Source organism: Helianthus annuus, chromosome 6 (genome assembly GCF_002127325.2).
Source record: "Helianthus annuus cultivar XRQ/B chromosome 6, HanXRQr2.0-SUNRISE, whole genome shotgun sequence".
Lineage (NCBI taxonomy): Eukaryota > Viridiplantae > Streptophyta > Magnoliopsida > Asterales > Asteraceae > Helianthus > Helianthus annuus.
The window spans coordinates 16,575,847-16,647,935 of record NC_035438.2 but is presented as its reverse complement, the minus strand read 5'-3'; the positions used below and the strand labels follow the sequence as shown (position 1 = coordinate 16,647,935).

Sequence of the window (72,089 nt, the reverse complement as noted above, 5' to 3'; positions counted from 1 at the left end):
ATAACTCATTAACTCTTGACTTCCTTCAGATTAATTAGGGTGTTTTAAAGACAAATTTGATTAATTAGGGTGTTTTAAAGACAAATTTGCCCTTAAAAAAGAGTTAACATATGCATTGAGTGTTGTATACTAAGCATTCTTACTTGTATCTCTTAAATTTTAAGAAGTCCTTAAGGAAATGTTTTATAATATAGTATAGATACGTTAAAAGACAATAACTTTCTTTTCTTTGGTTCTAAATAAGCTCCCACTTATCCAGAAATTGTTTATAGTCTATGGAAATATGCATCTATGTACTTTGGCAGTTTATTTCAGTGTTTTATTGATTTTAACCACTTGAGTACAAAATCAAAAAGTTTTTTAATGATTGTGAACAAAAGAACAAGCAAAACGTAAAAAAATAAAAACAAAAATAATTGTGAACAAGCCACAAAAACTCATAAAAAAGAGTAAATATGTAATTTTTTAATGAGTAAATTACTTTTTGAGTCCATGTGTTTTATTGATTTTAACCACTTGAGTACAAAATCAAAAAGTTTAACGCCTTGAGTACCTAACCGCTTATTTTATAACGTTTTGAGTCCATTTTTTGTTAAAAAAAATTGGACTCAAATGGTTAAAAATTCAATTCAAAAGGACTCAAATGGTTATAAAAAGAGCGTCTAGGGACTTAGGGCGTTAACCATTTGGATTTTGGACTCAAATAGTTAAAACCACTAAAACACAACCATACAAGGACTCAAAAAGTAATTTACTCTTTTTTAAAGTTCCAATAAAAATAAGGGTAAAAAAGTCATTATACAACTTGTTTTTAATGAAATAAATCAAAATGGGTAAATTTGCAATTTTATTAGTTAAGGAAGCACATATATGCAATTTTAATTTTAAGTTGGGTAAATACGCAATTAAGAAGTTTTTTAAGAAGAAATATGTAATTGTCCCTTAGGTAAGAACCAAGTATCGTCCAAGGATACGCTTCCTCTACTCAACCGTTTATTATTATTATGACCATCCATATTTGTAGTTAGTTTAGTCGACTAAAATAGTAATATAGGACTCTTGGATAAGTATTTCTTAATTAACATAGTTTATTTTGTAAAATGAAAAAATTGTTTAAGTCTTCGATTTTATCTTTTATAGAAATTAGAAGCGGCTTCCTTGGTCCGGTCTCCAACATCCCTCAATATTGCCACAACATATCGATAGACCAGTCTGGAAATATGTCTATAATGAATCTTCCCTAGCCTTTCGACTAGTAAACGATATGCCACGACAAGATTGGTTTAAAGACATCTTGGTTATATTGTATTTTTATAACTTAGTTAATTAGAGCTTTGTTTCAAGCTTAACAAATGAGATCATGTTTAGGGAGCTTTTAAATTACCGAATCAATTTAGTCATCAAATTAATTAAGTTACCGAATAGGCAAAATAGGTCCCATTTCACCAGTTATCTTCTATTCCACCGGTGCATTACCAGAAGCCTTCCCAAAGGATCTCGATGTAATATCATAAGCCTTTTATTACCCCCAAGATCTGGTTTGATACCAGTCGTTGTCACCCGAATCTAGTTTAATACTAGAAGTCTACCTAATAATAATAATCTTGATATGCCAAGTTCGGATTTCCCTTGTTTGTATATGGGCTATTACACACCATGTATGTACTAATAAGCTTCACTTCCCAACATTATCAAGAACACTGGATCTGATTAAAGGTACCAGAAGCCGTACGCACACCTTAGTCAAGTTAAGTTAGGTTAAATACTATGGTTAACTTAAGTGGTTAATTTAATTTAGTTTCAATTGGGTCATGCAATCCTGTCACAAAAGATAATAAACTAATGATAAAGACATTAAATAAAATAAAGTACTAGATTAATAAGATTAACTAATCCAAGAGTATGAGAAGACATAGAGATTACAACCATATGAAAATATTTAACACTTTCCCAATGGCGAGTACCACTCTTCATGTTCTTCAAGCTTAAGTGCAAGTGCAAATATGTATGCAATAATGTGTCTCTCGATCCTCATTATTACATTTCTAGTGAACTAAGCTACTTGGTGCCTTATTTTGGAGAGAAAGGTAGAAGAGAGAGGCACTAGAATCCTCCAGAAAGAGTTCTGGTCGGACCGAGGAGGCCTCTCAAGAAAATGGCACGGTTTGGAATGAAGACTTGGGCCTCTATTTATAGGCTGGTTGGGCGCAGAGAAGCATAGGCACACCTAAGGGGCACGGTCGTGCCAAGTACTTGGCCCTTAGGTGGTTGTCCTTTTTGTCTTTTCCCGAGATATTCAGTTGAGATTCTTGCATGGGCATGCACGGCTGTGCATGGACATGTGTCCCGACAATGCTTGCACAGGTGCCATTCTTGTCGGTTCTAGAAGCTTCTCCAATTTTGTCCTTTTGGATGCACGGCCACGCCTAGGGGTGTACGGGCATGCCTGACTTTCTGCAATACTTCTTGTTTGTTCACGAAGCCTCGATGACTTTGTCTTTTCGCTACGCACAGGCGTGCCTGGGTGTGCACGGTCGTGCCTCCGCATAGTTGACTTTTGTTGACCATTCTTGAGTTGACTTGTTGACTTTGTGCTCCTAGGTGCTAAGCACGGCCGTGCCTATCTAATAACTTGCTTATATCCTTGGAATCTTGGATTTTTTCCTCGATTATGCTTTTTTCACTTATTTTCATCCCGAGACCTTAGAAACCTGCATTTGTCAAATACGAACAATTTTGGTAGCATTTTCAACTATAAAGTCACAAACGTAATAAGAATTCGGGGGTAATTATGCACTAAAAATATGTATAACTGATGGCACGTCATAAACCCCACACTTAAACTTTGCTTGTTCTCAAGAAAAGTAGCAATGATTTTTAGAAAACAGTAGGTGATCTAGACATCTTTGGACATTACCACCTTCAATGAGTCACAACTTGCTAAACTCATGTATTACGGTCAAAGGAGTTTTTGGTTCAAAATGTGTAACTTCTGGATTATCTTCTGTTAGAGGCACATGGTCATCATTGAATGGTGGCGGGACACAACGATATCCCACACCATCCATTGAGTCTTCTGAATTTTGAATCCTTTAGCTTTGAATACAATGTTCTATAACAATTGATGAATTTTTAAACTTTTCAATTTGTGTATTTATATCAAGAATTATATTTTCTTTTTCAAGCAAATGATGACTTTTTGTGAAAACTTATTGACGTCATTTATCCAATTCATTATTTAAGTTGTCAGTTTTTAAACTGCGTTGAGCCAATTTTCTTTCAAATTCCGAAATATCTTTTTGATAAGCTTTTACTTTGACTCTAAACCGCTTGTCAATGTTATCCAAAGCAGTATGTGCTTCTCTAAGCTTTTCAAGAACACTAATCAAGCTACTGTTATGTAATGCATACCTGTCAATTTTAGCTTTAAATTCAACACATCTGTGACAACTTTTATCTTATTGCTTAGAATTTACATGTGATGTCTCAGAAGATGCATTCTTTGCTTAATCTACTTGTGATGGCTTAGGAGATGCATTCTTTGCTTGATCCTCAAATCTTTCTTCCAAGCCGTCCCATAAACCTTTAGCCATTGTTTTAGCTCTAAAAGTATGTAGAATTCCTTTAGTTTTTTTGAGATAATGCCATTATGATTTCAGAATAAACTTTGTCCTCTTTGTCGTAATATCTCTTTTCTTCCTCATCATATTTATGTAACAAGTTTTGGTAATTTGTCTTCCTCGTGTTGTAGTTGGTGCAATATAGCCTTGTGACATACAAATCCACATTCTCTCATCAATAGAATTCAAGTCATGTTTAAAACTCTATTTCCATTCCGGATATTGAGAAAGATACACCAACATTGGTTGCTTCTTTGAAAGACTAGCCATGTTTGCAAAACGAAAAGATTTTTTCCAAACTCTCGAACAAATTCACACTTAGCGAATATATATGCGAATACAAGATTCACGTTCTTTCTTCAAGCAAGTCACACCAAAACACACTTCTTTCACTTTAAAATTATACCATTTGTAAGGTCCCTTATATCAATCTAATACAAGAACTAACATCTCAAATCACTAATCACAACATGTGGAAAACATCATGACATCGAAGAAACGGTATAAAAAAGGTGGAGAAGTAGAACTCACACAAAATCGCATTTGTATTCAATTTAGCAAAGGTTTTACAGAACACACTGAAAACACACACTAAATTATCTCAGATTCCCAAAAAAACTATTAAACTAGTTTGTACCTACTACCTATATATAGACCCAAAGGTAAATCCATAACTACACAAAAATATCTGGATTTACTTCTAAAATACCGATTGACTTTGTATCCTTTGATACAAGTCAAACCACACACCTAAGGGTAAATCCGGAATCCTATCAGGTCCTGATTTACATGCTGATTCGGACTTAACCTAAACTGGAATTTATACTAATATTTTAATTGTTTTACAAAATCTTATCTCCGAAGCATTAATCATTGTTTAGTTCACTTACAGTTGTGGCCACGGTTAGTTAGAGGACGAGTGCTCTAGTAGGCTTGAGATGACTAAGTTGCTAAAGAGATAGCTCACAGTAGTTGATAACCTAGTGAAGACACCATTTGTTTTAAAGTTGGAACCTTTTGTGGAGGTTGAGTAGAGATTGTGGCAGTGAATACTACAGATTCACTATGTTGTGTAGGTTTTGTAACCATGTAGTCGTGGTTTATAAGCAGACCAAACAATTCATTGAAAGCTAACGGAGGCAGACGAGACAAAACATTTTTAAGACCATTTTACTCGTCATGTAATCTATCTATCACATGTAAAACCAAATCTTTATATTTCACAGGTTCACCAATGTTTGCATGTTCAGATGCAATCTCGTGAAGTGAGGGGCGTTTCGGCCCCTTTCATTTTCAGCTTGAGAAGTTGTGTTTTGAGTGTGTATTCCTGGAGCTAGTGTGGGGAGCATAGGCTCTAGCAAGAGAGTCAGCAGTGGTTTCTTGAACATGAGCAAACGATGCTTCAGAAGAGGCAGTGAAGATGATGATCATGCGAAGCTTGGTTTGTAATCTAGGCTTGATAATTGGGATTAGATGTGAGAGCAGATGAGGATTTAGATGTGGTAGTAATAGTGGGGGTTGGACACAAAATGGAACCATCAATGTAACCGAAAAAATTATTAGTGATTCTCGATCACGGTTTTCCGATAGCCATAATTTGTTAGAGAAAGAGTAAAGGCAAATTTGTGTGAATTGTGAGATGCTCTTTCAGATGACGTAAAAGGTGTAATTGTTGTCATTGTTTAAGAACTTGGTTAAGAATTGTGAATGTCGCCTATGAGTGTCACCGGTTAAAGAATTATGAGTGTCACAGATTAAGGAGAGTGTCGCTAGGACAAGGTGAGTGTTTTTGATCAAAGATGCCAAGTAATTTATGGCTTAAGCTTTGAGTGCTGCCAAAAGTGTCTCCGGGAAACTTTGAACAACAGTCAAAGACAATAACTTGCGTTAGCTGAGAGTGTGTCGCCAAGTCAACTGTTTTGGGAGAGTTGTGAGAGTCGCCAATGCAACTCTTTGTGAGAGTTGTTAGTGTCGCCAACGACACTGTAGCCATATATGTGAGTGTCGGTACGTAGCACTCGAGGAATGCCAAGATCTTTGACGGCACTTTCATCCCGGTTAGAAAGTCGGTGGACCTCATTAAAGAAAACACCTTTCTTTGGATTAGCAACCAATCGAAATTACCATCCCCTGCGTAGGATAAGTGGGTTAATTTTGATGTTTTGGATATGTTGTAATTTCTTTTCGAGACGTTTTGTATTTTTGTTTTCCGAGCTTCTTGTTGAGCTATATATAATTAACATCTAATTATCTGCATGTGAGTATCTTACAATAAAACTCAATTTACCTCGACATTTAGACGATAATGAAGTGGGAAGTTTTGTGACGTTTGGTTTTTGTTGGCCGCGGGGACCAATGCCTTAACATGTTTGCTTTAACCATAAGCAACTTTGGAGTCTATTTCGTGCAATTTAATAATTAAACGCATGCCAACTTTTATTGTATATTTTATATAAAAATGTATTTTATTCTTACTTTAGAATATGTATCATGGTGTTTATGGCTTTAGACTCTCGTGACATTCTATGGGTGGAATAAAACTTTGAGACAAATAGGTTTTGAGTTCGTTTTTTACAAGGGAGTTTTCTCATATTTATTGATTTTCCTCCTAAATTGGTGTATAGTCATTATGCCTAGTGGAGATGGATATGATCAGGTGGTTCCGCTCATGACACGATGATACTTCAATAGTCCGCTAGTGATAAAAAAAAAAAAAGAATATGTATCATGGTGGATTAACAATATAACCAGTAATAAAATGAATCTTGACTTATTATTTTTCACTTTTAAACATTAAAATGGACCAATCCAAGCTTATATGCATGCTCGTAGGACACTAAATGAACATTTGAGCCGGACCAACAATTTTTTTTACAGCCATCAAAATTAATCCCGAGCACTCTCAGAGCACCCACTGAACCAAACGGAGTAATTCGAGTCCACACTAATTCTGGGGAAAACCCGGTAACCCACCCGCCTGTAGGCACGACGGTGAAATTACCGGTAAAACCTGTTTGTCTCAAAGATCAAACTCAGGTTTCCCTGTGTCTCTTATCATTACCCACCAGTGCCTCACTCTGCACCAAGTGAAAGTTGAACTTGCATCTCCCAAGAGAAATGCAAGCCTTCCATCACTTGATCTAGAGATCATTGCCGGACCAACAATTCTATGCGAGACGTGTCCCCAATAGTGAACTATTTAAGACAGCCTCACCTACCCAGCTCTAATACACTGGGTGATCCATTACTGTTGTGTTAAATGGTTTTTTAATAGTGTATAAAAATGTATCCTAGTTGATATCATTTCACTTTCGCTTGTACTTCCTGTTCGCAAGAAACATGTGGTAAGGTGTCTCCCTATATTTAGTTATGAATGGTTTAAATATTGCAAGATGCATGTATATTTGGTTAATAGTAGTAGTTAAGATAAGAAAACGTTCAAAAAAACAATTTTTTTTCCAAATCTTATAAAATTATTAATAGATTTTAAATCTTTTCAATTAAAAAAAACATAATAGATAACTAAAATGTGTTTACATACTTTATGATTATACAAATATTAAACAATATATAAAAAAAATTACATATATATGATGTCCCCTGTTTTTCTTTTAATTTTATTAGCAATAAATGTGTCATGTTGGTTATAAATATCTACATGCTAAAAAAAAAAAGTATTCTTTTATAAAGTTTATTGGAGACGTTGTAAGGATTTAGTTTTCGAGTTTTTCCACGTACCCATTTGAAACATTACCAAATAAACATACTTAAAAGAAATATATCGAATTGTCAAGTTTATGTATTGTTTTTAGGCGTAAATTATTCCATGGATGTCTCTTCTCTCCTCTCTCTCTTTCACAGACGGACCCTGCTCTCTTTCCTCACCACGTCAGCAACCCTCCTCTCTCTTTCACGCTACCTACAGGTGGCTCACGGATGCCACGATGTGGATGTTCTAACTGATCATCAATATATTCGTGTTAGACGTGACATAAGGGACCACTTTAAGTACATCGTTCTTGTTGTTCTTTCACGTCATTCGCCTATCATATCTTTGTTTGTCATGCCTCATGAGGTGTTTGTAACTTTGTTCACGGTTTGGCATCGTTCACATTGGGAATCGTAATCAGTTATTGAATTATTCCATGAGGGACCGTATGATTCTTACGGAATTTGGTTCAACGTATTATTTGAAGACTAGAGGATATCTAAAATTCCGTTATCATGTTTTTTTTTCTCTAGAGTACACTATTATTGTCATTACAGTTTTAACAAGAAGATTTTCTAACAAACAAACAACACCAAAATTTATTGGTTCAACTAGTTGGCTCTGTAATAACACCACTGTCCGGACCGGTTTTCAAAACACTTACTTGAATATTCGATTGAGTATCTTCTCTTCATGTCATGCATATGTTTGACATCCGCAGACCCAAGCTTTGGCTTGGGTGGGCGGGCGCCCCCCTGAAAAAAAAATAGGGTATTTTTGAGGTAAAAATCCCGACTGTACCCTTTGAAAATGTGGTTGAACCCTTCGTTCGAACCCCTAGAAAATAATTCCTGGGTCCTTTAGAAATAAGTTCACGAGATTCATGTGGGTTAGAAAAAAATGGACACGTAAGAAAGTAAAAACATTTTTAGACATCATAAAGAATTAATTAATTAAGAAATGAGATGAAATGAGTCCCCACCACCTTTTTTTGGGATATAAATAAGACACTTTGAAGCACACCTACAACCCCCTCTTGGGCACATTCTCATTCCAAATCCATATGAAATCATGTTAAACTCAGACACCTTCTTCAACACTTTATCAAACAACAACAACAAGAAGAAGATTCAAAGGCGGTTCACCAACCAACAGATCAAATCGCTCGAGACCATATTCCAATTTGAATCCAAACTCGAACCTCGTAAGAAGTTGCAAGTTGCTAAAGATCTTGGGTTGCAACCAAGGCAGGTCGCGATTTGGTTTCAAAACAAGCGAGCGCGATGGAAATCAAAGCAGTTGGAACGAGATTACAACGTACTAAAAGCGAGTTATGATTCACTTTCTTCTAGTTACGACGTTCTCAACAAAGAGAATCAATCGTTAACCCAACAGGTATGATCAACTAAACTAACCTTCAACTTCATACATGATACAACATTAATCTAAACAACAACTTTAATATATTGTTTATGTTTTCAATAGTTGAAAAGGCTGCATGAAGTGAAGGAGAAGAAAGCAAAAAGCTTTAGCTCAGGAGGGAATTCAAGCAATTCAAATCAAGAGAAGGTGTCCGAATCCGATGCTGACAGCAGCATGAAACCAGAATATGTAGAACATGATATGGAAAATATAAATGGAGATAAATGGGATGATTTGGAGTGTGATCAACTGCTAGATGATGACACAAGTAACCAGTGGTTGAACTTCTGGTCTTGAAGAATATGAAAAATAATGGGGTAGTTTATTCAGTTTATGTACAATATCTTAATAAGGCATGATCATGGATGGATGGTAACTTATTGTCAAGATGATGAATTATTAGTTTTAACCTCTAGAATATGCTTATGAGTATGATAATTGATTCATATATGATAAATATAAGGTGAATCAAAATGGTATAAAAAGTGACTATTTAATATAATTATTGGGTTGTAATTATTTGAGTCTAGAAGAAGCATCTTATCTTGTATAGTATACAAAGATGTTTAGTTAATCTTTTGTCATTAAAAGGGAAGAGATAATTTAAAATATTAAAGTTTTTAGTAGTGTAGTTTTGGGACAAAATGTTTAGGATTTAAAAAAAGAAATTAATATTTTGAAGCAAGAGGTTCCGTGTTTGCTAGATTGCAAGCGTCATCCTTAACCTACAAGCCATAATTTTGGTGTTACTTCTACTTGTTATACACTTGTACCTTCAATACATAATTTTAGAAACATAGTTATTTGAAAGAAAAAGTTGGATTTAATAAAAAAAATTATGAAGATCTCTTTGTAAGCTTGTTTAAAGATTTAGAATATTAGATCTTCAACTCGGAATTGGAAGAACATACCAGGTCTGTCTTTCTGTTTGATAACTTACAAGAACAAATCAAGTGCTCAGTAATTTGGTAAGTCTAAATCTGTTTTTCACTTGATTAGTGTTCTTGATTTTGTTTGTTAAACATCTATTTAAACTGAATTTTGCAGAAAAAACGAATTAGGTATGCGCTCTTGACATCAATGCAATGTTTTCTCACTTAATTTGTGTTTCCTACCACGCTCAGTGCGCTTGTATTCTAGTTGATTTAATACAAGCTTCTTACATTGTGTTCTTAATATGAATCCGAAGGACATAAGGGTTGCCGTGGATCGTATATCATTAAAAGTTTTACAACATTTTAGCAAAATACTAAAAAGTTCTTTGTATAAACTTTCGAATACTTGAAGAGTGACCATTGGAATTGACGCAAAGCTTCAAGAAGCACATAAGGTAGAGAGGTCATGAGCCAAGTCCCGTGAGTAAAAATGATATTTGCCGATACTCAAATAGTGAAAGAAAGTTGAATTTCAGTGATTGAAAAACTAGCCAAAATGAATGATTGATTTCCAATTCTTACGAATGAGATTAATTTCAAAGAACTCTGCATAGCAAAAATAAAACTGAAATAGATGCTTAAAAAGTTGCCTGGAAAAATCAATCTAAAAACAGCAACCATCAATCGTGAAACCATGATAAACAGATTGGTAGCCAATGATCTCTAGATCAAGTGGTGAAAGACTTGCATTTCTCTTGGGAGATGCAGGTTCAACTCCCACTTGGTGCAGAGTGAGACACTGGTGGGCAATGATAGGAGACCCAGGGAAACCCGGGTTCGATCCTTGAGCCTAAACGGGTTTAACCGACAATTTCATTGCCATGCCTATGGGCGGGTGGGTTACTGGGTTTTCCCGGAATGGAATTGGTGGTGGACTCGGTTACTCTTGGAGTACTCCATTTGGCCTAGGGGGTGCCCCGAGAGTGCTCGGGATTAATTATGTTGGCCGTTCAAAAAAAATAAACAGATTGGTATCGACTAATTCCATTCGTACGAGTGTTATAAAGCCAATCAACAATAAAACATCAAAGATATGTCGCAATAGCTGATCAAAATCATCAAAGAGGGTCAAAGTACTCAACAAACATTCAAAAATGGTTCACAATTAAAACATATTTCAATAGAAAGTACCATAGCATTTTCATCTACTTGATCTTCTTCTTCGGCCTCAACTATAATACATCAATCAAAGTGAGAATCAATGACTGTTTCCTACATTATTACCATAATAGTATATAAATTCATTCATAAGCAATGCAAAATACCTGGTTGCTGTGACCACATTTCTTCTTCCTACAGTTGACAGCACGAGGATGAAGACGAGCATAGCATCTGGAACAGCCAATGCAAATTAATATCACAATCCTCACTAGCCTAGAGGTGCACCCAGTGCGCTTTAGACTACCTAGGTTTAGGGCTGCAAACGAACCAAACATTCGGCGAACAATTTTTGAACCGTTCTAATGGGAAGTTCGTTTGCGTTCATCCGTTTACTAAACAAACAGACACGAACAAGAATTTTTGTTCGTTTAGTTTTACAAACAAACGTGAACAGAGACCATTTTCGTTCATTCATTTATGTTCGTGAACTTTCGCTATCGTGTTCGTTTGTGTTCGATAGTTCATTAGTATTTTTGTTTTTTATATTTATGTACATACTTCAAAATTCCAACAAATAAAATATTCTGTTCATAAACGCTTGTTTGTGTCAGCCTGTTTCCATTTGTGTTCATCAACATTAGTTTGTCTCATTTGTGTTCATCAACGTTTGTTTTTGTTCGTTGTCTAAAATTAACAAACAAACACAAACATGTTCATTTCCTTAACAAACAAAAATCTCGATCGGTAAGTGTTCATGAACAGTTCGTGCACACACCTATTTCTTAACAAACGAACCATGTTCGTTTCGGTTCATTTGCAGCCCTACCTAGGTTTGGCTCAACAACATTTTAAAGAAGATAACATGACACAAAAATAATCAAAATCAGACAATCAATTACAACAAACTAGGCTACAGCTGCATATTTCAGTTTGTAGTTAAAATAACCAGATAATCAATTGTTTGAGAGTTAACAAAATCTAATTATTTTGTAAACTTAAACGTAAAAAGGCACAACTCAATAATCAATTTCAACAACAATCATGTATGAAAAAAAAATTAAAAAAAGGCTTACTTGCGGCAGATAGTTTTATCCTGATTATACTTCCTGGCTAAAGCCATCAACGACGGTTCAATAATACCACCACGAAGCCTCAAAACCAAATGAAGCGTAGACTCTACAAACAAAACACACATAATCAAATCCATAACCAAAAAATATGAATACTCATTAAAATTTAACACATATATGAATCTAACTACCTTTCTGGATGTTGTAATCGGCAAGAGTCCTGCCATCTTCCAGTTGTTTTCCGGCAAAGATCAACCGCTGCTGGTCCGGTGGAATTCCTGATAATAATAAACAGATTAAAACCAAAACAATTGTTCATTTCAATACAATCAATTAATAATAATACCTTCTTTGTCCTGGATCTTAGCCTTGACATTGTCGATCGTATCGCTCGATTCAACCTCGAGCGTGATTGTCTTCCCGGTCAATGTTTTCACGAAGATCTGCATTTTCTTTTCTTCTTCTGCTACCGCCGATTTTCGTAACCCTAATGAACGGAGGAGCTAGGGTTTATATCAGATTTTGTTGTTGGAAGGGAAATGGGCTGGTTTAATAGACATGGGCCTAGATTGTGACTTTTTGGATTTGTATTCGGCCCATGTGAGTATTAGTTCATCTTTGTTACTTCTCTTAGCTGTCCTGTAAACTAGAGATGGGCAGAATCGGGTATTCTGAATACCCAAAACCGGGTACTACCCATACCCGGGTACTGACGTTACTGAGCGGGATCGGGTACACTAAGGAACCGGGTCCGGGTTGAACCCGGGTAGAAGTATAAAAAAAACGGAACCGATGTAACCGGTTACGGGTATTTTCGAACCGGGTTCGGGTACAGTTTGGAACCGGGTATTCCGGGTACTGACAGGAACCGGTTCTATCGGGTACTTTCAAACCAAAAGCTGAATATTACTGTTTGGAACCGGTTCCAACGGGTATATGACCGTTGGGACCGATTTTATATTAAAAAAATTGTTTTTTTCCTATAAAAACCCTAAATTCTCACCCTTCACTCACATTCTTACCCCAAGTTCTTCATTTCACCTTCAACTACTAGTTTACTACTCCAAAAACAAATCAAACGAAGAAAGGATGGCATGCAACGAAGAAGTGGTGATGCTTTTGGAAACCAAAAGAAACCCGACTATTTGGAAGCACTTCGACTTGTGTCCAAACGTCAAGGCTTTTTGAATCACCAACTTCGCCATCCTATCACGAGCTATTTTTTGTTCATAGCGAAATATTGTACCATCTTTTGAGAGTTGAACTTGACCGGGTGTCAAATCTTTTAAAGCTTTACAAAACTTTTTAGCATGCTTCGCTAAAGTCGAGTTAGAGTCCTTGCTTAATGTGACACTCTAGGTTTTTCCGAACAAACATCTTGTAATATCGTTTTGTATATATATATTATTAAATGGAAACGTGACCTTCTTGCATAATATGTGTTGTATGCATGTATTATATATATTTTTATGCGTATATACTAGTGAGTCGAGACCACGACTCGAGACCACTCGGTCTCGAGTGGGCCACTCGGTCTCGAGTGGGCCGTAACCGGTTGGGCCGAAAACCCCCTTAGCCTACTCGAAACCAAGTATAAAACCCCCAAACTTTCCCCACTTCCTTCATTTTCTTACACAAACACACACACTCCTTCCTTCTCTCTTTCACCAAGAACCCTAAACCACCAAACTCATCTTCTTCCCTTTTCTCTCGAATCTAACCGGCATTAACAAGAAATCTCGGTCAAGCTCATCATCATTCGGACACTTTACTTTCTCGGTTTCTTCTTTGATTCGGTGCCCTTTTTCACAACCGGTTAGTACCCCCTCCATTATAGATGTTAATGCATGACATAGGTATGTTGTTGAATGAATACATGTTCTATATAGTTAAATGTGTGTAGATGACTTTGATGACTAGTTAAATGTTTAGATTGTATGATAGGTAATTTGGAGATGAATGAGTGAGTGTTATGCAAAACATATTCTTGTATGAAAATGTTGTTTAAAGATGATAAGCAAGATTGTTATAACAAATGAATATACATGACGGTGAACCGATGATTGTGTGTAATTTATGACTATTTGGTTTATGTTTGCTTTGAATAAATATGAAAACCCTAAAAGATGAACATGTTGAATATGAGTTGAAGATTTAAAAAGGGCAATGTTTGATCCATTTTTATTAATTGACAGTTTAGGAAACTTGTTAGTTAACCCCCATTGGTTGTTTCTTGATTTGGGCCTGATGCATAGTACATTAGCCTGACTATATCTGAATCTGCACGTGAACTAGACAAGGACAGCATTGCGACTCGAGACCACAACGGTTGCGACTCGAGACCACGGCGTGACAACTCGAGACCGCAACGGTTGCGACTCGAGACCTCCTCGTGACAACTCGAGACCAGACTCGGAACCTCTGAGGTTGCGAGTCAAGCCTGCACCACTCGAAACCAGCCAGTACAAGCCGAGACCTCCTGGTTGCGACTCGAGACCGCATGTTCTCGAGTCGAGACCACCTTGTCTCGACTGGGCTGTCCACTTTGGTTATTGGGCCACAATGTGTTTAGTTTGGGCTACCTGTTGACTGGACTATGTGTTGCTGAAATTCTGTTTGATTGTGTAAATAGTAGGGCCGGCCCAATAACCCAATGTATGTTTGTATGCATGCTACGTGTTAGTTATGTGTAGATTATACGTAATTGCTTGTACACCAAACCTGACCTATACTGGTGACCATGTTAGGACGTGGTGACCAGCGTGTTTGACAAGTAACCTAATCTGCCGAGCAACCCAAGGTGAGTTCACACACTGAAAGCATGCGTCCCGTGGAGGGACACGGACAAACTGCCAACTTTGGGAAAAATACTTTCAAATCATTATTTCCGGGGGAAATCAGAATGGGTAATTACTATCTCCGGGGGAGATACGTTTGGATATTATTTATAAGTCACAACTAGCCAAGCTAAACGAAACTGTATCACCTTAAGTCCCTGCTTACAGTACCGATTAATCGCCGGGGGCGAACGGGTTATTAGTTGATAGCGCTATTAGGTTTGACAACCTCACACCGTGACCGGGGGAGATCGGGCGTGAACTAGTAGACCTCGCATCTTGGTCAATGACGATAGACATTGACTCGGGGCACAACAACTTTCCGTCAACAGTTTCGGTAACTACAGTTTAGTGAGCTTACAGGTGGGGTAGCTCCCCACAACGTGATTATACATGTTTTATCTAAACAACTTAAGTTTTCGAAAACTAAAACTGGACAACTAGTGAACTCGCTCAACTTTTTGTTGACACCTTACTGCATGCTTTGCAGGTACCCAGTGACTCAGGAGCTTGCATTTTGCGGATGTGTAGTGGTCGTCTAACCCGTGTGTGGGGTTCTTAACAAAACTTGAACTAAGAAACTTGTTTTAAACTATTTTGTCTATGCTTCCGCTACTTATCTGAACTGTTACTTAAACTTAAAACTTTTGGAACTTTGACTATGATATTTGCTAACCTTGTGGTTGGTGAGTATTACTTATGTTATGAATTAAATTGCTCAATATAATTGGTGGCTGGATCCTGGTCGGTCACGCCTCCAAGCGGTGGTGTTCCGCATGTGGATTTTGGGGGTGTGACAGATTGGTATCAGAGCCATTGGTTATAGTGAACTTGGTTTTAAAAAGGGGAAAATCTTTTTGGGAAAAACCAGACTATAACCTGTGACTCGTGACGACACTACACTCCAAGTGCAAGGCTCAACACATTAGACCTCATAGCTCGGATTAGTGTTTACTTGTTTGCTTACCTTATGTTTCCTGTTTTGCTATACGTACTAGTGTGCCTAATTAGATAGATACACCTCTCTCTCCTATCTCATTCTCGCTACATTGCGACATCACACTCATACTATGTTTTCTGATTATGAAGACAATGAGTGGACGCGGAAGAGGAAACATTAACATGACTCAGGCTCAATTCACTAACCTGCTTAACACGGTGGCTGCAGCTTTCGCAGCTCACCCTGGAGGTAAACTCGTTATCCTAGGATGTTTAGATCCTACCGCCGCATCGCCTTTTATCCCTAAATCTATACGCTTCGCTTCTCACAAACAGGTCAGCATGCACCTGCGCAACCACCCGTGTGTACTTTCAAAACTTTCATGGATTGCAAGCCTCTCCCTTTCAATGGCACTGAGGGTGCCATAGGTCTTCTGCACTGGATTGAGAAAGTTGAAGCTGTCTTTGCTGTCTGTGAGTGTCCCCCTGCGAATTGGGTGAAGTTTGCTACTGCTACGCTTGAAGGAAACGCGCTTTCCTGGTGGAAGGCGCAAATTCAGATGTTTGGATTAGAAACTGCTAATGCTACTGCGTGGGAGGATTTCAAGGACATGATTAAGGAGGAGTACTGTCACCGGGATGACATCCACAAACTCGAGAACGAGTACTATGCGCTTAAGATGGTTGGGTCAGAGATTGAGACCTACACCAAGCTGTCCAATGACTATGCTACTCTTTGCCCAAACATGTCTCGACCTATGTATCGAAGAATCGAATTGTACATCAAGGGTTTGGCTCCAGAAATTCGAAGCCATGTAACTGCAGCCAACCTCACTACCATTCAGCCGATCGTTCGTCTTGCTCACAAACTCACTGATCAGGCCGTAGAAGAGAGCAAGCTGCCCAAAAGGATCAGTGCTACTGCCGGAACTTCTAATGACAACAAGCGTAAGTGGGAAGGAAATCAAAGTAAGGATGCTAACCCCACTCAGGCCCCAGCACAGCAAAGGAAAACCGAAAACAACAAGGGCACTCAACAACAGGGTGGCTATCGCGGTAACCACCCCAAGTGCAACAAGTGCAATCGACATCACAGTGGGCCTTGTGGGAAAAGTCAGTGTCAGCGATGTAACAAGATGGGGCATGAGGCCAAGGACTGTAGGAGTCCACGTCCTGTGGGGCAGAACCAGCAGCAGCATCATGGGAACGTCAAGGGTTGTTTTCAGTGCGGAGCTGAGGGGCACTTTAAGAAGAATTGCCCTGAACTGAACCAGAACCGCAACAACAATCAGGGAGCTGGAAACAACGATCAGAACAACAATGCCGGGAATGGTGCAAGGGGAAGGGCTTTTGTGATTGGGGCCGGAGAAGCGAGGAATGACCCCAATGTCGTGGCGGGTAAGTTCCTACTCGATGATCGTTATGTTTCTGTATTATTTGATTCTGGAGCCGATGCTAGTTATGTGTCCCTACGTATTAGTAAGAAGCTTAAGCGCCCGCTTTCGTTACTAAGTTCTAATCATATCGTCGAGCTAGCAAATGGTAGAAACATCGAGGCCTCACATGTTATCAAAGGCTGCAAACTAGTACTGTCTGGTCAGACCTATAGCATCGATCTTTTCCCTGTTACTCTTGGAAGCTTTGATGTTGTTATCGGCATGGATTGGTTATCCAAACATCGCGCGGAAATCCTCTGTCAGGAGAAGATGGTTCGCATTCCCCGCCGTTCTGGCAAACCCCTCATTGTACAAGGTGGCAAAGGCGGAGAAATCTCAGGCGTTATCTCATTTTTGAAGGCCCAGAAGTGTTTACGAAAAGGGCACACCGCTATCTTAGCACTTGTCACCAACACGCAGGAAAAGGAAAAGAGGATTGAAGATTTTCCAGTAGTGCGTGACTACCCCGAGGTATTTCCTGAAGAACTACCTGGACTCCCTCCCCACCGTCAGGTCGAATTCCAAATCGAGCTAGCTCCCGGAGCAGCGCCCATAGCTCGTGCGCCTTATCGACTAGCCCCCGCAGAATTGAAGGAACTCTCTACACAACTACAGGAACTATTGGATAAAGGGTTTATCCGCCCTAGTTCATCACCCTGGGGAGCACCGGTACTCTTTGTTAAGAAGAAGGATGGCACGTTCCGAATGTGCATCGACTATCGTGAGCTGAACAAAGTTACCATCAAGAACCGCTACCCTCTCCCGCGAATCGACGACTTATTCGATCAGTTGCAAGGATCGAGCTACTACTCTAAGATCGACTTACGATCAGGCTATCATCAGCTAAGAGTTCGTAATGAAGACATCTCCAAAACTGCATTCAGAACTCGTTATGGTCATTATGAATTCCTTGTCATGCCCTTTGGGATGACCAACGCGCCCGCGGTATTCATGGATCTTATGAACCGAGTGTGCAAACCTTACCTCGACAAATTCGTGATTGTGTTTATCGACGACATCCTGATCTACTCGAAAAGTCAAGAAGAGCATGAACAGCACCTACGCCTTATCCTTGAACTCCTTCGCAATGAGCAACTGTACGCCGAGTTCTCGAAATGCGACTTCTGGCTTCGAGAAGTCCATTTCCTTGGGCACGTGGTTAACAAGGATGGAATTCACGTCGACCCTGCAAAGATCGACTCTATAAAGAATTGGCCTACCCCTAAGACTCCGACCGAAGTCCGCCAATTCTTAGGACTAGCAGGGTACTATCGAAGTTTTATCATGGGATTCTCAAAGATCGCTCAGCCTCTCACGGCTCTTACTCAGAAGGGTATGGTTTATAAATGGAGTGAAGCTCAGGAAACCGCATTTCAGAAGCTAAAGGATAACCTCTGTAGTGCTCTTATCCTATCGTTACCTGAAGGTACCGACGATTTTGTGGTTTACTGCGATGCATCTATTCATGGGCTCGGTTGCGTGTTAATGCAACGCGAAAAAGTTATTGCCTACGCCTCTCGACAACTTAAGACTCACGAAAAGAACTACACTACGCACGACTTGGAACTAGGAGCAGTGATCTTTGCGCTTAAGATATGGAGACATTACCTGTACGGTACCATGTGCACCATTTACACCGATCACAGGAGTCTCGAGCATATCTTCAAGCAAAAGGAATTAAACATGCGACAACGTCGATGGGTCGAACTCCTGAATGCTTATGAATGCGCCATCAAGTATCATCCGGGCAAGGCCAATGTCGTGGCAGACGCCCTCAGCCGAAAAGACACTACGCCCAAGCGCGTGCGAGCGCTACAACTTACCATCCAGTCTAACCTCCCTACTCAGATTCGAAATGCTCAGATTGAAGCTCTGAAACCGGAAAACATCAGGGCTGAGTCCCTGCGAGGATCGAGACAACGACTAGAACAAAAAGAAGATGGTGCTTACTATGTGGCAGGGCGCATTTGGGTCCCACTCTATGGAGATCTACGTGAGCTTGTGATGGACGAAGCCCATAAGTCCCGTTATTCAGTACATCCTCGTTCGAATAAGATGTACCACGACTTAAGGACCACTTACTGGTGGCCTGGCATGAAAGCCCACATAGCAGCATACGTTAGCAAATGTTTGACCTGCGCAAGAGTCAAGACTGAGTATCAGAAACCAGCAGGCCTACTCCAGCAACCAGAAATCCCGAAGTGGAAATGGGAACAAATTTCCATGGATTTTGTTACGGGGCTACCTAGATCCCAACGCGGGAATGACACTATTTGGGCGATTGTAGATCGATTGACTAAGTCTGCACACTTTCTGGCCATCAAGGAAACAGATAAGTTTTCTACCTTGGCAGAAGTCTACTTAAAGGAAGTAGTCTCGAGACACGGGGTGCCAACTTCCATTATTTCCGACCGAGACGCTCGTTTTACTTCCGAGTTGTGGCAAGCTATGCACAAATCCTTTGGCTCACGTTTGGACATGAGCACCGCTTATCACCCACAAACGGATGGGCAGTCTGAACGCACCATCCAAACCCTGGAAGACATGCTTAGAGCATGTGTGATCGATTTTGGCAAGAATTGGGAGAAGCATCTACCGCTGGTGGAATTCTCCTACAATAACAGCTACCACACTAGCATTCAGGCGGCACCTTTTGAGGCATTGTACGGTCGTAAATGCCGATCACCTCTTTGCTAGGCGGAAGTCGGTGACAGCCAAATCACAGGCCCAGAACTGGTGGTAGATACAACGGAAAAGATTGCCCAGATCAGACAACGCATGGCGGCAGCTCGTGACCGCCAGAAAAGCTACGCTGATAAGCGTAGGAAACCGCTAGAATTCCAGGTCGGGGACCGGGTTCTACTTAAAGTCTCACCCTGGAAGGGTGTGGTTCGTTTCGGTAAACGAGGCAAGCTGAATCCGCGATATGTTGGACCATTCGAAATTACCGAGAGAATCGGTAAGGTTGCTTATAGATTGAACCTGCCTGCAGAGCTGAGTGCAGTTCACAATGTTTTTCACGTGTCTAATCTGAAGAAGTGTCTGTCAGATGAAACACTCATAATTCCCTTCAAGGAACTCACTATTGATGAACAGCTACACTTTACTGAGGAACCGATTGAGATCACGGATCGAGAGATCAAAACCCTCAAACGTAGCCAAATACCTCTCGTGCGAGTTCGTTGGAACTCACGACGTGGCCCAGAGTTTACCTGGGAGCGGGAAGACCAGATGAAGTGCAAGTATCCCCAGTTGTTCCCAAACGAAACCCCCAGCACTGAAGCTACAACCGAATTTCGGGACGAAATTCCAAATTAACGGGGGGATGATGTGACACCCCGTCGAAACACTCTCACACGTACTAGCTTGACAGTGGCTGCCTTAACTTTCGGGACGAAAGTTCTTAAAACTTGGGGATAATGTGACACTCTAGGTTTTTCCGAACAAACATCTTGTAATATCGTTTTGTATATATATATTATTAAATGGAAACGTGACCTTCTTGCATAATATGTGTTGTATGCATGTATTATATATATTTTTATGCGTATATACTAGTGAGTCGAGACCACGACTCGAGACCACTCGGTCTCGAGTGGGCCACTCGGTCTCGAGTGGGCCGTAACCGGTTGGGCCGAAAACCCCCTTAGCCTACTCGAAACCAAGTATAAAACCCCCAAACTTTCCCCACTTCCTTCATTTTCTTACACAAACACACACACTCCTTCCTTCTCTCTTTCACCAAGAACCCTAAACCACCAAACTCATCTTCTTCCCTTTTCTCTTGAATCTAACCGGCATCAACAAGAAATCTCGGTCAAGCTCATCATCATTCGGACACTTTACTTTCTCGGTTTCTTCTTTGATTCGGTGCCCTTTTTCACAACCGGTTAGTACCCCCTCCATTATAGATGTTAATGCATGACATAGGTATGTTGTTGAATGAATACATGTTCTATATAGTTAAATGTGTGTAGATGACTTTAATGACTAGTTAAATGTTTAGATTGTATGATAGGTAATTTGGAGATGAATGAGTGAGTGTTATGCAAAACATATTCTTGTATGAAAATGTTGTTTAAAGATGATAAGCAAGATTGTTATAACAAATGAATATACATGATGGTGAACCGATGATTGTGTGTAATTTATGACTATTTGGTTTATGTTTGCTTTGAATAAATATGAAAACCCTAAAAGATGAACATGTTGAATATGAGTTGAAGATTTAGAAAGGGCAATGTTTGATCCATTTTTATTAATTGACAGTTTAGGAAACTTGTTAGTTAACCCCCATTGGTTGTTTCTTGATTTGGGCCTGATGCATAGTACATTAACCTGACTATATCTGAATCTGCACGTGAACAAGACAAGGACAGCATTGCGACTCAAGACCACAACGGTTGCGACTCGAGACCACGGCGTGACAACTCGAGACCGCAACGGTTGCGACTCGAGACCTCCTCGTGACAACTCGAGACCAGACTCGGAACCTCTGAGGTTGCGAGTCAAGCCTGCACCACTCGAAACCAGCCAGTACAAGCCGAGACCTCCTGGTTGCGACTCGAGACCGCATGTTCTCGAGTCGAGACCACCTTGTCTCGACTGGGCTGTCCACTTTGGTTATTGGGCCACAATGTGTTTAGTTTGGGCTACCTGTTGACTGGACTATGTGTTGCTGAAATTCTGTTTGATTGTGTAAATAGTAGGGCCGGCCCAATAACCCAATGTATGTTTGTATGCATGCTACGTGTTAGTTATGTGTAGATTATACGTAATTGCTTGTACACCAAACCTGACCTATACTGGTGACCATGTTAGGACGTGGTGACCAGCGTGTTTGACAAGTAACCTAATCTGCCGAGCAACCCAAGGTGAGTTCACACACTGAAAGCATGCGTCCCGTGGAGGGACACGGACAAACTGCCAACTTTGGGAAAAATACTTTCAAATCATTATTTCCGGGGGAAATCAGAATGGGTAATTACTATCTCCGTGGGAGATACGTTTGGATATTATTTATAAGTCACAACTAGCCAAGCTAAACGAAACTGTATCACCTTAAGTCCCTGCTTACAGTACCGATTAATCGCCGGGGGCGAACGGGTTATTAGTTGATAGCGCTATTAGGTTTGACAACCTCACACCGTGACCGGGGGAGATCGGGCGTGAACTAGTAGACCTCGCATCTTGGTCAATGACGATAGACATTGACTCGGGGCACAACAACTTTCCGTCAACAGTTTCGGTAACTACAGTTTAGTGAGCTTACAGGTGGGGTAGCTCCCCACAACGTGATTATACATGTTTTATCTAAACAACTTAAGTTTTCGAAAACTAAAACTGGACAGCTAGTGAACTCGCTCAACTTTTTGTTGACACCTTACTGCATGCTTTGCAGGTACCCAGTGACTCAGGAGCTTGCATTTTGCGGATGTGTAGTGGTCGTCTAACCCGTGTGTGGGGTTCTTAACAAAACTTGAACTAAGAAACTTGTTTTAAACTATTTTGTCTATGCTTCCGCTACTTATCTGAACTGTTACTTAAACTTAAAACTTTTGGAACTTTGACTATGATATTTGCTAACCTTGTGGTTGGTGAGTATTACTTATGTTATGAATTAAATTGCTCAGTATAATTGGTGGCTGGATCCTGGTCGGTCACGCCTCCAAACGGTGGTGTTCCGCATGTGGATTTTGGGGGTGTGACACTTAACAAGGCGCCACAATGTTTACATTGGGCCTTTTGCGAACCGTCACTCATTTCGACCAAGTCCCAATTGCACCATACTTCCGCATTGCGATTATGTGATAATGTTCCAACAACATATGGAGCGGTTTGACTTGTAGTAACATCTTTGACGGATGGGGAATTTGTGGTTTTAGAGGTCTTTAAAGCCATTGTAGAAAAGTATTACAAGAATTAGAAGAAAATGATATAAGAAGAATAAGAGGATTGGTGAGTTAAAAATTTGAAATTTGAAAACATTATATAGGAATCGGTTCTAACGGCTAGTAACCGGTTCCAACGGATATATTAGGCATTTAATGAATATTAATGAGCTTGCAACGGGTAGAACTGGTTCCAACGGTAACAAAAATACCGGGTATACTGGAGGAACCGGGTACTAGTAGAACCGGGTACAACATAGGAACCGGGTACGGGTATAAACCGAGTAGGGTTCGGAACCGGGTACTACCCATTTGTTTTGAGAAAAAATAGAACCGGGTAGGAACCACTGGGTTTTTTGAATCTGGACCCGGTTCTCCTATGTACCGGGTACGAACTGGAACCGGTTCCGGGTCGGTTCTACGGGTCCGGGTTTGGAACCGGGTATTATGCCCATCTCTACCTGTAACTTGTAAGCTCCTCTTAGTTCTTACCATATATTATATTTTTAGTGACTAGTATTAAGCCTTCATGTTGCGGTAGGGCCACCAAGTACACCAATGTCACACCATTATCAGCAACTATCAACACCGGAAAAGTTCGTGTAAAAATGAAATGAATAACGAAAAGATTATCCAAGACATGTGTGTTGCAACGAGGCCGCTAAACAGGAAAACAATAGGCGAAAGAATGTTGAACCACACACGTACGTTGCGGTGTGTTAACTTACAAAATTTAGAACGAAACATAAAATAAAAATAATTGTAAAATATGAAAAGTACAAAGAAACAAAGTTGAAAGGGAATGAATTATAGGGTTAAACCGTAAACAATGTAAAAATAGTGGGGTTAAAAGTAAAAAACAAAAATTCAAAAGTGGGTACAAGTACAACCCACTAAAATGCTAAAAGTACAAACCATTATGAATATAAAAATTGCTAATTAATAATATATATATATATATATATATATATATATATATATATAATTGTACAACCCAATGAACAAAAGGTATAAAAAATTGCTAATTATATATCTATACAAAAAGTAACTTAAGGTTCCTCACAACACCATCACAACCCTTCATTAAAAAAAGGCATCCACTCATTCACAAAAGACACCGATTCATTGATTCATACATAATGAAATTGTGTTGCATTCCTTTTAACGGATCGTCGCATCCCGTCATTTGCAAGGGCACCGTTTCATTCCCCTTTACAAAATAATGTAGGGCTATCATCGAATTTTATACGACAATGGCACCGCTTCATCCTTTCATTCAAATAAGATAAAAAACATTAAAGAAACCGCTAAAAAATTTCACATGAATGAAAAACCGAACAACAATCTGACTTTACATAACCCGGCACACCGAACAACAATCTGACATCCAATCCGACGCGCCGAGCAAAACCCATTAAAAAATTCCGACAAAAACCTACACACGAATGAAAAAAATGAACAACAATGGTACTTTATATTTTCATCTGATCCGACGCACCGGAAACAATTGGACTTTACATCCAAACCGTCGTGTCTTCTCCAACCACCGTTTACATCCAACCGTCAATGTGTCTTCCCCAACCACCATTTCCCCATCATATATAACCCTCACCACATCCAAAATCTCCGGCCGGAAATTTTAAACGGTCACGAAAGGAAGCCACAAAACACCAATGTTTTTTGTACGACGTGGCGTGGTAGAAGGGCAGCGGTAGAGACGGTTACGGAGAAGTAGAAGAGATGATCGAATCGGCAGTGGTTGCGGTGGTAGCAGTTCGGTGATGGTGGTGGCGGTGATTCGGTGGTTGTGCTGTGGTGGCGGTGTGGCGGCTAGGTGATTGTTGTGTTGATTTCTTCTCCTATGCCTTGGGTGATGGATGCCATGCTTTAGTGTGTATGTTGAGTGTGTGTGCAAATGTATCAGATCTTTGTGGATTTATAATGTATTTATAAATCAAATTACAAAAAGTTATGAGGTACGCATGCCTATGTAAATTTTTAAGATTCAAGATTTTAGATTTATAACGAGGAAACAACAAACCATATTTTGTTGTCATGTGTTTATTCAAAAGTTATATGGTAGGCTATATTTAGGTGGCTCAAACTACCTTCTAGCCCGAATATAGAGACTTGCAGAGACATTCTTAATGTGCTGGATAACCAAAAAGGGTCAAAAAATTGGAAGAAACTCATTGGTACAGTACTTATGGCAACATTACGGCAATTATGGAAAGTTAGAAATGAAAAAGATTTCAATGGTGTCAACATGTCGGTTAAGAAGACAGTGGAAATTATAAATGCGAACACGTACCTATAGATTTAAGGGCAAACAAAATTAAAAAATTTCATATAGGAGAGATGGGATGATTTCAATGTGCAAGATGTAAGCACGTAGTACCGTTTTGGTTTTATTTCGTATAGATATATAATGTGTTTGAACTGTCAAAGACGAGAGGATAGGTTGTAGTCTTTGTATCCGTCTATATCGTCGGAAAAATACTCGATTGGCAGTTGTGAGTGCGAGGTTTTGGGTTTAGCGGTGGTAGTGGTTTATGGCTTTGAGATGAAACAGAAAAGTTGTATTTGGAAATTGAAAGTTTCTGCACAAGAATTGGAATTTGAAATGTTTTTATAAAAGTTGAATTTGGAACTTGAAAGTCTCCCCATGAGAAATGAAATATGAAATGTTGTTATAATATTGTACTCTGCATTTAATAATCATCTATTATTATTATTTTATTATTTTCAATTAATCATATATCAAATTCTCACAAATTTGAAATACATCTTCAAGTTAAACTAAATAACAAAATAAGATTAATTAAGATTTATAATATTTTTAATAGACATCTTAACATTTCGCAATGCACGACTAAAACGTTCCACGCGTGTGTACGGTTTTACGTTTTCACATATGTTTTTTGGGGTATCGATTTGACGCCTTCGCCTCAACGCGCAGGTCATAAGTAAGACGACCGGTTATGAAACATTGGTTTCATCCACAAAAAGTAACATTTCGTCATAATTTAGTAAAACTATAATAATGGACACATAAGTCGTGGAACATTCTTCAAAAGAAAAATCGCATCGCATTAAACTTAATAAATTTCGCATCTATATACTGATACTAAAGACATTCTTTATCAACATCCCGCCGCAACGCGCGGGTTAACGTCAACTTGTTAATAATATTTAGGAAAAGTTACAAGTTTTGTCCTTTATTTTAATACCACTTATCAGGCGAAGTCCTTTTCGACGAATTTTGATAGGTTTTGCCCTTTATATGGAATATTGTTGCACGCCTTGTCCTTTAGCCCTAATCCAGTTAGATTTTTTTGTTAAATCTGGTCATGTGCAAGGCGCATGAGGGCATTCTTGTAATTTCACCTTAAAGGACTAAATATGTAAATAACTTAAATTCTCAACCATTTTAAATAAATAAAAATGTTATCTCTCAATCACTTAGACCATCATCACCACCACCGCCATCTCCCACCACCATCACATCTCGATGTTTCCTCATCGACATACCTTCGCCACCACCGAGAGATGATAATCTAAAACAATCTTTAAATACAGTAACAATCTTTAAATATAGTTACACTATACATTATACACTATACAATACATAAAATATATACAGTCTCCTACTTTCCTTTACCACCGTCATCAAAAATATTCAAAATCACACACCAGACCTTCAAACCCTAACACAACAATGGATCCTCTAACAACACTCCGAGAGATGACAATCCAAAACAAGCTCTACCAAATCAATCGATTCAACTCAATCCTTTCATTCCCCTGCACAATCGAAACCGCATACAGATCCAAACAAGGTAATCTTTGTACACTCGAAACCCTCGTTTACTTCATCACAAACCTCCACATCAAGCACCACGATTACATCCGCAACCCCGGCACACAAGGATTGTGTCGGATCCCCGCCGTCACTCTTCTCGATCGAAAACCATTAATCGAGTATCTTCACGGCCAAATTTCCAACACTGACGCCATTGAATTTCATGATTATTGTGTTAATAATCTACACATTTACCCCAATTTGAATCTTTCACCGGTTGATGATGTTAAATTTGATAATTTAGAATCTAGGGTTAGGGCTCAGGATAAAAACCCAATTGAATCCTGCACCGAGAGTTTTTGGAAGATAGGGTGTTTATACCGACGGATGTAAAGATGAAGGGGATGAAGGGGTCGAAGCCGGAGTGTGTGATAGTGTTGAAGAAGTTTAGGAGTAGGGATAAGGTGGTGACGACGTTGAAGGCGTAAGAGGCGTGGATTGTGGTGGTCGGCATGTTAGGGTTGGGGTTGACAGAAGAAAGGATTGTGGAGGTGGTCCGATAGGGTTGGTTGTAGTGGCGGGTGGAGCTGGTCCGGTGGCGGTGGTGGCTGGTGGACTTAATTAACTACTCAGAGAGAGAGAGAGAGAGAGAGTACTATGTATGTTTGTGTTTAGAGAGTGAGGAATTTTGTTTTATTTATTAAAAAGATTCACAAATATATTAAGAAGGTTTTGTTTGATTTATTAAAAAGATTCACAAATAAATGGGTAGAAAGACTAAACTACCCCTGTTTGACTAGATTTAACAAGAAATATTAACTGGGTTAGGTGTAAAGGATAATTCGTGTAAAGAATTTTCCTATAAAGGGCAAAACTTGTCAAAATTCGTTGAAAATGAAATCGTCTAAAAAAATATATTAAGATAAAAAAAAACAAAACGTGTAATTTTTCCTAATATTTATAATTGTACAATCCAATAAACAAAAGGCACAACATCATAATGCATAAAAACCAATGAAGTATCCAATATAACGCCAATATACATGAACCCCCTGTAAATTATAATATAATATAATATAATATAATATAATATAACATAACATAACATAACATAACATAACATAACATAACATAACATAACATAACATAACATAACATAACATAACATAACATAACATAATAGATAATTGTACAACTCAATAAACAGAAGGCACAACACAATAATGCATTAAAAATCAATTAAGCACACAATACAACATCAATATGTATAAACCACCTTACAAATTAATTAATTAATTAATAATTAATTAATTAATAATATATAATATATAAATTAGATATAAAAATATACTCATTGTTTCTTTATTAAAATCTTGTTTACAAGCTACCCTTTGTATGCAACTAGTATTTTTCAATACGCACGCGTTGCGCGAAAGCCATTAGGGCTTTCGAAATGTGGTCAAGAGCGATTCTAGCATGATAGCTCCCAAGTCATATACATGGTCATGATCATTATCCTGAATGTCAAACCTGAAAAAATGTATATTAACATTAGGGAGACACATGATGAGCGTTGACCTCGGAAAAGTCAAACTATTCTATTTACCTTTTGCTAAGAGTTTCACTTGATTTGGTGATCGAATGTCCAGCTACCTGTAGTAAAAAACCTTATAATATTGCAAGTTGCGTTTAGAGAAGTGTTACTTGAATTAAGAAGAAACTACATACCTTAGATTCTGCTTGCAAAGGAAGAATGTAGCCACTGATCTTCACCCTAAAACTTTGATCCAACAAAGCATCAGTTATTTATTTTAAGGTTGTTTGGGCTGAATCCCTTCTGAAATCCCGATAGCAGCCGCTAACCTCTGTGCCCGCCCAGGAGAGTATATGTCCAGCTATCAATTTAAATTTAAGGTATGTTAAACTCTTGGAGATTGTTGGTTTGACTTATGGAGTCAAACCGACCGATATTTAACTTTCATATTGCTAGTAACCTTTTGAGTTCCAGAAAACTTTTAATAATCATACCAAGTTATAACAAAAGACTATTAAGGGTGTGTATTTATGGTTCGTCAATCGGATCAATGGAAGCTCCTTGTAGAAGTCGTCGAATTTATCTGGTAGGGTGGTGGTGGTCCAGATAACCTATGCTTCAAATATTGGTCCTTAACCGATATCCGATATTTTACCGCATTAACTGCATAGATCTCGCCAAGTGTACTCATAAAACCAAAAAAAGTTTACGTAGGTAAAAGAATCGGCGTCACTAACGCATGATGTATATGAGCCGGCCCTGAGAATTCTGGTGCCGTGTTCGAGCTCGAAAAAATGTGCTCCAATTGCCACCCAAAGAAACATCAGATATTTTTAATTATTATTTTTAGTAAATCAAATGGGTATTGGGCTATATAAAGCTAATGGGCTAACTTTTAAAACTTAAGAATTGTTTTGTAATAGGCCTATCAATAACTTGGACTTTCTATAGGTATACTATCTAAAAAAATATAACATATATATCATAGTTATGAAATGCGCTAGGCACACTCTAGGCGCATGGGCTTCGCCTCTCGCCTAAGCGAGAAGCGCAAAAAAATCGTGGGCCTGGGAAAAAAACGCAAGTAAATAAAACCATAAAAAATAATATAATGTATTAAAAACACTTTTTTTTTTCAAACTGAGAAGCCATAACCTGTGAATATGAATCAAAACATAAATACATATGAATTGTTCAATATACTGCAGAATCGTCATAAGATAATATTGTAGTATTTTGCAGGCCAAAAAAAGAGCATAAAATTATGAACATTTGTTTATCATTATCGAATAAAAAGATAAGATATCTTAAACTTTTTTAAAATTCAAATACATATAAGATTTGATTGAGCGAGTAAGAAGCTTTACATATACATTCATATAAAGCTATGAAGTTAGTAATGATACATGGAAGTTGACTTTTTTATGAACGTTTCAGATCTAAAACTATATATGAGAAAACAAATTTAAAAGCTATCGCTTTACCTGTGTTTGGCATTGGTACGAAGCATTCAATTCATTGCCATGCCAAAATCAACTGGAAAAAGACTTTTGAGATAATCATAGCCGAATGACAGAACCATCGATTACCACAGCCAACCAACAAAACTATAGCAAAATACCGTAATTAGATCACAAAAACTGCTAAAAAACATCGATTAAGTAGGCTCACATATAGATCATAGCCAAGAAACCAAAATCCATAAGAAAATTAACGACAAAGAGGTAAAACACTTGAATCATATAGACACACAAAACCATCGCCATCGTGCGCCAACCAGGAGCGGTGGTTGGCAAGTAGACCACAGGTCATATGGCCTTCTAAGGCATATGGCCTTCTAAGGCATATGGCCTTCTAAGGTTTCAACATATGACAAAAATACCCCTGGTCGGTAACCTCTGGTAAACACAGTAGGTGATGAGAGAGAGAGAGAGAAAGACCGGAAGAAAAGACCTCAGGAGGCGGCATCGATGAAAGAGAGAGGGCGGAAGAGAGAACCAGGCGTCGAAATGCACCTGGCAGCCGTCAAGGCCCCACCACCAGGGATGACGCTGCTCCTCCCAGCTTTCTCTCTCCACCTACACATAGCATCCTCCACTTACCGAACAACAAACTGGCCGCCGTGGTGTCGGAGGAAGCTGCTCCCATCTCTTCCTCTCTCTAAAATCTGCACCCACCCACCGCCCTCACTCATCTCGTTCTCCTCTTCTGAGGTGCACATTTTCCTCTAAAGAGGGTAAGGTGTGGATCTGGAACACAACTGTTTGAAGTGGGGATAACCGCCAAATAGTCCAATCAGAACAAACCATGGAAACAAACACTGTTTACAGCGGAACCCTCAAGCACCACCGCCTTCTGCCGTTGTTTGCTGCGTCAAAACCACCGGTCGGTGGCCGGACGGAGACCACTGCCCGTTCCTCCATCACCGTCGCTCTGCTCTCTCTACATGGCTAATTTTGTCTCTCTCTTTCTGTGTCCTGTGTCTTCATACCGGAAAAGGAAATGAGATGGGAAGTTGTGGAGGCTGAGGAGACTCCCACGTGGCTTGTGTTAAAGACCTGAAATGCCCTAGTTGCTAATAACTGTTCATTCACTTTGCCTACTATCATATATTAATAATAACTAGTTATATTTCCGCCCGCGCGTTGCGGCGGGGATCCAATGACTGCAAAACGCGTGTCATTAACGGCAAGCAGATACCGAATATCAAAACATAAATAAAAATGTCGTGAAAATGATAGTCAATCCGTCCTAACAAAGCGATTTTAAATAACCTAATATATAATAATAGGACCCACATGTTCTACACGTTGGAAATTCGGTTGTTTTCAGTTCAGTTATTACGGTGCTAACACGTTAAAATATGGATGAGCTCGGTACCTGTAACGGCACCGAAAGTACCGATCCGGAAAATCATCGAAATTAGGTACCGGCACCGAAAATGCTCGGTACAATACGGTATGGTATTTGAAAGTAAAAATCAATAAATATAGGTATGGTGCTAGACCGGTGTCGAACCGAAAGTAACGATTCTGAAAACGACAAAAGGTGGGTACCAAATTGGTACCGAAAATGATTTGGTATAGTAAATTTGGTACCGATACGATACCGGTTTGATTACAGGATTTGATACGATTTTCTCATCAATAATCTAAATATCCAACTTAATTTTACATGCTACAGTTCATTCATTACGTAAAAAGACAAAAAATAAAGCAAAATAAGTTGTTGTGTATATAAAACCTCATTCAAACAAAATACAGTTTACTTACTGTGTGTATGAAAAGTAATCTAAACTGTGCAATTACTTGCATTGCTACATTGCTACAGGATTTGATGAGCTCGGTACCAACCGGTACTGAAAATACCGTTACCGAAATCACCAAAAATGGGTACCGGTACCGAATATACCTGGTATAGTACGGCTTTATACGGTCGGTACTGGTACGACACCGGTATTTGAGGGTAAAACCTGATGAATACCGATGCCGAACGAATACCGAAAATACACTCAGTTTAGTAAATTTGATACCGGTACCTAATACTATTTATTCATTTATATTTTTATTAATATTTATTTATTGTTACTGTTCAATCCCTTCTGTTTTTAATATACTAGTTGATGCCCCGCCCGCGTTGCGGAGCGATGGCCGAGTAATTCTCAATCAATTAAAAAAAGCCTACTATAATTTTGCTAGGAAAAAAAGAAAACAAAAATGATGATAAGATCGTAATTTTTGGCTAAGGGCAAAACTATAATTTTTCAAGACTAATGAACCGGTGTTAGGCAGCTCCTTGAGACGAAAAAATATTAAATCGAGTAAACCAATTAAAACAAAAAATCTTTATAGTTTTGGTAAAAAAAATAAAACAATGGGAAAAACGTAATTTTAAACTGAGGGCGAAATCATAATTTTATTTCAGTGACAAATCGTAAATTAAATGGACCAATGGGGGAGTGCCAGGAAGCTGCCGGCATGACAATAATTTTAAACTGGGGGCAAAATTGTACTTCACCAGGAAAAAAAAAACGATGGGCGTAATGTAAATTTAAGTTGAGGGCAAATTCGTAACTTGGCTTTGAGAAAAAAATAACTAATGGCAAAAGTATAAATTTATACGGGGCAAAATCGAAATTTTGAACCGAGGGAAAATTGGAACTTTTAGCTAGGAGCAAAAGCGGATTTATTTTTAAGTGGGGGCAAAAACATAAAGTCAAAATCGTAATATTTAACCGGGGGCAAAATTGAAATATTTAGCTAGGAGCAAAAGCGTAAATTTATTTTTCAGCGGGGGCAAGAACATATTTATGAACTGATGGCAAAAACGTAATTTTAAATCGGGATAAAATCGTAAATTTGTTTGGCTAATAAGAGAGTACCAGACAACACTATTACACCTGCCACCCATTTAGCCCAACTGAGGGCGGAACTATTACCGGCTGATGTAGTGTCTTTGTATGTATTGAAAATGAAAATGCAAGATGTACATGTACACCTGAGTTGGATTTGAACGACTTTGATGGGCTTTTCTGGAGCAACACTTTTTAGACCATTTGGGCTTTGGGCTTCGGCCTATGTACACCATCTCTTGTGTATTTCTTTCGTGACTTTGTCCTTTTGTACATATAGGCAGTAAGTCACTGATTTCAAATGTTTACGAGTTGTATTCCTAACCATGTGAAGGTTCATAAGTTTGTGGTAAAAGAAATTGTTTTCTCAGTGTGTCACATATTTAACAATAATTAAACTAAACTACACAAAGGGAGGTTTTAATTTAAACACCTTTGGTTGCAGACAATTAATAAGTAGATGAAAACTACAAAAGCTTAAGAATATCATTTAAGTCTTAGGACTCAATCAATACAACTTACCCTATTGCGATGAGCAAATCTTTTAGAGGGTTCTTATACTCGAGGAACGTGTTATGCCAGGGCATGAGATCATAAACACCGAAGATGACATGAAGAGTTTGCTCTAGAGTTACTAAAAGGGAAATGAGCATGCCAGTGATAAGTACTCAATGCAACACACAATTACTCGATCACCAAAGAGAGTCATGTGTCAACCCAATGGTGGATGTGGTCGAAAGGATTGTCGATGGAGTAGTAAGAGACTGATCACTCCTCCACGCCAACTTGTTAGAACTTCGGACTCTATTTCTTAAATGAGTACAAGGCAGGACGAAACTAGTAAACCTTGATCATACATACGATGGGAGGTTGAACCTTGACTTCTTGTCGATCTAAAGGGGTCCATTCCCCAATGCTCATAACAATAATTGATATTTAAGTCAAAACATGAAGTGAGATATACCTTTTCTGAATTTGAACTTGAAACTTAAATTGTGAAACTAAAGCCGTCATCCCTTTTTGATCAGGGGTGAATTCTGGGGTGTTTTGAGGGTTCCCGGGAACCCCCCTTTGGTTTGGAAAAAATAATGGAAACCTTGTATGATTTGAAAAAAAATAGTAAGAATCTACTAAAAGGAACCACGTGGAAAACATTCCTTGATCCGCCACTGTTTTTGATGTTGCCTTCTTTCATGAATATCTGACGGTAATAACAATTCTCATAATAAATTTTAACCTTATCCCAATATTTTCATATTCAAATTCTTGTTAAACACACTTGCACTCTAACCTTTCTTCTTTTAACAATCGTAATCTTTGAAGCATGTTTTAATTCTAATATTGAATGGTTCTCACTTAAATTAAATAAACTTCAGATTTTATTTAAAATAAAAGTTCATGTGAAAATTACGTGCTAACTTTTGTCTTTTGAAGACTATGATCACTTGATTAACTTTTATGTTACGTCACATTAATATGTTTAGTTCGTATTATTCTGTTATAGTGCCATTAGTGAATAACTAACATAACAGGTTCATATTATTTTAAACTAAATACAGGTTTTTTTGAAATGTTGTTATTACGCATACCTATATATAAATTTCACCATCATGTTGCATGAACTAATAGATTCTCGGTTTTTCAGTATCGTGCTGTATGATGTGTAGATGATCAGAGTTGTTTGTATTTTTTTTTTCTAGTGATTTCGATATCTAATTATTAATCAACTGAAGATGATTAAATATAGAACTTTAGATGCATTTTGTAAGGATTTTTAATTTTAATTAATTTTAGTGTTCCAATCGATGGTTCAAGTCTTATAAAGCTAGAAAATAGTGATTACTGAGCTCAAACTTTATAAGCGGAATTTAAGCTTTCTTAAACTAATCGAGTTGAGTTTGAGCTTTCGGTTCAACTTATTTGCTTCTTGGACAACGGAATCCCCCCCCCCCCACCCACACACACAAAATTAAGAGTCCAAAATAAATAAATAAATAAAAACTTTTTGAGTCCACTCACACACACTCAAGTGGTTAAAACCATTAACACAAGGACTCAAAATGTTATAAAATGAACGGTTAGAGACTCAGTTAATTTTTTTTTTTTATTTTGGACACATGTGGTTAAAAAACTCAATAAAACATAAAAACTCAAAAAATAATTTACACCAAAATTATATTCTAAAATCCATTTTGCTCACTTTGTGTGAACTAAACACACACCACTTTACTGGGAACAACTTTGTGCCAGTAGGTTACTTATATTTATCACTTTTATCAAGTAAAAAGAAATTTGTAAAGTAGTATGCTAACCGATAAACTTATTTTAGTTATCTATTGGTAAGGTGTTTGTCCACAAAAGTGATATGAGTTTAAATATTTATAAGGGCAAAATTATATGGTATTTAGGCCACATGGTGTGGGCGTTTACAAGTCGCGTGGAAGCTTGTCAACGCCGTGCAAACCAACCCTGCCACGACGTGGGGCATTCGGCAGTGGAAATCCCACAGGCATTGAGACCAAATTTGCATTGACGTGGCGCGTTTTAATTGGCTTGTGTATTAGCTGTTTGATAACAACGGTTATTTATTATTAATTTTAAAAACCTAACTTTAAAAAAAAACAAAATTTTACCCTATATAAACCACCATATTCTTTCATTTTTTACATACTCTCACATTTCACCCAAAAAATTTTAACCTCTCTCCCATTTCCACTTCACAAAACCGAAAATGCCAACCATTCATTGAACCGAAGAAGAGGATATCGCCTTGAGCCACTACACGTCGCGTAACTGCTCGAGCGGTCCGTTTTTGGGGAGAATTTTACATCACTTTTGCGTCCACAGGGGTGAGACCACCCGAATTGTGGACTTGTTTTCTTCTCGTTTTAGAGTTATCCGTTTGAATTGCGAAAGATTTAAGACGGTGCGCACCGTGGTGGAAAACGCGGGTGGTGACCTTGGGAAGGACGACGTCATACAAGTCGCCTCATCAACTTCAGGAACGAACACAGCCGTAAATTACGTCACATTTCGGCTTAGCAGATTATTAGATTTTTTATGTAGTCATTTTTAATTTTTAGGTTTTATTTTAGTTATGTGATTTTTTATGTCGATTGAGGTTTTTTTAAAATTGTGTAAGGATTTTTATTTTTAAATATGTAATATTTAATTATTAACTTTATTTGTTTAATTACCATTATTGTATTTTTATAAAATATATTTTATAGAATTTTTAAATATAATTTAACAATAAAAAAAGTGTGCCACGTGTCGAATAACGTCACTCTTTCACACATCTTCTCACACCTCTCGTTTTTGCTTCACGCCCCCTTTCTAACACAAGCTGACATGTCCTCCTCGTGTCAGATAACGTCAATTTTCAGGCCCCTCCACATCGTATGATTTTAGGTGTAAAAATATGCAAACTGATAAGCAATAGCCTTGAACTAATATAGCAACGTACGCTATACAATGATGAAATACTTTCGTATGTAAATTTGGTCATCAAAGTGCAACAACAAACTTTACATAATCCAAATGCATTAGGACAAATGTTCCTATATCAAACCATTACTCTATTCATATAAAATAATCCAACTTTAAGAATAAACGTCAAATTTTGTTGTAATTATCGATCGTAAATGCCGGTTTAAATTTTTTTAATGTCTGTATAATACTACATGATAAGACAAAAGATCAAATACAAATACTCTTATCATACAAAACATACGAAAAACATGAAAAAGCCAAAAATACGCGATAGCATTTTCGTAATTATTTACTCGTAGAGTAATTATCAAAATTACTCTACAAATGATCTTGTAGGGTAATTTTGATCTTGTGTAATAATTTTATAAAATGTTTTTGTAGGGTAATTTTGATCTTTTAGAGTAATTTTGATCTTGTAGTGTAATTTTCAAAATTACTCTGCAAGTTTATCAAAATTACTTGCATCAAAATTAATCTACAAATGTATCAAACTTACTCTACAAATTTATCAAACAACATAAAATTCAAAACTACTCTTCAACTTGTAGTGTAATTTTGATCTTGTCTGATAATTATCAAAATTCCTCTACAAGTGTATCAAAAATACTCTGCATCAAAATTACTCTACAAATGTATCAAAGTTACTCTACAAGTTTATCTAACAACAAAAAATTCAAAATTACTCTACAAAATCATTTGTAGAGTTTACCCTACAAATGTATCAAAGTTACTCAACAAGTTTATCAAACAACATACAATTCAAAATTACTCTACAAGATCAAAATTACCCTACAAGAACATTTTACAAAATTACTCTACAAGATCAAAATTACTCCACAAGATCATTTGTAGAGTAATTTTGATAATTACTCTACGAGTAAATAATTACGAAAATGCCACCGCGTTTTTTTTTAGTTTTTTCATGTCTTTCGTACGTTATGTATGATAAGACACTTTGTATGTGAACTTAACTCTACATAATAATACGAATTAAGGTTTTTTTTTTTTTTTTTTTTTTTTTTTTTTTTTTTTTTGTCTTGAAAAATGCTATTGTTTTTACGAAAGCATCTATTCCGAAAAGGTTCGTTCAACAATGGAAAAACACCTGTGCCTAGTGGAGCTGTTGGATGACAAATTGACAATACGAGATATTTATTCTATATCATTGTCGTCTTTTGTACATATGCTCTTTTTTACTTATCTTATTTTAAATTAATTTGTCATGATAATATATATATATAGGATTAGGTTCAAACGTGAACAAAATCCCAAGAGTGAACTGCGTGAACTGATCTGGGCCCTTGATTTGAGATTAAAGTGAGTGGCATGATGGTAATTATTTGGTTAATTTTTTCATTTAATTAAATACAAAAAGGGTATATATGTAATTTCAATCTTAATTGATTGCATAAATCTCTCACAAATCAAGTAATCAATTATCCTCTTAAATTGATTGCATAAATCTCTCACAAATCAAATCAAGGATCAGGAAAGATGTAACTTAATTCAATTATTAAAATAATTATTTGTTTAAATGCGATGTACACATGTGTATTCTGATTTTGCCCTCTTTTTAATGCGATGTACACATGTGTATATCGTCTGTTTTTGTGATATCTCAGAATTTTGTTTTGTATTGAATGTTGATGTACACCTGTGAATTACTGTACACATATGTACGATGCTGAGTACACATGTGTACTGTTCTATTTATATCCAAGTACACATGTGTATACCGTTGAAATATGAAGGTTACGTGAATCTTAAAAATCAAAATTTGAATTCTGGTGATGAAATCGGAAATAAAAATTAAAATTGAAATCTGGTGATTTGTTGTTTGTTTTGATAATTATCTTATTAAGAAATAAACATAATGTAGATAATGAATTTAAATTAGGAAAGATGTAACTTAATTCAATTATTAAAATAATGATTTAAATTTAATTTTTTATATAATTACAATCCTACTCTTAACAACTAAAAAGGAAATCAAGGGTCCATATATGTTCACGCAGTTCACTCTTGGGAGGTTGTTCACGCTGGTAAAAAGTGTCCAAAGTGTAAGAAGTGTAAGAAGTGTTTTAAACCATTGGATCTTTGATCTAATGGTTGAGATCAATAGGGTATTAAAGTGTAATTTATGTTTTAATTAGAAGGGTCTGTTGTAAAATATAAGGGTAATAGTGTCTTTTCCATTCTTTCAAAAATGGTAACCGTATCCTACACAACCAAAACCCCCTATCAATCTCCTAAAAACAAGCGACGTTCCCGTCAAACTAAAAGTTTTATAATTTTCCGATACTTTTCGTCTATCGAACTACATTGAAGATAAGCAGAGAAGGGTTTTATAGGTAAACGGAAAAGGGCTCGTCGTCCCAATCCAGTTCAACGTAAAGGTGTTTTATTTTTCACTAATCAGATGACAATGGTGTTCTATTAACAGGAGAATCAAGGATCAAAGAGTGTTATATGGACCCAATAAAAGGAACTATGAAGCCAGCAGGTTCGAAGAGGAAGCGAGATGTATCCGATACGAAACCAGGTTAGTGTTTTATTATTCAGTTGATATTTTGAAAATGGCATAGTGTTTTATTAGTGTGTTATTTCTCATTTGTAGTGTTTTAGGGTTTAATGGTTAGTATTTTAGGGTTTTATAAAGGATTATTGGGTCTGTTATACAGCTTCTCTGTGTTGTATTAGTGCAGGGTGTTTAAAAAATGGGGTTTTTTGAAGTATAGTGTCTTAAAAAATGTTAAAGGGGGGTTTTTGTAGGTGTATTTTCTGGTTTGATTAATGCAGGGTGTTTTAATAATGCAGGGTGTTTTAATAATGGAGTTTTTGGGGATAGAATAAATAGAGTTTGAGAAAAATACACTAAACTTTGCATAAAAAACTTCAAAATTGTGATGAAGTTTGTGGCTTTTCAAATAAAATGGAGTGTCCTACGATACAGGGGGGTTTTAAATTTGTATGATTTCATAAAAGCACTACAATATATGCATAAGACTCAATATTTGTGATGAAGTTTGAGGCTTTTAAGCAATGCATTTGTATTAAAACACTACGTTGTATAAAACACTAAACTTGTTATGTTAATGAATACTTTAGTGCATATCTTTGGTCAGAAAAACTCTAAACTTTGGATAAAACACTATATATGTATGAAACACTATATGATGTAAATGGCTGTAGATAATGATACTGTTGCACAACACACTACACTTCTGAATATTATTATGCATAAAACACTTTGTATGCATAAAACACTACAGGATGTAAAATGGCTGCAGATAATGACAGTGTTTCACCACACACTCCACTTCTGAGTATTTTTTTGCATAGAACACCAGAATTCTGTTGTTTGTGGAGTGTTAAATGGAAATGGTTGAAGATAATGACAGTATTGCACAACAGACTACTACTGTTCCTAATATTATTATGCATAAAACACTTTTTATGCATAAAACACTACATGATGTAAAAGGCTGTAGATAATGACAGTATTGCACAACACACTACAGTTATTAAAAAATATTTTGCATAAAACACCATAATTCTGTTGTTTGTGGAGTGTTATATGGAAGTGGTTGTAGATGGTGACAGTATTGCATAGCACACTAGACTTCTGAAGTTAATGAATAATTTAGTGCATTCTTTAGTTCAAAAAAATACACTTTATTTGAAATTCCTGGTTCAAGAACTAATTGTAAAAAGGATTTAATTTTAGTCCGGAGAAGCGGCCGAATACCAAAAATCAAAATGGGAAAGGGATTCCATAACACAATTGGACAAAGCATCCAGTTGAGCGATTCAGATAATGATAACGAAATGCAAAAAGGTATACGTAAAAAAAAAATTAACTACGCATTTAAATAACAGTTTGTGTACACTTTACTTTTAGAAATTTGTTATGCACTATGACGCTTTTTCGGAATTCTTGCACCAAGTCTAACCAAAACAAAAATTACGACACTTTAACTATATTGAATTTGCAGTTTTAAAGTACTAAAATGTGTTCGGTATGCAGCTACAGCAACACCCGATGCAAACAGCGATGACGACTTCCAAACGCCGCTTCCGGTACCGTTCGCAAAAGGTAATAATATGAATAACTGAAATTAAATGTTGGATTCTTTCGTATGATATGGATCATAATGTAACATCATCTAACCGTTTGTATTAGTTCTAACTAAACACCATACTGGTGCTGATATAACACACCGTGACACGGCCGACGACGATGACTTCGTGACGCAACCGCCCACGACAGATCAATCAGGTAACTTTTCACAGAAAAATGGTAACCACAAAACACTTTTCGTTTCATTAGAAAACTATAGTCTAACTGATGAGCTGTATATGGGTTACAGCTGCCAATTCACATGAAGTCGGTGACAGTGTTGACCACCAACAACCATGCGATGCAAAAAGAAAAAAGTCAACCGCGACTAGGAGAAAGTCAACGAGACCACCAGCATCATTTCAATCGAAAAAATATGAGCCCTTTAGCGGGCGAAAAATTAAACTGAAGACGTCTCAGGATAATCTGGTTACATTGGTTAACAGCTTGAATAAAGTTCAAAAAAACAAGGTCATAGAGATGGGATTCGGTGCATTGCTGAATTTCAACATACATCATGTACCGACGCGGCTAGCATTTTGGCTTGCAAGCAACTATGACGACGCTGCAGGGGTGTTGAACTTTGGAGCTACTCGTTTACGGATCACATCAACGTTGGTGAATACAATATTCGGTATACCGAAAGGGGGTATAAAGATTGTAGAAAAAGAAAGAGCAAGGGACAGCAATCCGGTTGTGAAAGAATGGAGGGATCAGTTCAATGATAACACTAAGGTGTCGCCAGTCGGTCTGAAAGACATGATGATTACAGACACTTCAAGTGGTCGGTCATTTGAATTGAACTGGTTGGTTTTATATAATACTATACTTGGAGAGATAAGCGCATGCAACACAGTTAACCAAAGATTCTTGGGATGCGTGGACCCAAATGAAAAAATATCAAACTTTGATTGGAGCAGCTACATGATAACCTGCTTGGACCGAACGACGAATGCATGGAACCGGAAGAGGAATGACGCTTTTAGAGGCCCGATCGCGTTACTAGCGGTATGTGACTCTACCGTATTGTTTATGATATGAAAGTTAAAACACTACGTGCATAAACACCACAAAAAAATTTATGTAACATCGTAAAATTGGTTAAATCAGCTACCATTACATACAAAACCATTATAGTCTATTAAAAAACGTCGCATACACTATGTCACAAAGTATAACACTACGGACACATGTATTGTATTACAAAGAAGCATGTTTTGAATACAAAATTCAATATGTAAAGAGACTGCATCAGTGTACTATGTAACAGTAACATCATATTAAGAGTCTGCATCAGTGCACTATGTAAAACACTACAGTCGAGCCGTAGTACACTATGCTACCTTAGATAACACTACAGTCAAATATATTGTAGTACATACAGGTCTGTTTTTGAACAGTACCATCATATTAAGACACTGCATCAGTTGACTTCGTAAAACACTGCAGTCAAATAGTATAAACACTATGAACAAGCATGCATAACCAGAAAACAGGTGTACATAATACTTATAATTTAATGCTTATATGTGCAGGCTGCATACGCGTACGACCAAAGGGATGCTTTGAAGCGTACTAAGAAGGGATGTCATCCGATTGAATTGATAGATGACGGGATGCTTGACGAACTGCTCGGAAAACTTGATGACGTACTTTGGGATTCTCACATAAAGCACAACACCCCAATGATACCCAAAGTTCATGAAGATGCAGAAAATCAGATGAGTGAAAAGGTTAAGAAGATAAGTGATGATAAAAAATCAGCATCAACAAGCGCTAAAGTAGTTGAAACGGCAGCAGAAAAACGTGCGGATGACAACAAGGATGAGGGCAACGAAGAATACGGACCGTACGAAGAAGGGGACGACGACCATATGGGAATATATAAACATTGCAAGAGTTATCTGCTGTCACAGCCAAGTACACAGGAGCTGCCGTTTGTATGTCAAGTTGGGGCAGACGGCGAATTTCGGATACCGATGGTATCACAGTATGGGACACCGCCCGTGTACTCACAAGAAGAAAAAGATACTGAAGAGGTACACCACTTGATAACCTTTTTAACGTTTGCTATAATATCAGGCGTATCTATACTTATATAAATCTGACAACATTTTGCATAACACTTTATAATTTGGTTAGCAGAATATGGCGACAAATCTGGATGATGCACTTAATGAATTTGAAGATTGCGTTGAGAAGATAAAAAATGCAATGAGAGAAGCTTTACGTTTGCACCCCAACAGTGAACAGATATTGAGTAGGAAAACGTCATGGATTGCGAGTGTCCGCAAGCATCTAAAGGACATTGCGGATACTGAGGAAGGCGATGAAGTGTCAGAAAAAACCCCCACAGCTGTCAAAAACACTGGACTATCGACACAAGGTACTCAATCTCCTTTCTCGCCCATGACTTCGTCAGTTTGTGCAGAAATAGATGAACTGATATCTGCATTACAATCCGTACGACACCCAGGCACACAATCGAAAGCAATCGGGATCAAACCAGTAAACTTGCAAAGTGAACTGGACAACGTCGCAACAACCTCAAGTATTCCCGACACTGAACAGGGACGAAACGACTTACTGCAATATAAACTCCGGAGGCCAAAAAGAAACACCAACCTTCCAGATGTTTTCAGGTCACCGTACGTCCAGCGTGTGGTTTCGTTAACAGATAAGCGAGAACAATTGGAATCTGCATTGGCTAGCTGTATGCTGAGCGGAAAGGGAAACAAATGGTAGGCATCGACAACAACAAAAAAAATTAAATATTTGAACAAATTTGATTGTTAATTATTGAATGAGTTTCATGTTATCACGTAGGGATGTTATATTCGATTGCCCAGCAGGTGTCTCGATTCTGAGAGGCTCGTTTGAGACGATGTACCCGTCATTATGCTTGGATGCAGATATTATCTCAGCTTGGGCGGCGGTCCTTAACAACGAGGAACGGTTAAGGGCACCTGGTACCCCCGCGAGGCTGTTTTGCAATGCTGGAATGTTGGTCAGACACTTTTCACACCTTATAAAAACACTACATGATAATGCAGTCCAGTTGATAATACTTGTTATGTTAATGAATACTTTAGTACATAGGTTAGGTCAAAAAAACACTAAACTTTGCATAAAACCCTTTATATGTATAAAACACTATAGGATGTAAATGGCTGTAGATAATGACAGTATTGCACAACACACTACACTTCTGAATATTATTTTGCATAAAACACCAAAATTCTGTTGTTTGTGGAGTGTTATTTGGAAATGGTTGTAGATAATGACAGTATTGCACAACACACTACGCTTATGAATATTATTATGCATAAAACACAACATGATGTACACGGCTGTAGATAATGACAGAATTGCACAAGACACTACACTTATGAATAATATTTTGCATACAACTACAGAATTCTGTTGTTTGTGGAGTGTTATATGAAAATGGTTGTAGATGGTGACACCTTATAAAACACTACATGATAAGGCAGAGCAGTTGATAAAGCAGACAAAGTTTATAACACCACAATACTAAACTAAAAGTTAAAGAAAATACTTATAACACTATGTGCTGCAATGAATCATATAAAACAACTTATAACACTACAACCCCCAGCTTATATTATGCCTGGATACATAAGAACAGCTTATAACACTACACCCCCAGCTTATAACCCAGTTTTTTAAATATGGTCGAAATAACAAACGGACAAATTAGCTTATATAAACTAAAATCTGTGATTTGTTATGAAACAGGTGGCAGGCGATTTTGAAGGGACCGATGAATACAGAAGCTTGATGTTCGGTAGCCGGATGGAAACAATACTAGGCCAAGCAGATAGCACGGACATCAGAAACTTCCAGATGGTATTCGTGCCGGTGCTGTATAATAAACACTATATTCTAGTATTCTTCAATCTAGCACAATCACAAATCTTGGTTATCGACAATATCGTGGGTGATGTCCCTATCGACGTACGATACAGCGGCTACATAGAAAAAGTTGTAAGAACACTACTATCAAAAAAAAGTTAGTTTACATACAATAAGTATAACTTTAAAAAAATCCCGATTTGACGTCATAAAATTCGCAGGTCAATGCATTCTGCTCGTATGTCAAAAACCACTCTCCTGCAGTTGCTAAAAAACTGCGATCAACATCACCGGTTAGTCTGAAGTTCCCGTGGCAAACATTGTATAACGGAACAGATTGTGGAATATTCGTCATGCGTCATATGGAGACTTTTAAAGGTGTTATTGTAATTATACTTTTATTATTAAAGTTGATACTGGCATGTACGCTAAGTTGGTTTGCATTTGTGTTCACTAGGGACAAGTGTGCGCGAATGGAACTGCGGGCTATCACCAGAGCGGGACATCACGGGGGAGGTGTTGGAACAACAATCGATAGAACTATGTGACTTGCGAATAAAGTACTTATCAAAAATCTTGTTAAGTGACATCAACTCAATGCGGTCTACAGTGGAGCAAGAAGTACATGAGTATGCAAATAAGAGTCAACATGAGAGACTGGAAAATGCTAAGACTGCAAAGGAAAGGATCGAGCTACGATTGTCTGAAGAATAGCAAATAGTTCTGAAATGTTTTGATACACGTTATAATTAGACTGGTTTAATTTTGTCTGGTGCAAACACTTTTATTTAGATATTAGCCTGGTGTCATGGTACAAACACTTTTGGAAAAGGGATGGTAGTGGTCTGTTTCCGTTAATATAAAACTATATTTCATTACAAAACACTGCATTTATAAGTAACTAACGGACTATAACTACAGTATATGACAATATCAGCAAACTGCAGGTCCCTACATACTGCATTAAACACTACAGTTGTAGATAAAACACTATATGTCCCAGTCAGATGTTAAACTAAATGTAGTACCTATAATAAAACACTACAAATCAGTTATAAAACACTATATAACATCGGAGAAACCCTGCATTAATAATTTGACAGCAATTAAGTGTTTTTTTCACGTGATTATTGTTGACACCGTTTAACCTATGATAACACACTGCATTCAAATATATAAAAAACACTATATTGAAAACCAAAGACTTCATGTATGTCAATTAAAAAAACTTACAATTTCTATTCATGTTGACAAACAAACAAAAGCAAAAAAAATATAACACTATAGTTATAGTTAAAACACTATATAGTAAATGGCAGACCTTAAACTAACTGTATATGACAATAAGACCATACTGCAGGTCACTATTGCTGCATTTAGCACTATACTTATAGATAAAAACACTATAAGTACATGACAAACTTTACAATAATTTTAGTACCTGTAATATAACACTACAAATCATTTATAAAACACTATATTTATAAAATATGATCAAACAAACTGGTCATTAAGAGATACCAACGTCAAACACAAGGAATCCAAGATAAAAAATTAAACGTCATTAAAAACATAGAAATAAAACTCAAATGTTTGCATAAATTAGTAATCAACTACTCTTGCTCTTCATCGTCTAGCTCCTCATCGTCGGCTTCTTCACCCACCACATCTTCTATCTCCTCTTCGTCGTCTCCTTCAGGTTCCGCTTCATCGCTTTCTGAGGAGTCGTCGGCATTTTCCCTTGCCGGGTACGAGCAGGTACGTCTATTATGGCCCCCACGTTTGCAATTACCACACTCGCGACCCTTTTTTTTCTTCGCAGATTGAATAATGGCAATTTCACGATTACTCTTCATTCTGGAAGGTTTACCCATACCTTTAAATCTCACGGTTTTCGGCATACGAACAGTTACAGGTGTTTCTTGCGTGTATCCAGTTATTTCAGCAAACCTATCGCGACGACTCCTAGGGGGGGCGTTCACGACTGCCTGATCAGCGGTAGATTGATACTGGCCAACATAGTCCCTAAACGCGCACAACGCATCAAAATTATATACCAACCTGTTGATAAGAGACTCGGCTGACCTTGTTATCTCCCTTACAACACCATTAACTTGTTGGTACCGATCATCACTTTCACTAATCCCCATTATCGCTCCAGGCGCACTGTTAGGAACAGCTTCCCTTGTCCAACGTCGCATTATGTACCTTTCAGGGAACTGCCTGATATCAAGAAGCCGCAAAACGCAAAAAATGTGCGCACACAGAAGCCCAAACTGTTCATACCTTTTGCATGAGCAACTAACGGTCATGTCTAGCTGCCGCATCATAACCTAATACATAAAAAAAGAAAAAAAAATGAGATCAAAAATATATACTAAATCAAAACTATAATATAAAACACCATGCACAAAGAAATATTATAAACAAACAATCGTTACATCCTATATTTACCTGAAAAAATGAAGTACACGCTTGAGAAAAGTCCTTCACAGAGAAGTTCACAAAGTTATCCTCTCTATCCTCCCATTTACCAACAGCACACTTGTTAATGGCTGTCTGAATTTCGAGTTGCGCATCAAAGAAAATTGTCCGTGTGTATATGTTTGCCGCCTGTTGCTCTAAGACAAACTCTTTTGCAAGTATTTGGGGGTTCGTGTGCCTAGTATCGTGATCATTCTTCATGTGCTCATGCCTTTGGGCTTCGATTGCAGAATCAAAATGCCCCAAAAATTCAACCAGGGTACAATTCGGGTTGCAAAACTGCCCAAAGAAATGGTTCTCACTCTCCGAACGTGATGAGGTACGCATCAACCCAGACATGTGTTGATCGCGATAATACGCAGGGATCCATGTATCCCTAATCTCATACATTGACTGTAACCATTCATGATTCAACAAATCAAAATCAGCCAATATAACACCCCATTCATTTTCAAACTGTTCTGGCAGTAAGGCATCGGTCCAAACAATATCACACAACCTCTTCTTAAAATCAGTGCTATTGCATAGGTTGGCGCCAACCTAAAAAACAACAATTCAACCATCAAAAAAATTAAATATAAAAAAAATACATGATAAAGGCTGATAAAAACATTATATAAAAGTAAAACGACATCAATAAACAAAAAAAGACATATTCCAATAAAAATAAATATCGGAGTAAAACATAATTATGATTTTAATATACCTTGGTAGTGAGTTTCTCCATTATATGCCACATGCAAAGCCTGTGCCTACTTTCAGGCCAGGTATCTTGAATAGCTTTCCTCATCGCTGGGTCTTGATCGGTTACAATCACAGGTGGTGCGCGCCCAAACGCCTGCCGAAATGCGTTGAGCAACCAGCTATATGTTTCGGCAGTTTCATCCCCTATAATAGCAGCACCCAAGGTAACATTGCGATAGTGATTGTCAACGCCGGTAAAAGGAACGAACATCATTTTGTACCTACACAAAAAAAAAAAATACGGGAGTGATCACTGATTTGATATTGTAAAAAACATACAGTATTAAAAACATGAAAGAAACAACATACATTTTTAAATATTTTCAATTTAAAACACTATTAGTATGAGATAGAAGTTACAAGTCTTTTCATGTATATACCAAAACACTATACAGACATTATCATGCTGATAAAACACTATGATATGTATCTAATATGGATGTAATGTAACTAGAAACAAAGGAAGGATACGAACTTGTTACGACGATAAGTGGCATCGAACGACACAACATCCCCAAAAATATTATAATTTCTCTTTGTATCACCATCGGCCCAGAACAAAGCACGTAAAACACCATCGGCAGTTGTAAGGTACTCCATAGAGAAATTGGGCATAAATTCTTTCTTCCTTCTTAGGCGTTTGATAACCATGTCAGCATCGTACTCGGCTATATACCTGTTTAAGTCTCTCTTAAAGTTCTTGAAGTCAACTTTAGTTGCGCCTACCTTATCGAAACCTCCATAAAGAGTCCTCATAATGTTAAACGCTCTAACTGGACCAACGTTTATGGCACTCAAAGCATTCACGGCTTCTTCCTGTACGTAATTCATAGATCTGTTTTCAGGAAGCAAGTACCTGTCATCTTCGGCAACAAATGAGTGATTATGCGACTCCTCGAAGTAATAAACCACGTAAAGATTATCCGGTTTCATTAACTTAACCCGAATGCACGCTTCACATCCGGTCCTTATAGAAGGAACCCTGCGAGTAATCTTAGACTTCGAGTTAACATTAGAACTACCAGCTTCCTGGGTCGAGTCAATCGCCTTTAAGGGTTTAGTACCCTCTTTTGAGCATACGAACCATTTATTATGTATTAAACCCTTTCGAGGCTCATATTGAGTACCCTTCCTAGCTGTGAAACCTCCCGCCTTAGCATATCTTTGGTAAAAAAGATATGCATTTTCCAGCGAATCAAACGTCATATGCATCTGAGGTTTAATCAAATCATCAACGTCTGGAATAAATGTCCTCCTTCCAGAATTTGGGGACACCTGAACATTGCCAACGGGTTGGTATGTATGAATATCTACAACAAAAAAGAGACAAATCAGTCTTTTATAGATACATTGATAAAAAAACACTATATCAATAAATAACCCTATCTGTCAGCTATAAAACAGTATTTGGGGCGGGAAAAACACTATGAAAAAAAATAAATATCCCTATATATAATATAACACTACACATTGAAGTTAAAACACTATGCATCTGATAAAAAAATAACTTTTTAAATTATAAAACACTAGAACAGGACTAGAACATAAAACTAAATGTATAAAACACTATGAATGGGGATTCAGATGTGTGAATATAATCTAACCCTGTTGTTCTTACATATGACACTATAACAAACAACAACAAAAATTACTAAAACAGAGGTAAGCAATCCAATGTATAAAACACTATGAAAAGGTAAATATGATGTCTGCACAGAATATCGATCATGCATATAACACTATCCATCGGGAAAACTATAAAACAGAAAATTGATCTTACATATACCATTAGACTATAAAACACTATGAACGGTAAATATGATGTGTGAACAGAATATTGATCATGCATATAACACTATCAATCTCCTAAAAACAATAAAACAGAAAATTGATCTTGCATATATAAATAGACAATAAAACACTACGGATCATACATATAACACTACAAAACTCAATCAATACAGAAACTTTAAAATAACAATCACCCTAAACAGCTAAAAGTATAAAACACTACATACAATCAAAATCAAAGAAAGAGTAATGTCCAGAAAAAACGACAAAAATAAACAACAAAACGAGGAACAAAAACTACTAATTATCAGAACATGCTAACTATTACGAGATTAAAACACTATTATACAAATTAACCTGCATCTCCGGAATCCATTGAAATTTATATAAAACACCAAACTCGAACAAATGCGCAGACTTTAAACAACTGGAATGGGGATATCGATTTGATAATCCTTTATGTATTTATAATTAACGATGATTGAAAGATAAGTATAACACAATCGTATTGTATCTTACAGGGAATTACAAAATTCGATCCAATCCCTAAACAATCTCGTTGACGGTTATTTTTGGGAACAGTTATCGCAGAATTGAATTAATTGATAAAATGTGCAATTACAAAACTACCCTTTTGAATTAATTAAGAGGATGGACACTTGTCAATCCAGGAATATTTCTTACACTTCTTACAAATTGTGCCCTTTGTACAGGATCTCAAACCTATATATATATATAGGGTAATGCTAGACAAAAAACCCTAAAATTCTTAGAAAACTCTGGAAACCCAAATGGGAACCCATTTTTACCCAACCTCCGGACATTTTTTTTTTGAAAAAAATTACACATGTAATATACATGTTTTAGAGTGTTTTGGGCCAAAAAAAAAACAAAAAAGCGCCGAAGGGATTTTTAAAAAAAAAATAAACAAATTTCATTGCCTAACATGTGTTAGGCAAAAAAGACATAAATTTGCTGAAATTTGCTGAAACTTTTTTTTTTTAAATTACCCCTTCGGCGCTTTTTTGATTTTTTTGGCCCAAAAGTCTTAAAAACATGTATATTACATGTGTTATTTTTTTCAAAAAAAAAAATGTCGGGAGCTTGGGTTTTCTAGGGTTTTTTATATATATAGGGTTTTCTATATAGCCCAACCCTATATATATATATATATATATATATATATAGTGGAGAGTTCAAATAAGAAGAAATTTTTTGTAAGAAGAAAAAAGAACAAATTTCAACCAATAAGAATGCTTTATTTTACTTCATTTAATATAAGTATTTAATGTTATTACAAGGGTACACTGTTAAATCTACATAGGTCATTAATTTGTAGTCTTCCTCTTTAGTAGCTAATACATTAAATTTTTTGTAACTTATCTTCAAAATATTTATTTTTTTCAAAAGAATAAAATAAAATAATTTAAAGTGTAAGATAAATTACGAGTTGTGTAGGACAAATTACGAGTTGTGTAGGATAAATTTCAACGTGTAGGATGAATTTCGAAATATGTAGGATAACTTTTGATGTGTGTAGGCAAAAAAAAGTTAGTATGGAGGATAATAGTCTTTGTGACTAATTAATTAGTAAAAAATGATAATAAATGAGATAAGTGGAAAAACTATTTAATATTTTACAAAATTACCCTTTGTTCTTTTTCTTCTCAATTTTATATATATATATATATATATATATATATATATATATATATATATATATATATATATATATATATATATATATATATATATATATATATATATATATATATAACAAGTAGATAAAACGTAAGGAATATACGTGAGTCATGAAATGGTTAATTTTATCGAATACTAATATATTAGTCATAGAATTTGACATGTATAATTGAGTACTATATGAGATTTAATTTTTTGGAGGCTTAGGTCCAAGACTTGGTTACTTGGTTCAACCTTGAGTCTTGGTAGGGGAGGCGACCGTGGTGCTAGGTGGCTGGCCGACGATGGTGCTAGGGTGGGGTCTATGTGGAGGTAGTTGGACAAAAAATAGTCGTGTAGAATGTCACATATCAAACCAAAAGTTTCATATATGTGGATTTTAATTTTAACTAGCACATTTTGTATCAATATCCCTCATTTTAACTATTACCTTACGTACCATAATTAAATTAAATGTTGGTGACTATACCAATAATAATAAAAATATATATGTACACGTATAAGTTTAGTATAAAATGAAAATAAGTTAATGATTTTAAACTTAAAAACATATAAAAAATTGTGAATGGGTATCTTGAATTATTGTGTATATGAATGGGGCAAATATGGGAGAAGTACATAGTACATGCACCACGAATCCAAATCAGTTCTAAAGATGAGGTATCTTAAATCCTTTTTCATCTTTTGTGCTTTCATAAAGAGAAAAAGATGAGGCCAAGTCCCTACAAAACTCGCGTCATTAAGCTTTGAATACTTTATTAACAATAAATTATCTACATTGGTTATTTCTTACTAGTTACTTCTATACAATTTATATAGATATTGATGATGGGGTGGGTCAAAATCCACCTCCTTCCGATAATGAAGGAAGGAAACAAACAATTAAATAACATAACATCAGACAAGGAGGAGGCGCTCTCTTATCATCGGAAGTGTAAGGACAAAGCCATCAAAGCAATGCGTCTCCTTAAACGAAAAAGGAGAAGGCATCTCCTCGTAGACGATAGAACAACTGAAAGACGCATAGATCAAGACAAGACAAAATGTTAAGAACAAGACTAACTAATAAGGCATAAGGAGGCAATCTTAGATCAGTCGCTATCAGCAAGAATGAAGTCAAAGGATTACCTGAAGTGGAATGGAAGAGAAAAACGTACCTCTGAAGCAAAGGAAATGACCTTGCCGCACTTCCTCTCCTGGAGAAGTCATGGGTCCGCTTAAGAATATGGGAAGGCTCTTGGCTAGGTATAAATACCTAGCCATGGAGACCTTGAAAGACATTTCGGTTGCAAGACTCAAACCTCAAACTTGCAGACCATTCGCTACTTTACGCCTACTTTGTAATTTAGCTTACTTCTCTTTTGTATGTTGTACTGTTCCAGTTGTAACCTATACTACTTCTTTGTACTCTTACCGTTTCGCCTTGGATCTCCCAAGGTTAAGTGCTTTATCATATCAATAATACACGCTTTATTACAACTATCTAATCGTTGTGGCAACATATACCATGATTAAGTAATTCTTATTATTGAGTAATCCGTGTTCCATTATGTTTAACTCTACAAGAATTACTAAATCTTTTAAATCAATCTATTAACACTACAATTAAAAAGGGAGTATGTGTCGTTTCAATAAAAATAATATAGTTCATGAAATGCATAGATATTAAACAAATAACAATTTGCGTGTTGTTGTGTTACAACTAAAATCTATTATATATAATAAATGTGAAAAATTCTGCTGAGGTGTCAAGCTATGAGCCCTTCTAGATTGTGCATTTTGGCGGGAAAATCCGTCCACTTTTCTTTGGACGCGGGATCCGGATTAATTTGGGTCGGAATATGGGTCAAGCATGATGGATAATGGATCCTTTATATTTCCTTTTTCTTCATTCTTCTTACACAACCCCTCCCTAAAAAAGAAACATAGTTGAAGAAACCCTAGATCTGCCGCACAAGTTGTTCCTCTCCTAATCAAGGCGATTCTCCATCTTCACTTCGTCATCCCTTCATCATCTTCAATTTATGACTTCTGTGTTGAACTCACACTCAATGGCGGCCAGAAACACACTCCTCATGTACCGGCGTGACACCAGTTCTTCAATCTTTATGCGCTCAAAACCCTAGCATAATCATTCTTAAGTATTTTCCTGTTCCAAACACATTGAAACCCTAATGTGTTCCACTTCCTCTAATCGTCGATTCCACCTCCACAATCCTGCACCTCTCGACTTGTAAAAAGGTACGTTTTAAATAGTCTACTCATTCAATTTCTATTTGTGAGTGCTAATTAATCCTTGTCTGTCACTATTGTTTGTCTATTTCCAATGTTCTTTTTTTTCCTTATTTTGTTTTGGTAGATGAGATTGAAGTTGTAGATGGCAAAGAAATTGACCCGGAGATTGTGCCGACGGTGATGATTTTGGATATGTTATTATACGTTATTTGGATCTGTTCTAAAATACCCTAATGAAAAGTTATATTATTCGATGTTACTTATTTGCAGTCATTTCGGAATTGATACATTACACATCTGCAAGAAACGTGGATTGATTTACAGTTCAGATGCCATTGATTCAAATAATTGTGTCTCAAGTTATGAATCTAAAGCCGCAACTTATAGATTCCTTAAAGGTATTTTTTTTATCACTGACGACATCTGATTGATTTTATTCTTTGTTTTATTTTATTAAATTTTGGTTTAGGATGAGGAAGATGTAAAGGCGATTGCTCGATTATTTGCTGATATCGGCGATTCCTATGTTGAATTGATTGCAACCGGTATGATACTTGATCTATTGATCATTGTGAATCTTCAGCTATTTTATGGTTTCACCTTTTTAGTATGTAGTTTCAGAATTTAATCTAACTTTTTTTCTCATTTTCGTTTGGTTTCATTTTCACTTTTTCTACAAAAAAACTCCAAAAGACAACAAAGCAAGGCTGGTCATCCATGGATTTATAAAGAAGGTGTTGTATGAAAGTAAGCATAAAGAAAAAATCCAGATTCATTTCTTAAAATAACTGAAAACTTCACATTGTTAACCGTAAAAACTATATTGAACGACAAAAACTTCAACTGTTAGGCATCAGTTCTATGCTAATTGCTTCGTAAGCTCTAACATCTTTTTTTTCTTGCATTAAACCATCTTTCTGTGCTTCTTAATATATTAACAAAACTTTTCGTTTGAAGGAAATATGAATAAACCATTGCACCAAGTGATGAGGATTTTTCAAGCATCACAGACGGTACTTACACAAAATCAAAGGTTTAGTTTCTATAATTATTTGACTCTTGTATAACTTATTTAACTATATCATCAGAGTATTTAGTCAAATAAGTTTTATAGGTTCTGAAAATGGAGAGTCAAGTTCTGAACATTTTGAATTTTCACCTTTCACCACCAACAGTACAAACATTTCTCAGGTAAGCGTAAAAAGGTTATGTTTTGCGTAAGTTATTTGTAAAGAGAGCACCGTTGTGAATATTTATTGTTTACAGGAGATTTATAAGAGCAGCACAAGCTTCCTATCAGGTACATATTGTCTCTTTGCTTGTAATGTGGGTTTAATAATCCTTTTTGTTCGCAGTTTTAATTGTTGTTTTCTATGTTTTGTTAGAGCCTGAGTCTTGAATAGGAGTTTTTGGCAAGTTATCTAGCTGAGTTGACCCTGATTGACTATAATTTCTTGGTATTTGTTCCATCAAATATTGCTCCAGCGGCTATGTTTCTTGCCAGATGGAAGCTAGATCAGTCGGGCCACCCTTGGGTAGTTTTCTTTAATTCATTGACCGGGCGGGTAATGGGTCAAAATGGGTAAATTTTTGTACCAGTCAATATATATCGGGCCGGATTGGCCCATAACATTTTTTTAAACTAATATAATTGTTAAAGATGATTACGAGAAGGTAATGATGTCCACTGCAGGAGTATTGAAAATATAAATTTTAACCATAATAACCATTGTAATTTACCTTAATACCCTGAGTTTGCATCTGAATGACCACTCTGGTAATGATGTCTACTACAGGAGTCAAGGAGCATTAACGAGATTGCTTGCATGAGAAAAACCTACATAGCTGGTGCTTTAAGGGGCTTTTTGGTAATTTAGGTAATTTTATGAATGGTACGTTATTGTACCACCTGATCATTGTGGAAGTGTGACACACGATACATGGCCAATTAAAATTACTAAGGCCGTAATTAGTTGAATTAATATGAACCGAAATTGTGTTGAAGTGTTTTAGCAAGAATATATCTCATTTGTGGATGTCTGTACATATATTCATGTAGTTTATGATGCGGTGGTGGTTAGGGCAGGAAGTGCTGGACTTCGAGTCGATATATGGCTGTCTGAGCATGGATTTAATATTGCTTTCCGACTTGATCACACACTGTCACTGCTCAGGTTTATTTTGATTACATATAATACATGTTTTTGAATATTGATTGCCATTAAGGAAGCATGAAGGATATGTTAATTTGTTATCGCCTCATGGTTTGACAGCAAGGTTTTAATGCAACAGTGGATAAGCACCAGCATGGAGTAGGTCATGAGGTGTTTCATCTATATGGCAAAGCTTAAAGGTATGTCTTGGTCTTTTATTTTCTTTTATGATTAACATAAACTTGCAAACGCTTGACTTCTTTCTTCCAAATTCAGCTCTATTCGGATTAATCACATCTGGGTATCTCTTCAATTCGTGATGAACAAATGAATTTTCAAGGGTATGCAACGTGACGATGGGATCGAGATGCGTGACCCATTCAACATTGTTGGGTCACTCCGTTTAGACAAGTGGCAGGGGGGTGCCCGGGTCGCTGCCGACCCAGTTTGATACGGCGTCTATTTGTGCCAACACGTTTCTGTAGTTGAAATATCTTGATATAAACCCAACCCGTATGGGTCTGGTTCTTACTTTCATCAAACTCTATACACATTTTTTGCTTATTCTTTCAAATTCTGTTGTAGAAACATAGACATTTTGTGACTGAACTGAATATTAAAAGAACAATGGTTTACCTTCATTTTGTGTACATCGTATTTGATTGGTATTTCTTCATTTTGCAAATGCTGTTCTACTACCAATTTATCTACAAAATTCACAGAAGTGGTTGCACCCGAGATTCAGACATCCATATGGCACTTGGTAAAATATTATCTCATGAACTTTAGACCTCCATTTTAAAAAGCTATAAAACATATTTTTGATCTCTTTGCTAATATTTTTTCAGGCTAAGAGGGCGTTGCTTGCTCTGAGAGGGCTCGGGCGTTGCGTACTCAAGGTCAAACAGTTAAATGTAAAGCAACCTCCACCTTGAAATGTATGCAGACATTGGCTAGACATTGGCTTGTGCACTGTCTCAGGTTTAGTTGAGGTGTGCGTTTGTATGTCCGAGGATAACATAGTTGTCTAAGAACTCTTTTGAAGGTTAATAAAGATTTCAACAACATTACATGGGACCGAGCGAGATATTACAAAGAACACCTCATTATATGAGCAAGTTTGTGTTGTTATACCAGACATATTGCTCACTTTGATGGACCTGACATGCAGGTATGTCACATTCTTTAAGGATTAATTATAGTGTTTTTTATCACTCAATTTAATGTTATATAATAATAATAATTAGACACAACTTTGGTGTGCAGAGGATGAAATAGAGAAGTATTATGAAACTCATGATTGCTAAGTGCGGATTAAGCGTTCAACATATTTTCCAGGGGTGCGGTCAGATTTTTTGCCTAAGATATACATTAGTTTTTTTTCAAGTGATGTCCCCGTCCACCCACGACTATGGATAAGTCCTCCATGCATCCCATATTCCTTACCAATGTTGAAATTTTACTAAAAATGGTTCATGTGTCGATGCTTCAGTTACATGTGTCATGCCACCATTTCTTTTGGAACTTTTAATCTTATTAATTAATAGAAGTATTTATAATATTTTGTTCTTTTACTTGGGGGTCCAATGCAACTAAAGCGTTTTAACATGGATCCTACTTATCCATCTCACCACCTCTAATTTAGGACATTAAACATTCTCATTTTGTGACCCATTTACCATAAATGGGTCCTATAGAGGTTATGTTTTCTATCTGACATGTTAATTGTGTATAAGTAAAATAGTTAATCGGTTATAATTGGTCAAATGGTCGAACAAATAAAAGGGTTAAAATTAAATAAAGGTGCATTAAATGCCTACAACTTCCTGACTCACTATGTCATTTTTAATTTGCTAATGTAGTTTTTGTGATCATATAACGTATTGTAGTTTACGTGATCATATTTAACGTATTAACGTATCGTAGTTTATGTGATCATATTTTGTTAATGTAGTTTATGTAATTTTTATTTCTATATTCTATATTATTTGACTTGGTGTATTGGTATGCTTTTCGTTTTCGAGCCGAGTGTCTCTCTGGAATTAGCCTCTCTATCCCTAGGGATAGAAGCAAGGTATGTCTACATCCCACCCTCCCCAGACCCTATAAGTAGCTTGCTATTTGTGGGATTTACTGGGTATGGTTGTTTTAATATTGAGCATGCCAATTCTATATCAATATCAAGTTCAGGTGTTTAACAGTCTTTTTTCAGTCGTCATGAGTTCTTGGGCTTTAGAAAGTAGAATTGTATAATTAAGATATAAAATAAAACAGAGGTGAGTGTCTTTACAATAATGCTGGTTATTGTGATATTGTTTACAATTTCACTTTAAAGCGATTAATCCTTGGAGAAGTATTTGATTGTTACGATGATGTACTCATTTCCATTTTAGAGACGAATGTGGCAAGTCTTACAGGGTTTGGATTTTTTTTTATTTATGAAATGATTATTTTAAAAAAGTATGTGTACGTGTAATATTATATCATTTGTTTTTAAAGTTTAAAGTCAATGATTGGAGTTATTTTTAGATTTTGGTTGTATTATTTAATTCTCTGGATCGTGAGAATTTCATCTTCATGTTTTTTATATATTTAAATGTTATTGTCTTGCTCTAGGGATTATCAACACCATACGTAACTAAATCTATTCATACTTCAATGGGTTCAGCATTTGTACCACATAGTATCGACACCAATGTTTATTTTATATTTTCAAACACTTATAATTTGATTGGTTCATTTTGTAGAGGGGATTCGATTTACTAAGGAAAATGTTTTGGCAATTTGAAGGATATGCATCTTTAAATGGACCCGACTATCTTTAAAATGTGTTCTTTTACTATGTAATATATTGTATTAGATGAACTTCATGTTGTTTTGTTGGATTAGATATAAAAAAACTTCTTTACTTGCAAAAAAAACCCATTTTAATAATCACTGGTTATCGCCTCATTCCTCTCAACATGATTCAACTTCTGTAATCAATAGGTAAATTGGTTTTAAGAGGATTTGCCACATATTTCATGTGTTTATTTGAGTCTTTATGGGCGATTTGTATTAATTTGGGAAAAGTCTCTTAAGTTCTAAATTTATTAATTCTTATCCTCGAACAAATACCCTTTTTGTCATTGCTAAACTGACATGTACCTTAAACATCATTCATGTCATTGAACAGGCAATATGCATCCTTAAGTAAATTCGGGGCAAGTATCATGTGTTTTTAATTATCACGGCACGAGTCTGAGACACTTCTATGCTTCTAAAATATTCGAAAACAAAGTATGCACTTTGGTATTAACTTATCTAATACGTCACGTTATTTAAGTTTATTTTAATTATACAGTTGTGAGTATATAGGATTAACATTGAATTATTAAATATATATCCTCACAAATTTTATAAAAACACCATATTAATAAAATATTAATATTCTTAAAATAGAGCGACCCGTGGGTACCACGGGGTATAACCTAGTCTAAAGTATATATGAGTGGAATCATATCTTTGCAAAGTGTATATAGAATATATAGAGAGCTGTTGAATATATAGATGATAGATAATATAAAACTAGTAGGGTGTCTGCGCGATGCGGTGGGGACGAAACTTTGCATTGCAGCACTTGTTTCTGGTAGTTTTCTTATTCGTATAATATTTATGATAACATTATTGTAGTGGATATATGTCATAGGTGTTATACATATGTAAAGTTTTGTTTTTTTTATAAAAAATAATAATCAAAAGAAAAAATATATTGTTTTTTTTTTTTTATAAAAATTAATAATCAAAAGACAAAATTTAAAAGATAAGTTGTGATAATTGTAAAGCATGTTTATTTTATTGGTTAAATTATAAAGTATGATTTTATTTTTTAGAGTTCGTAACTTTTTTTCTAATATCCACATAGTACTCATTCAATAAACTTTAAGTTTAAAATTTTTGTTTTTATAAGAATAAAAAACAGTATTTGACTCGTAAGTACGTTTTAGACCTTTAACTTAAATTGTTAAATTCCATTTTTATAGAAATAAAAATTAGTATTTGACTCATAAGTACGTTTTAGACCTTTAACTTAAATTGTTAAATTTTGTTTTTTTTACAGATATAAAAAATTTATACTTTTATAAAGTTTCAAGAACTATTTTTATTAGAAAATAGGATGTTAAGAGTTTATATCTTTATTAACTTTATATCATACTAAGTTTAGATTTTTAGTCTCTAACTAATCTTATCTATATGAGTCTACTTTTAACTTATAATCCCTAAAAATATGCAACACAATCTACTATATATCCAGTCAAGTTGGTAAAGAATTCTCTTGAAACTGACTAATATTATTATAACAATATAGTTGAACTTATAATTCCTAAAAATTTGCAACACAATTTAGTATTAATCTAGTAAAGATTGTAAATTTCTGGAATATTTTATTTATAATGCTTGTTACAAAAAATGTTTATAAAAGAATTATTTTTTTATAAAAACAAAATGTTTTGTTTATAAATAAAGTAAAAAAAACTGTTTTACACATGTAACGTTTCGTTTTTAATAAAAAATAATAATCAAATGACAAAAAATAAAAGATAACTTGTTATAGTTGTAAAGTAAGTTTATTTTGTTGGTTATATGATAAAGTTTATAATTTTATTCTTTAAATTCATAACTTTTTTTAAATATCCACATGGTACTCATCCAATAAACTTTAAGTTTGAAATTTTTATTTTTATAAAATTAAAAAATAGTGGTTGACTTGTAAGTACGTTTTACACCTTTAACTTTAATTGTTAAATTTCGTTTTTATAAAAAAAATATAGGATGTTAAGAGTTTATGTCTTTATTAATTTTATATCATAGTAAGTTCAGTTTTTTTTAGTTTTGCTTTAAAGTTTATTACTTTATTATTTTTTTAATTAAGAAATACAAATTATTAGATTAATATCCAAGAATGACTGCAATATTATATATTTTCAGCTTGACTATATCTAACAACAATATCTTTTTATTACAACTTTAGGATATTAATTTATATAAGTTCAGTTGACTTGTAAATTTAGGATACTAACTTTATTTTGAACTTTATTAATTGGTCAATAATTGCATTATATTGTAACACCTCGAATTTTTGTGTCCAATAATGTGTTAACACGTGTCATTTGTTTACACGTGGCATTGGTATTAAATAAAGGACCAATTTTGACAAACCTTGAAAGTATATAAATTCGAGGGTTATAAATGTCAACAAGGGTAAATATACTGTATAGTAACCCTAAATAAATGCTTGTACCTTCAAACGAATAAATCATAAAACGTACGGAAGCGAAACGCGGAAGAAAGTGAGAGATTACGAGCTACAGGGGTTAACTGTGTCAACATGTTTAATATTACCTCTGAGTGACCCTTTAACGTTCCCAAGACTTCGTAACAGTATTATACGCTCACTAGAATATACTGTATAACTTCCGCGAAGTTCCGTTTTAAAACGAAAGAGTTATACTCAAATTCGTATGAGAAGGGTTAAAAGCGTCAATAATGAAAGTTAAGGCTTTCTGAATAATTAATAAACTAACCGGGGACTTAATAATGCGGGTAAATAACACGAGGCCCTTATCGGTAAATAACCGAGGGCCAAACCGCAAAGTTACCCCTTCAAACCCGAAAGGTCAGGTAAATCATTACGAAAGATTTCGTTATTAATGGCCAGATTCTGTAATCATAACAAAAGATTTAAAAAATTCTGAAATCTTAACCTCTCGCGACCCGCGTGAAGGTTATGTTTAAGTTGAGGCGGGCCGCGAGCCACCTCAAATACGCGTCTGATTTCTTAAACTCAAGCGACCCGCGTTAAAGCGCATGGGAACTCCCATGCGGGCCGCGTAAAGTGCCCAGATGCAGAATTGTTGTAACTACTTGGCCTTTGGACCATTTGAACGACCAACAACCAATTAATGGGGCATGGGCACCCTACACTTGACCCATATCACTCAGGGGACATCTACCCATCATCATGATCAGTAGTAGCATGTTGTGTAATGATCTTAGGCCTTGTTCTTGGCTATAAATAGCACCATTGTGCTCACAACATTCATCACACTCAAAACTCACTCATCTGATCATTCCAAGAGCTCTAAAGCATTCCTCTGTGTTCTTAAGTCTTCTCTTAAGCTTCTGTAAGTAATTCAACCTTTGTGGTTCTACATTTGCTTAGTATTTAGCTAAAAACCGAACTGTCGTAAATACGGTTTGACAATAAAATAACTCTGTGATGGTTCAGTCTTATGACGAATCAAAAGTAGTTATAAGTTGGTATTTATGTGGGTAATAAACCTCTAAAAGGGTTCCCTCTGATCACCACTTTAACTATGTCAAATATCGAGTCAAACGTGCGGTTAAAAAGTCAACAGAAAGCTATTTTAGCGATTTATGCATAATCTGTAATGTATATGTTATGGAACCTGTTTTGACAATCATAAAACATGATAATAGGTATATAAACCTGTTTGCGCTCGTTGGAATCGATCATTTACTATATTGAACCGGTTCGGAACCAAATGTCGCAAAAGTTTGACTTTTGCTTTGACTTCAGTTCTGACCCGTTTTAGTGAGGTATAAATATACCTTAGGACTCTCTTAGGACCAGGTCACATGTTGGTATAAACCTCTGTGGTCGGCTCATGAGTTATCCGAGTCTTTTGCGCAATTCCGTCATTCGCCTAAAAGTTGACCGTAACGGCCTTTTAAAATTAAAACGAGTATTACGGACACGTGAACGGACCAAAACCTTGCTTATTAAATTATAAGCATGTCCTTAAAGTTTCACGTCAATCCGAGGTCTAGAATGAGAGTTATGCTAAAAGGCGCACTTTTAAGAAAGTTTTGTAATTAACGGCGCAATTAGCATAACACCCATCTAACCCAAGTTTTCGTCACCAAAACTTTTACCCACTGTGGTAAAATAATATTTTGGGAATCTTAAAGATTTTTAATAATTTTTACCTTGCTCATAACCTGCGGTTATGGCTACGGTTCGGTAAATACCGAATATGCCCTTTTCGGCCAAAACATGAGTTCTACAAGGTCTTTTGACCCGATTCCAGTTACCACTGGTTTTAAATAATAAATAAAGTATTTTAAGCTTTATAAGCTGTTCGGGAAACTCAGATTTCCTGTAGAACTCGAAAAGCCCTTTTAAAGTCTTTAAAATGACCGAAAAGCCCCTACGGGGCATAATATAAACTTAAACTCGTTACGGGCATTACGGAAGGTATCCTACTGATACCGAAATACCTTTACGGCATATTGACTTAGGAAATAAGCGTAGGACACTTATGGTTAACCGTTTCGCCTATTTGCGCACACGGTACGGCTCATGGAACTAGTTTTCGTGCAATAGCCGATATGGGTCAAATTATATTATTTGAACCCCAAAATCCAGAGTATGAACTATAAACCCATATAAAACAAGTCTTTGAACTTGTTGGGTCCAAATCATACTCCATTCTCGGTTTTCGCCTTTTCGTGCGAATTAACCATATCTATGTATCGGAATCAACCGGTTTAAGCTACGGCTAATATAAGGACCGTTAGGATTCTAAGAGGTTAATTAAAACCTTCGTTCCAGATTAGGAGCCCCAGTAAAAGCTATCGGTGACTTGATCTAAATTAAGGATTTATACTTGCAAAGGTAAATACTTTAACTTATTTCCCCTATATGGGCTTGGGTTACGGTATATTAATACCGCTTGATTGAGCATTATATAATTCCATCGCTTAGGTGGTTAATTGATTAAATATGATCGGCTCATTTAAACAGTTTTGTTGCTTATAAGCCTTTGGGGGGTTTAATGACCGTTGTCCCGGATATCCTTGGCATCATTTTACGAAATGGCCACGACCATCGACATCCCGGTGTAGGCGTACACCCGGTATAAAGTGTCGACATTAAAATTAAAAGACGTAGCCGTTGGTTTTTATACTACGGTTTTACGCAACGTGGTGTGTCTATAAATCTTTAACCCGGCACGACCCGGGCTACTGAACGCATAAAAGAACATGTAAAACGTTCACAAGATCATTATGAATTTTCCCAAGTTATAAAAGAGTTTGTGCCTTGTGCATTCAAATCAATTTTAATAAACATTTTCAAATGTGTCAGTTGAATGTATTTACCAGTGTAAACTGACGTATTTTCCCCAAAAGATTAAGTGCAGGTACCTAAACGTAAATTGGCTGGTATTAGCTCCCTAGCGTCGTGATAAGTCTCGCAAGCTTGATTGCAGTATCTGATGGAACAATACTTTATGTTATTTACGATCCACTGTGGATATTCAACTTCTGTAATACATTGATATTATCACCAGAGGTTGAAATATATATTTATCTTATGCTTCCGCTGTGCATTATATAATTGTGTGGTTTGACTATATTGTTGCCAACATCGTCACGGTAATCCCCCACCGGGCCCACCGGTGAGACACGTGGAAATCGGGGTGTGACAGGTTGGTATCAGAGCCAACGTTGAGTGAATTAAACACTATCCTATTGTGTTTAATCTCAATGACACAATTGCACATACTTGAGTCTAGACAAGAACTTAGGACAAATTCGGACTTATACTCCTTTTGTCTTTATTTTCGATTCGAATTTTTAATAAGTTTTGAAGCAGGAAAATGCCACCTGTTATATTCCGAGGAAGAGGAAGGGGAAGAAGAGGCCGAGGAGAAATCGTGACACATCACGATAACGAGGCTGGACCATCTGGTACAAGACATCCTTCGATGACACGGAGCGAAGAGCCACAACGACGAAGAGATCTTTACGAACCCGCGAGGCATTCCACTTCGCACAGCTCGACGCCATCCTACCGGCACTCCTTTGGGCCAGATTCAGAAAATGATCCCAACAACCCACAACCTTCCTTCATACCTCTACAACGTTCGGTTTCGCACCGGAATTATGACGACCCTACTCCATACTACATAGGTCAGTTTAATCCGGCTGACTACATACAGGAACCTTCAGGATTTGTTCCGCTTGGTCCACAAGACCACTTTTCTGAAGATCCCATGGAGGAAGATGAGGATCCTACTGAACCAGCTCGTGGTACGCCCACGCATCCGATAGAAGTTTCTGATGGGTCATCCTTCCATGGAACGCCCTATCAAGGACCTGACAGTTTCCAAGCGATGTTTGACCGCCATGAATGGTACTACACACCATCTCGACAGACATCTCAACAACCGAGACATCCACAGGATCCCTCTGAGGATTCACGCTTTGAGGCAGTTACGCCACCACCTCCGCCACCGACGCAACCAGTAATACCTGATCCGCCGAGGCGTAGGAGGACAAATGCTCGTATGTCTACACGAGGAGGAGGGGGTATCCACTTCAGCACTCCTCGACATTCTAGTAGTAGCCACTATCCGCCGCTACAAGAAGAAGGACCTTCAAGTCCTATACAGGAGGCGAACTCCGCACCAGCTGCACAAAATTCGCCACCATTTGGGTATGACCAACCCATACCTGCTTACACGGGTCCAACGGCTTACAACCCGTTCGAACCATCACAAGCACAATACAACTACGGCTATGAGCGCGACCCATATGTGGTGTCGGCAAGATATAATGCGCGCTACCCTGACGGAGCACATGGAAACATGGGACCACCGGACTACTCAGCTCATGGGTATCCAATACCTCCCAGACCTCCAGCTCCGCATCAAGCGCCACAACCACGTTTCTCTCCTCCTGAACAGGAAGAAATACTCCATCGACTAGATCGTGTGGAGAGAGAGTTCGAGGAAGAGAAGAAAAGCCACCGAGGATTTCTCAAGGGCTTGGCGAACCTACTAAAGGGCAAAAAGAAGAAACGTGACCATTAGCCCTTAATAGTTGTACTAATGTAATTTCTACTTTGAAATAAGTCCCTGCGCGGACACTTATCGTATTTCAGTCCCTACGTGGATTTATCTTTAGTCCTTGCATGGACACCTATCTTGTATTAGTCCCTGCGTGGACTTGTCACTTATTTTAAAACCCCTCTGGAGGTATGTACTATTTGAAAGACCCGTTTAGGGCAATATGTAATTGTATCTGAGATTTTGGAATGTATGTTATGAGTTTTGTTTTAATATATATTAAATAAATCAAAACCATTCCTTTTATATTGATCTGCCTAAATAAAGAATCTTAAAAGGGTGAAACCTAGCTTGGTGTCTTTTAGATCCAGTCAAGATGGTACGACCTAATTGAAAAGATTCTGATTCCCTGTTAACCTCTGTACGCATGTTAACATTCATGGCAGATGTGATTCGTTAAAATCACGCACGTCATTCTTATACAATAATCCTTTAAGGATTTCAAACCCCACTGAATGAGTTATAAATCGTGGGTTAAATCACCAATGAAGGTGATCAATATTATAAAGACATCCGTTAGTGATGCAGTGCCCACGGGCCAGTATTATTAAAACATCCATTGGTGATGTAGTGCCTACGGGCCAGTATTATTAAAACATCCATTAGTGATGTAGTGCCTACGGGCCAGTATTATAAAGACATCCATTAGTGATGCATTGCCTACGGGCCAACATATTAAAACATCCATTAGTGATGTAGTGCCTACGGGCCAGTATTATAAAAACATCCATTAGTGATGTAGTGCCTACGGGCCAACCATATTAAAACATCCATTAGTGATGTAGTGCCTACGGGCCAACCTTATTAAAAACATCCATTTGAGATGTAGTGCCTACGGGCCAACCATATTAAAACATCCATTAGAGGTGTAGTGCCTATGGGCCATAATAATTGTCTTATAACGACAAAAGACAGTGGTAGTCTATGACTCCCTGACAGAAAGAGATAAAAGAGCTACGGTTCAAATTTCTATGCCTTTGATTCTCTGAAATCTCGGCTAATATTATAAAACATCATCATGATTAGGCTTTATGCCGCCGATATTATCTATATAGCTGAAATAGGATATATTCAGATCCTAATATGTAATGAATAAATGAGTTAACCAAATATGGTCTCTGTACCATGGTTGACGAATTGTCATAAAAGACAATCATATAACAATCTCCTAAATAAAATTTTGTTATCTTCTGTAACAGATTCAAGTTACAATGGCGGATCCCAATGGAGAGAACAGCCACACAAATGAAGATGACTATGACAATGCGTCAGTGCATTTGACAGGCGCATAACTGAAGGCTCTGATTGACAATGCTGTTCAGGCAGCTATTGATCGTCAAAATACTGAGTCCCAAGGCAGAACCGTGTCAAAGCCACCCTCTAAACCAAAGACACACTCCAAACCACCCTCTGAACCCAAGAAAGATGACGACAAACATTCGTCTACTGAGCACAGCGTTCATCGTGATAGAGAATATACTGATGCGTCGAGTGCTAACGGTTGCACCTACAAATACTTTGTATCATGTAAGCCCCGTGAATTTACAGGGGAGAAAGGTGCGGTTGACTGTATCACCTGGCTAGACGAGATGGACACGATAGTGGACATCAGCGGGTGCGCTGAGAGGGACGTGGTTAAGTTTGTGTCCCAGTCATTCAAGGGCGAGGCCCTGGCGTGGTGGAGAGCTCTGGTGCAGGCTTCAGGTAAGTCTGCCTTATACAAAATGTCATGGGGGGAGTTTATTGCCCTCATAAAAGAAAACTACTGCCCTCAGCACGAGGTTGAGAAGATTGAGGCGGATTTTGTCTCACTGGTGATGACAAACCTGGATTGTCAAACATATCTGACAAGTTTTAACACTATGTCACGCCTGGTGCCATATCTTGTGACACCAGAACCTCGAAGGATTGCCCGATTCATTGGGGGCTTAGAGCCGGCAATCAAGGCCAGTGTGAAGGCCTCTAGGCCGACGACCTTCAGGTCAGTTACTGACCTCTCCTTGTCTCTTACACTTGATGCTGTCCGTCTGAGGGCACAAAGGAGCAAGGAGGCTGAAAAGCGAAAACGTGAGGATGATACCTCACGAAAGTCTGGGAAAAAGCACCGTGGAAACGGTGAGGGTAAGAGAGGGTCGGAGGCAAAGAAAGAAGGGCAAGCTGATGGAAGACCTCACTGCAAGGTCTGCAAGAAACCTCACTCCGGGAAGTGTAGGTTTGCGTCTGGTTCACAGTCGCAACAGAAGACTCCGTCCTGTGGGCTATGCAAGTCCAAGGATCACAAGACCGTGGAGTGCAAAAAGATAAAGGATGCAACCTGCTATGGTTGTAACGAAAAGGGGCACATAAAGAGTAATTGCCCGAAGTATGCCAAGAAGGCGGAAGAGACTAAGAAGTCAAATGCGAGAGTTTTTCGCATAGATGCAAAGGAAGCGGTTAAGGACGACAATGTGCTTACAGGTACTTTTCTCGTAAATAATATATTTGCAAGAGTACTATTCGATTCTGGCGCTGATAAGTCCTTTGTAGACCAGAAATTTTGCCACCTACTAAATATGCCAATCAAAACCCTTGACGTGAAATACGAAGTAGAGTTAGCAGACGGCACGATCGAAACCGTCTCTACTGTTCTAGAAGGATGTGAAATGTCCATTAGGAACCATTCTTTTCCTTTATCTCTACTCCCTTTCAAATTAGCGGGTTTTGACATTGTGCTAGGCATGGACTGGTTATCCCGTAATCAGGCCCAAATCATTTGCGGCAAAAGGCAGATAGTTTTAAAGACTCCGAGTGGTGAATCTCTTACCATTCGAGGGGATACGCATTACGGATTGCCCGAAGACGTATCTATGCTGAAAGCTTCAAGATGTTTGAACAGAGGCTGTGTAATTTACGTGGCTCAGGTAATAATTGAAGAACCAAAGCCGAAGATCGAGGATCTTCCTGTCATTTCTGAATACCCCGAGGTTTTTCCCGAAGAACTACCTGGTTTGCCACCAGATAGACAAGTGGAGTTCAGAATAGACATCATTCCAGGAGCGGCTCCGATAGCAAGAGCACCCTACAGGCTAGCTCCAACAGAGATGAAAGAACTGAGGACCCAGTTGGATGAACTACTGGCGAAAGGTTTTATCAGACCTAGTTCATCTCCCTGGGGAGCTCCTGTCCTATTTGTAAAGAAGAAGGACGGATCGATGCGGTTGTGCATCGACTATAGAGAACTGAATAAAGTTACCATAAAGAATAGATATCCTTTACCAAGGATCGATGATCTATTCGATCAGCTGCAAGGAGCGAGCTACTTCTCAAAGATCGACTTAAGGTCGGGCTATCATCAACTAAGGGTCAGAGATGAAGATGTACACAAGACTGCATTTAGGACTCGCTATGGTCATTACGAGTTCCTAGTGATGCCTTTTGGGCTCACAAATGCACCGGCTGCGTTCATGGATCTCATGAATCGCGTTTGCAAGCCGTACTTGGACAAATTCGTCATAGTCTTCATCGACGATATCCTTATATATTCCAAGAACCAAGCTGACCACGAGAAGCACCTCCGTTGCATTCTCGAATTACTACAGCGTGAGAAACTCTACGCCAAATTCTCGAAATGTGAATTCTGGCTACGAGAGGTTCAATTTTTAGGACATGTTGTGAGTGAGCGTGGTATCCAAGTGGATCCCGCTAAGGTAGAGGCAGTCATGAACTGGCAAGAGCCAAAGACGCCTACCGAAATCCGTAGCTTCCTGGGGTTAGCAGGATACTACAGGAGATTTATTGAAAATTTTTCGAGGATTGCTGCGCCCTTGACTTCCTTGACCAAGAAGAAAGAAAAGTACATTTGGGGCCCAAAGCAGCAAGAGTCCTTCGAAATACTGAAGCAAAAGCTAAGCAACGCACCTGTGCTGACATTACCAGAAGGTACAGATGAATTCGTAGTTTACTGCGATGCATCACACACAGGCATGGGGTGTGTGCTTATGCAGAAAGGCAAGGTGATTGCCTATGCTTCAAGGCAATTAAAGGTGCATGAAAAGAATTACACCACCCACGACTTGGAGTTGGGTGCCGTTGTATTTGCACTTAAGTTATGGAGGCACTACCTTTATGGCATCAAATTTGTGGTTTATTCTGATCACAAAAGCCTCCAGCACCTGTTCAACCAGAAAGAGTTGAACATGAGGCAACGCCGTTGGATGGAAACCCTGAATGATTATGACTGTGAAATCAGGTACCATCCCGGCAAGGCGAATGTGGTCGCCGATGCCTTGAGCAGGAAGGAAAGGGTAAAACCCATTCGAATCAATGCCAAGAGCATTGAAGTTAAGAATAATTTGATAGAAAGGATATTAGCTGCGCAGCGTGAGGCTGTGTTGGAAGCTAATTATCCTAATGAAAAGCTGGGAGTAACTGAGGAGCAGTTGACTCTTAGCAAGGATGGAATTCTTAGGCTGAACGGACGTATATGGGTTTCGATTTATGGAGGACTACGAGATGTTGTTCTCCAGGAAGCCCATAGTTCCAAATACTCAGTCCATCCGGGTGCAGACAAAATGTACCAAGACTTAAAGGCAAATTATTGGTGGATAGGCTTGAAAAAGTCTGTAGCCGCCCACGTAGCAAAGTGCTTGACTTGTGCTCAAGTCAAGGCCGAGCACCAAAAGCCGTCTGGCTTGCTACAACAGCCTGAACTTCCCGAGTGGAAGTGGGAATGTGTAACTATGGACTTCATAACCAAGTTACCCAAGACCAGGAAAGGAAACGATACAATATGGGTCATAGTCGATAGGCTGACTAAATCAGCTCATTTTCTACCCATCAAGGAGACGTATAGCTCCGATATGTTAGCCCAACTTTATGTTGATAAGATTGTAGCCTTACACGGCATACCTGTGTCTATTATCTCCGACAGGGATACTAGATACACATCACACTTCTGGAAAAGTTTCCAGCAATCTTTGGGCACGCGTTTAAACTTTAGTACGGCTTACCATCCACAGACGGACGGTCAAAGTGAGCGTACTATCCAAACGCTAGAAGACATGCTTCGTGCATGTGCGATCGATTTAGGTGGTAACTGGGATAAGAATCTACCCCTGATCGAATTCTCCTACAATAATAGCTACCACACCAGCATAAAGGCTGCGCCTTTTGAGGCATTATATGGTAGGAAATGCAGATCGCCTGTTTGTTGGGCGGAAGTAGGGGAGGTCCAACTATCAGGACCAGAGATTGTTTTCCAGACAACGGACAAGATTGTCCAGATCCGGGAACGTCTCAAGGCTGCCCGCGATAGGCAGAAGAGCTACGCTGATCCAAAGCGTAAGGATTTTCACTTCGAAGTAGGTGAAAAAGTGTTGCTTAAGGTATCACCCTGGAAGGGGGTGATGCGTTTCGGCAAGAAAGGCAAACTGAGTCCGAGATACATAGGACCTTTTGAGGTCATTGAACGGGTCGGATCAGTCGCCTATAAGTTGAACTTGCCTGAAGAGCTCAATGGAATTCACAATGTGTTCCACATCTGCAATCTCAAAAAGTGTTTCGCCGACGAATCGTTGGTGATTCCACACACAGATGTGCATATAGATGAGAGCTTAAAGTTCATAGAAAAACCTTTGTCGATTGAAGATCGACAGGTGAAGAAGCTTCGCAGAAAGCACATACCGATTGTAAAAGTCAAATGGGATGCTCGTAGAGGTCCTGAATATACGTGGGAAGTCGAAGCTACAATGAAAGAAAAGTACCCCTATTTATTTGAGTAAATCTCGGGTCGAGATTTATTTTAAGGGGGTGAGGATGTAACACCTCGAATTTTTGTGTCCAATAATGTGTTAACACGTGTCATTTGTTTACACGTGGCATTGATATTAAATAAAGGACCAATTTTGACAAACCTTGAAAGTATATAAATTCGAGGGTTATAAATGTCAACAAGGGTAAATATACTGTATAGTAACCCTAAATAAATGCTTGTACCTTCAAACGAATAAATCATAAAACGTACGGAAGCGAAACGCGGAAGAAAGTGAGAGATTACGAGCTACAGGGGTTAACTGTGTCAACATGTTTAATATTACCTCTGAGTGACCCTTTAACGTTCCCAAGACTTCGTAACAGTATTATACGCTCACTAGAATATACTGTATAACTTCCGCGAAGTTCCGTTTTAAAACGAAAGAGTTATACTCAAATTCGTATGAGAAGGGTTAAAAGCGTCAATAATGAAAGTTAAGGCTTTCTGAATAATTAATAAACTAACCGGGGACTTAATAATGCGGGTAAATAACACGAGGCCCCTATCGGTAAATAACCGAGGGCCAAACCGCAAAGTTACCCCTTCAAACCCGAAAGGTCAGGTAAATCATTACGAAAGATTTCGTTATTAATGGCCAGATTCTGTAATCATAACAAAAGATTTAAAAAATTCTGAAATCTTAACCTCTCGCGACCCGCGTGAAGGTTATGTTTAAGTTGAGGCGGGCCGCGAGCCACCTCAAATACGTGTCTGATTTCTTAAACTCAAGCGACCCGCGTTAAAGCGCATGGGAACTCCCATGCGGGCCGCGTAAAGTGCCCAGATGCAGAATTGTTGTAACTACTTGGCCTTTGGACCATTTGAACGACCAACAACCAATTAATGGGGCATGGGCACCCTACACTTGACCCATATCACTCAGGGGACATCTACCCATCATCATGATCAGTAGTAGCATGTTGTGTAATGATCTTAGGCCTTGTTCTTGGCTATAAATAGCACCATTGTGCTCACAACATTCATCACACTCAAAACTCACTCATCTGATCATTCCAAGAGCTCTAAAGCATTCCTCTGTGTTCTTAAGTCTTCTCTTAAGCTTCTGTAAGTAATTCAACCTTTGTGGTTCTACATTTGCTTAGTATTTAGCTAAAAACCGAACCGTCGTAAATACGGTTTG

At 37.4% G+C, this 72,089-nt stretch overlaps 3 protein-coding genes and 2 long non-coding RNA genes across 13 annotated transcripts; 2 read left to right on the top strand and 3 right to left on the bottom strand.

The window, feature by feature from the left end:
- The first annotated feature begins 8,361 nt into the window (after window positions 1–8,361).
- Window positions 8,362–9,253, top strand: LOC110895861 (homeobox-leucine zipper protein ATHB-12). The gene is made up of 2 exons (XM_022143224.2): window positions 8,362–8,724; window positions 8,815–9,253. Exons 1-2 carry the CDS (start codon window positions 8,401–8,403, stop codon window positions 9,046–9,048), a joined length of 558 nt encoding a protein of 185 aa, XP_021998916.1. The 5' UTR covers window positions 8,362–8,400; the 3' UTR covers window positions 9,049–9,253.
- A 1,407-nt stretch (window positions 9,254–10,660) lies between these two features.
- On the bottom strand, window positions 10,661–12,364 carry LOC110895862 (ubiquitin-60S ribosomal protein L40). The gene is made up of 5 exons (XM_022143225.2): window positions 12,204–12,364; window positions 12,049–12,135; window positions 11,861–11,963; window positions 10,952–11,018; window positions 10,661–10,858 (listed from the first exon to the last, which is right to left on the bottom strand). Exons 1-5 carry the CDS (start codon window positions 12,304–12,306, stop codon window positions 10,832–10,834), a joined length of 387 nt encoding a protein of 128 aa, XP_021998917.1. The 5' UTR covers window positions 12,307–12,364; the 3' UTR covers window positions 10,661–10,831.
- A 15,878-nt stretch (window positions 12,365–28,242) lies between these two features.
- Window positions 28,243–30,860, bottom strand: LOC110895863. 2 transcript variants are annotated; one of them, XR_002567426.2, is made up of 5 exons: window positions 30,399–30,860; window positions 29,781–29,903; window positions 28,491–28,657; window positions 28,369–28,415; window positions 28,243–28,292 (listed from the first exon to the last, which is right to left on the bottom strand). It is a non-coding gene; the product is annotated as an uncharacterized LOC110895863 (long non-coding RNA). The 2 variants fall into 2 exon arrangements; XR_002567425.2 differs by having other exon boundaries at window positions 29,781–30,860.
- Window positions 30,861–45,645: 14,785 nt separating this feature from the next.
- Window positions 45,646–49,530, bottom strand: LOC110893493 (protein FAR1-RELATED SEQUENCE 5-like). The gene is made up of 5 exons (XM_022140600.2): window positions 49,512–49,530; window positions 47,839–48,673; window positions 47,326–47,584; window positions 46,590–47,159; window positions 45,646–46,468 (listed from the first exon to the last, which is right to left on the bottom strand). Exons 1-5 carry the CDS (start codon window positions 49,528–49,530, stop codon window positions 45,749–45,751), a joined length of 2,403 nt encoding a protein of 800 aa, XP_021996292.1. The 3' UTR covers window positions 45,646–45,748.
- Window positions 49,531–52,753: 3,223 nt separating this feature from the next.
- LOC110895864 lies at window positions 52,754–56,817 on the top strand. Of its 8 annotated transcripts, XR_004860185.1 has the most exons (16): window positions 52,754–53,096; window positions 53,215–53,267; window positions 53,361–53,488; window positions 53,560–53,635; window positions 53,784–53,837; window positions 54,048–54,123; window positions 54,205–54,281; window positions 54,357–54,390; window positions 54,476–54,625; window positions 54,887–54,967; window positions 55,150–55,264; window positions 55,364–55,443; window positions 55,520–56,006; window positions 56,092–56,181; window positions 56,289–56,414; window positions 56,510–56,817. It is a non-coding gene; the product is annotated as an uncharacterized LOC110895864 (long non-coding RNA). The 8 variants fall into 8 exon arrangements; XR_004860186.1 differs by having other exon boundaries at window positions 53,361–53,449; window positions 56,092–56,414; XR_004860189.1 differs by having other exon boundaries at window positions 54,048–54,103; window positions 56,092–56,414.
- The last annotated feature ends 15,272 nt before the right edge of the window (window positions 56,818–72,089 follow it).

Excerpts from the sequence above, each read along its gene's own strand:
- LOC110893493 (XM_022140600.2), bottom strand. Across the intron at positions 47,585-47,838 it reads GCCACTTATCGTCGTAACAA|GTACAAAATGATGTTCGTTC; the intron begins GTTCGTATCCTT and ends TTTTTTGTGTAG. Across the intron at positions 46,469-46,589 it reads CGTGTACTTCATTTTTTCAG|GTTATGATGCGGCAGCTAGA; the intron begins GTAAATATAGGA and ends TTTATGTATTAG.
- LOC110895861 (XM_022143224.2), top strand. The coding sequence starts at position 8,401 with ATGTTAAACTCAGACACCTTCTTCAACACTTTATCAAACAACAACAAC. Across the intron at positions 8,725-8,814 it reads ATCAATCGTTAACCCAACAG|TTGAAAAGGCTGCATGAAGT; the intron begins GTATGATCAACT and ends TGTTTTCAATAG.
- LOC110895862 (XM_022143225.2), bottom strand. The coding sequence starts at position 12,306 with ATGCAGATCTTCGTGAAAACATTGACCGGGAAGACAATCACGCTCGAG. Across the intron at positions 11,019-11,860 it reads GATAAAACTATCTGCCGCAA|ATGCTATGCTCGTCTTCATC; the intron begins GTAAGCCTTTTT and ends TGGCTGTTCCAG. Across the intron at positions 10,859-10,951 it reads AATGTGGTCACAGCAACCAG|TTGAGGCCGAAGAAGAAGAT; the intron begins GTATTTTGCATT and ends GATGTATTATAG.